Genomic DNA, 72089 nt, shown 5'->3' with positions numbered 1-72089 from the left:
CACATAGCCATTATGCTATTATAAGCAAATTCTATGATAAGGGGGCATACCTTAGGTCCTACGTTTGAGAAGGTCCTTTAGGATCCAAACCCTTCTTCATGTTCCTTTTGCTCCTTTGTCCTGCAAAACAACCAATTCTGAAGAACACAACAATATATGGACAAAACCTTACAAAGAAACCATCTTCATGCTATAAAGAAAGGTAGTTAGTTATGAAATATAAACAACCATTCACATATGAATTCTAACATGAATATCATAAACATGAAGAAGATTTATATCAGGAACCAAGACATGTATTTCTTTTATTATAGACAAATAAAGTACAGAAAAGGAAAAATTTCACCTGAGTCACCTTTCACAGGCTCCAAGCAAAGCTTCCTTTCAGATTCGTCCAGCCTCAAGCCTTTAACAAACTCCTTCCATGACTTACTCCATGATGGCACAAGTGGTGGATGAACATCAACACACAAGGAAAAAAAGGTTTCCTGTACAAATGGGGGAAGTGCAGGAGGCACAAGGATCTTCAGACCTGGTCAGGGGAAAAATCTCAGCATAATAACCTTTCTCTCTCTTCTCTCCTCCTTTAGGCCTTCCCATTGAGGTCTTTTTATACCTCCCCCAAAGTAGTTTTTTAGTTGGGAGTTGGTTGGGAATAGTTGGGCCACGGGCACTAACAGGTGATCAGCAGGTAAAACCCATGTTCTCTACCCGAAATTAAGGAGTTTTATATTTTTTTAAGTGTTTTAATACATACACGTGGGTTAGGTATATGCCTACCCGCGTATACATGCGTTTAACTCAGGGCAATGTCGTGTATCAGGGATAAAACACTGTTTTTAAAATTTTTGGACCAGGTCTGGAAGGAGGGGTTGCCCTAGGCCATGAGTGTAGCATCACAAACCATAAGAGTGAGATTTGGAGCTATAACAGATGCCCCATAATATATGAGGTCAGAAGGGGTACATGATGGCCGAAATGTATTAAGCAAGTACATGGAAAGGAAATATGTCAAAACCGAGGAGGACTTCACCAGAATTCAGCCTACCAAGCCATAAAAGGAGATTAGAAAGAAACATTGTCTGAGGTGGGCATACCCATGCTCAGAAAAGTAAAGCATGTCCGCATATCAAGTACAAGCGGATCCACTAAGTATACAAGTATAAATGACTGGAAAATACATAATGGATCATCTGATCATGATCGAACGAGTACATGTCTAAATATCACATATAAGACTATTAATGATGCTGAAAGATGCAACAGATCACTGATATCAAAGACTGATCCCAAAAGGTACGAACTGAACATGATGGAGTAGGGTGGTACTACACTACAAACTCAGGTGCCAGCATATAGAATGTCGCCATGACTGACTGCAACATATAAGGTGGAACGGTATCAACTAGCAGCAACAGGAGCAACTGTCAAGTGAACCAATGAATGCTGATACAACCTGAGGTCTTCACCGATCGCCGTGGTACATTTCTACACCATGGGAAAAAATGATCTAAAGTCGACCATGTGAGAAATCGTTTGATTACCGGTCATTGATGTATACCATTAACAAATGCGAGACTACTCAGCGATAATGATAATGAGCATCAAGGTACCCAGTACAATCCAACAAGTGTGAATAGATGAGCTGGAGTCGAACAGCTGTAAGAATCTATCGATCAGGAGACAATGATGGTTTCCCACTGTCGATAGCGAAGGATCTGCCACTAATGACTGCAAACCCCAAGGTACTGCCAAATGGACTCTAGATCTTTGCCCCAGAGCAATGAGTCGGAGTCGATAGGGAAAGATCCGCTAGAAGGAAGGCATTAAGGCATCCTTCATCAATCTAGCACGAGTGTAACCCATAGGCCAATAATGTGGAAGGAATCAGACGAAAGAGATGTAGTAACCCAACCGAAGTACATTTCCGGCGTACACAAGATGGGGCTAGCACATGACAGAAACCCTTTGGACCAAGCAATAATGGAAGCTGACACAGAGGCGAGGTATCCACCAATAGGGTCAAATGGAAACCAAGGTACTGCACGAATCCCAATGTGTGATAATGTAAGCTGATGTTGAACACAAGGGAAACCACTCAATCAAAGACGCATGATATTGATCGATGCTAAGCACAAGGTGACCTATCAATAATGAAAATAGGGCTAGGGTGCAGCTCTAGGCCTGTCCTCAGAGCAAGGTGTCGTCATCGATAAGGACAAGACCCGCCAGCAAGAAGTCAATGGAGACCTTCTCAAACTGGCACGAGTAAAGGACCAATATAGATGATGTGATGATAGACATGATAATGACAACCAGGGATGGCAGACTGAAAAATGAGTCAAGAGACACCGCAGAGAGGCCGACTCAGGCTAACTTCCCTTGAACAAAAGCACGACTCAATGTGACTATGTGGCAGCATATGATGACTCTTTATAAGTTCGTCATGCAGGAGGCACGAACGAACCCTCCATATGATTGGAAGAGATAACCAATTGGGGGAGAACTGACTCAATAACAAGGTTACGACATACCTAAGTCAAACTAAATCCCGCCCAAATGGAGGAGACTTTGCTTTGAGTGCTTTGTTCAAGGGCGACACGACTGACTCTAGCTGCCAACAATAAATGGAAATATTGTCCCATTCCCGCTCTTTTTTGGAATATTTAATTTTTTTGTCATTTTCTATTAAGATTGAAAAAGAATAAAAGAATGCTATGGTATAGTGGAAAGAACGAGTGTCGGTGAAACAGATGATCTAGTTCTTGGGAATGGAACGTTCCTATGCTCAATGCAGGGAGGTGAAAACTGGTCAGTGACACTCAAAGGGGTGTTCCTTCCACGGGTCAAGGTGTGTCAAGCTGCAGAAGTCAAAGGTATGCAAGGTTGATTTTGCAGTCGTCATGGTCAAAAGTTGGCTTAAACACGAGTCCAAGTGAAGCCGGCTCTAGGCCAAAAGGTGCAAGTGGTCAACATGCAATACAGTAGTACAAGTCAACACAAAGGAGCCTCTAGGGTATAAGGCCAGAATGAAGTGAAGAAGCTAAGAGGAATGAGTCTTCAACGCATAAGTCATGGCGGGACTACAGAGGACTCCCGAGCCTACTCAAATCAGGGCAGCATGGGCAACAAATGTCAGTGAGGTGCTAACTACGATGCCCATGTAAAGGATGGCTCTACCATCGTGTCATGATTTAAAGAATCGGTGAGTGAAGATGGATTACTAACCATAACACGATGGAGTCGACCCTATGGCAGATGTATCGGCAAATGGAGGCTAGTATGCATAATGCAACAGAAAAATGGTGTCCCTAACCTATATGTTGGTGATTTCAAAAATGATACCTATAAACATCTCTAGGGACCCTAATGTGATCGAGAATCTCTTCATCGGAATTGAATGTTCCTCTGAAGAAATTCAAATTTACACCGACCTGTTCAAGGAATTTCGAGATGTATTTACTTGGTCTTATGAAGAAATGCCTAGCATTGACCCATCTATAGTTCAACATGAGATCAAGACGTGTGAAAACGCCAAACCGATTCGTCAAAGGCTTCGGCTGGTTAACCATAGGAAAGAAGTAGCTATCAAAGCTAAAGTTGAGAAGCTGCTAAGGGTGGGTTTCATATACCCAGTGGAGTCACCAATTCTGTTAAGGGAAATGTTCCCCTAGGGCTTTTGGGTCGAAACCTTAGCAGACTGAAAGTTGTCTATACAGAGAAACACACATTCACACAGCCATTATGCTATTATAAGCAAATTCTATGATAAGGGGGCGTACCTTAGGTCCTACATTTGAGAAGGTCCTTTAGGGTCCAAACCCTTCTTCAAATTCCTTTTGCTCCTTTGTCCTGCAGAACAACCAATTTCGAAGAACACAGTAGTATATGGACAAAGCCTTACAAAGAAACCATCTTCATGTTATAAAGAAAGGTAGTTAGTTATGAAATATAAACAACCATTCACATATGAATTCTAACATGAATATCATAAACATGAAGGAGATTTATATTAGGAACCAAGACATGTGTTTCTTTTATTATAGACAAATAAAGTACAGAAAAGGAATAATTTCACTTGAGTCACCTTTCGCAGGCTCCAAGCAAAGCTTCCTTCCAGATTCGTCTAGCCTCAAGCCTTTAACAAACTCCTTCCATGACTTACTCCATGATGGCACAAGTGGTGGATGAACATCAACACACAAGGAAACAAAGGTTTCCTGTACAAATGGGGTAAGTGTAGGAGGCACAAGGATCTTCAAACCTAGTTAGGGGAAAAATCTCAGCATAATAACCTTTCTCTCTCTTCTCTCCTCCTTTAGGCCTTCCCATTGAGGTCTTTTTATACCTCTCCCAAAGTAGTTTTTTAGTTGGGAGTTGGTTGGGAATAGTTGGGCTACGGGCACTAACAGGTGATCAGCAGGTAAAACCCACGATCTTTGCCCGAAATTAAGGAGTTTTATATTTTTTTAAGTGTTTTAATACATACACGCGGGTTGGGTATATGCCTACCCGCGTATACACGCGTTTAACTCAGGGAAATGTCACGTATCAGGGATAAAACATTGTTTTTTAAATTTTTGGAACAGGTCTGGAAGGAGGGATTGCCCTAGGCCATGAGTGCAGCATCACAAACCATAAGAGTGATATTTGGAGCTATAACACAACCGTAGCTCTACTATCTAAAGGTTCAGATCCATCTGAACCTTAGTCATTTCTTCTCACGCCTCGCGCACCCCTTTTGCTAATCTGTGGATGTGCGCCTCTATTAGTGCATCTGTTGAGATGGCCAGCTCAGTGACCATCTGATAGGCTTCTTCCAATACCTGTACCATCTACTAATTCTGTGACACCACCTCGTCATGCTGCAAGCCCAACTACTCCATGTTGATCTTTTTCACGCTTAACACTTGCAATGTGCAGCTCTCCCTAGCCCATAGTTCTACAATAATCCCATCCCGCAGAAATAGAGCATCTCCTGCAAGAGCACATCCATGTTGATCCCTATCCCTTTGAGTGCACTAATTGTAGGCTTGTCGGCCTCATTTGTTGTAACCAGTTCCCCCTCTGGTAGCACTATGGTGTTGGTTGTCCGAACACGTAAAATTTGCTTGGTTGCTGCTATCCCTGCTATGAGGCTAGTCAAAAGGTTACCAGCCTAAGGAGTGTGCACCTGCAACTCCTAAATCTGCACCCTGAGGGCCCCCAACATAATCTGATTCTCCTCCACGAAATTCTAGAGGGCCTCTGTGGTGGCGCGGCGCACTGTTTCGCCTATGTCGTGTAGATCACCCTCTATCACACAGAATGTGTCGTGCTTGCAGACAAGACCAACCTCCCTATTATCTAACAATATATAGTGACAAGCAAGCCAATCAAAAACTATCTTTCTCTAAATATGCAATTTATAAACAAAGGAAAACAAGTTTTTTAGGCCTACCCTAGGTCCAATGCAAGTTTGTGGAAGCCTCGCTCCTTTGATCCAAATGAGCTCCCTTGTAGTGAATCTGAAAACACAAACAAGCACACAAATTAAATAGCACCTGAAAAACCAATGTAATAAAGCATACTTAACATGATGATCAAGGAATTCATGAAACAAATGACATAAGACAATTTGTTGAGAAAAATTACTCTGATTGTATTAATTCAACTCAAAGAAGAACTTTACAACCTGTGCCTTGATGATGTACAAGCTCCTCCCAGGGTCCAACAAGAAGTCTCCTCTACTTTGACAAGTTTCACTCTCTTCCCAATGAAGCCAAAAGGTATGTGATCTCTCCTCTCAAGCTTAACTAGGAAGTCTCAATTCCACCAGCATTTACCCTAAAAAATGTTTAGCTTCTAACCTCCCTAGCAACCAGCCCAATGCCTTAATTTATAGTGCAATGGAGGGAAGTTACTAGGTCCTCCTTCAAAGGGATAAAGCCCTCCTTCAAAGGGATAGCTCCTCTCATCAAGGGATTAGCTCCTTCTCTTTTGGGATGCATGAACCACCTAAGAGCAAAACATCCACGTCAAAATTCCTTCTAGAATCATCTAGAATTAACCCAAAGTCAATTTTTTAGAATAAACTTGCACCTTTTTTACTTTCACAGGGGTCCGCACCCACTCCTTTAGAGACAGACCGGGCAGGTCCACAGGTAACATGAACAGGGGGTTCGGGACCACAGGCAACAATGAGAGAAAGTGCAGAACCAGAGATTTGTTGATTTTTAATGTCTTTCTCTCATTTTCAAAGCTTGACATGAAGAGCTGAGGTCTGATACTTGCTTAGGAGGACAGTATGAATGATGATAGACCCATAATGACTGCAAAAAGTCATGGTGACAATATTTTGTGTAACAGATTGCCCCCTAAAGTGAGAAGTCTGTAGTAGATGAGGATTTCATTTATCATCTAGGAAGAGTGAAGTACTTTATCATTTCGAGGATCATCTTGTGGAGAGCCCGGTTGGAACCTGTAAAAACATTCAATGCAAAACATATATATGAGATCATATCATCGCTGAGGTAGGCATTCCCATACTCAGATCAAAACTGACTAGAAAACTAACTACTGCTCTGATATAGGAATGATCTTGTAATACATCATAAGTATAGACACATGTAGACACAATATGGACGCAGCCATCTGTTTATGAATAGTCCACTGTATAATGAATACAAAATTCGTCACAGCCTGGATGGTGGAAACTAGATCCAGGGTCTTCATTTCTACTTCCCGAAATAGTACGATTCTATCCATGCAAATGAATGTGTTGAAGTCGAACATGGTAGAAACCACTTGATTACCGGTCAATGATGTAAACTATTAACAAGTGTGAGAGAAACCACCATTAATTTCAATGGCTCTCAAAGTACTCAGTACAATCCATGAGATGTGAATAGATGTGTTGATGTTGAACATGCCACGGAATCCTTTGATCAAGGTCAATGATGCAACCTATCATCGAAGGCAAGAAACCTGCCATTGAGGCATGCAGATCCCAAGGTACTGACGATTTCTAGATCATCTTTCTAGATAATGAGCTGAAGTCGATAGAAAGTGATTCGTTGTAGGCAAGCCCACAACATGAAATCATAGATCAAGTTTGAAGAAATTTAGTTGCAAGGACTGACTCAGGGATGGTCAAAATGGATGATAGATATTTTGCAGATGAATGGTTTATTTGCACTGACCTCTTTAACACATAACGACACAACAGATGGTTTGGTGACAATTGACCCAAAGTTAATACCCAGAAACCGGCTGAAGACTTTCAATATGGTTTGATCAATTGTTAGGCAAAGGATTTCCCAACCCAGGTGAATAAAAGTATCGTGTTTAATAGTGGTTACAAAATATGACAAACAGGCTCATTTTTCTCTCTTTTCCCCCACCATTTCTGGCAAGTACCTCTTTATTTTTGACAAGCTTGAGGAGGATAACATTTTCTTGATTATAAGCTCATCCTTCGGATGAGTCCAACTTAGTTTAAATTCGAACCCTAAAAAGGAGTGGTCCATTCCTGTTTGTAATTGAACAAGTTCTTTACTATTAAATTTTAACGAGTCCAGTATAGGAGAAACTTGGCATTTTTCAATTTTAGAGAGTTTGAAAAAACTTAAGAAGACTCCATGGTTGACCTTTTTCGTAAACTTGTGTCTCCCAAGCCCAAAAAATTATAAAATAATACTTGAGAGAACCGCTTGATTGTTACGACCAAGGAGTACTTTTCGTAATTAGTGCCACTGATCTGAAAAAGTAAAAAAACGATCAATGACATGTCGTTTTATAACCAATATCGAATTTGAAATGACAAAAATCCGGAAATCTTTTCATGTTTTTATGGTCAGAAAAAGAGTTGTAAGTGGATTTTATTTTTAGTTCCATTTTAACGAGTTTAAAAAGAAACACTCGGCGATCTTTTCATGTTTTAGGAGTCAGAAAAGAGCTTAAAGGTGACTCTAATGTTTTTTCGTCGAAAATGACTGATTTTGCCTGAAAAATCCGTTATCCTGAACAAAAAACTCAAACATTACTCATACCTGTTTAAAATGGATAAAAATGCTGCAAAAGTTACCTTTCTAAAGTGAAACATAAACAAATTAACAACTCATTTATTCAAAAAACTTATAAAAAGGGCTTTCGTAAATTCATTTTTACCATTTGAGTTTTGGGTTAGAAAATACAGCTTTTGGTCAGAAACTTCCTGTGAAGATTGCGGAAAATCCGTCTGTTGGAATCGAGCGCCGTCTCCTCCAGGTAATCTACATCATCCTACTCTTTAATTTCATCTGTTTCAAATTGACTTTTAGGGTTTCATTTCATTTTTTAGGAGCTTTTAGGTCAAAAAACTCGCACGCGGGGGTCCGCAGGTATAACACAGGGGACCAGTGGACCCCGAATTTTTCGCACAAGGAAAAAAGTCGAGGGTCCGCACCTACCCTTAAGGAAACGTGCGGACCCACACACTGTCTCTAACAGAGAGGGTGCGTACCTCGCGCAAAGGTTTTTTAAACCTAACAAACTCAAATTTCACCCAAAATTTTCAATTTTACATATTCTAATTCGCCTTTTTGTTGAATGTAGAGTATACATCATGCTTGATTGGCAAGAACGGGAGCACAAGGACGTAGATCTCTCCACAATAAATCATCAACCTTCGATCGATGCATTGAAGGCATGCGACTTATACAAATTCTGGGCCATACCTGGCATGAGGGCCTAGGTAGACTTTTTGCAGTGGCTGGTAGATAGGTGGAGCATACAGGACCAGTGCTTCTTCATTAGTGGTCACCAGCTCAAAATGAAGCCGACAGACATATACTTTTTGACTGGTTTGCCTAAGAGAGGTGAACACTTGACTCTATTCGGGACTAGGCCAGGTGGCCAGTCTGTCGATAGCCTCTGACTAGAGTTCTGTAACAAACAAACTAGAGACAAATGGATAGATATCAAAACCATATCCCTTCCTGAACTCAAGGTAATAGCTTTACTGTTACCAGGCTCTGCGGGATCGCAGCACTACATGTAGCCACTGGATCCCAGATGCGGATGGCAGTTGACTACTTTCGAGGCACCATCTTCAATTGGTGCGATGTTGTGTTGGCTAATATAAAAGGCCAACTGATTAGAGCCAAGAACGGACAACTGAAGACCTTTGGATATGGTGCTTTAGTCGTGAGCTTTGGTCTGGAGAGGGTGCCAATGTTGGTCCCACAGCACCTCACTGTTGGAGCTGGACTTCCTCGAGAGCCCAAACTGATGCGATGGGTTGCAGTTATGGCCCGTCCTGAGGAGGGGACAGAGGTCGTTCGATTCACTCCTGAGTATTTCCATTGGTTGGAAAACCATGTTTTTGCTATTCAAAACTTTCCTTACACTGGGGTGGATTTTCGTGGTGACCCAGACATGGCTCTTCCACCAGGAGAGTAATGGGACGACTCAGGTAAAATCATTTTCAACATTTTTTTAATTTAATTTTTTTTTTGTTTTTATCTCGTCCCAAAATTGATAGTTAAAGTTTCAAATGCAGATGTGGGTCCACGGCGACCAACCGCTCTCCAGCCCTATGAGAGGAAACAACCAGCTGCAGCGGCACCAGCCCCACAGGATGAATCAACAGAGACCTTGGCCGAATTGGAGAGCCATCTAGAGTGTTTGACAGGAGACATTCCAGAGACCGGCATAGATGACATTCCTCTTCGACTACAGCGCTATGTGATTGGGGTCCCAGGACCTTTCAGGAGGTTCCTTTGTAAGGTGGCCCGTACAGTGGTTTCTTATCGAGATCATCACCAGTGATAGGATGATCGCCTATTGTAGACACATATGACATTTTTTGCTTTTTGTACTATCATTTTTGCCGATCATAAGGTGTTTTCCAACCTATGATCAAGGACGATGTATATTTTGACACACTCCTATATTATACTATATCACTATTACTGGCTTATCTTGTAAAACATGTTATGGAATGTTTTTAAATTTGTTCGTATGATTATTGCAAATGTCTACTTAACATTCGAGAAGCAATTGCATCTGCTAATGTATTTAAATATCTTGGAATATGCTGATATTAAATATAATCAAATTCACGTTCCAAGAGACACACTCTCAAAAATAATCTCAATGACACTGGATTTCTAATGGCATATACTCTATTAAGCTGTAATACAACGAGTTCAGAACCTAACCTCACTATCAAACTCTGAATCCCTAATGAAATAGATTCAGATAATAACTCAATCACTGCACTATACTCTGCAATGTTGTTTGTTGTTTGACTGAGGCTTACCCCATGCATAGATACCAACTCGTCAGAGGGTGAATAGATAACCCAAGATGCGGAATAAATGTTCCGTGTATTACGACAAGCACCATCAGCAAAACCAATGTATGTTTGGAGAGGCATCGACATCTGCAATATCAAGAGTAAAACCAAGATAAGCATGAATAATGACAAAAATCACTCTCTAAGCTAAGCACACTTTTTAATCTAAAACACACCAGCTAGAACTAACCTAACTAAAAATCTCCACACCCATTTTTAAGCATAATACCTCTTCAGGTAAGGACCATTTCTGGGTTTACCTAAAGAGACCCCGTCAAAGTCTACCAACTCATAGGCCCCTTTTTCCAGCTTTCACTTGACAACATAAGGACCATGCCACATAGGTACGAATTTTCCAACGCCTAATTTATCATTTGTTTGATCGTACAATAAGACTAGGTCTCCTTCCGAAAAATTTTGAGGGGTAACATTTCGATCATACTGAGATTTAATACGTTTGGCATGAGTTTAGATCGCCAATGCAACATCACGTCGATTCTCATCTAGCTGAGCGAAGTATAACAAACATTTTTCCTCTTCGGAAATGTCTGGAAGTAACTCGATGGCCATTTGCAATGACGGGATTTTGCATTCAATGGGTAACACAACTTCCAGGCCATAAACTAGTTGGAAAGGAGTGAACCCTGTTGACATTTTTACTGAGGTTCGATACACCCAAAGCACTGAAAATAACATGTTATGCCAATTCGACCTATGAATCCCAATGATTCGTCGGATCATGATGAGTAGAACTTTGTTGATGGCTTCAACCAGACCATTAGCCTGTGGATAATATGGAGTTGAACTATCGTGACGCAAGCCAAGCTGGCTTGTAAGTTCAGTCATCATAACATTTCGAAAATGACACCCATGATCAGTGATAATCGCTTGTGGAACACCAAACCTAGCAATTATATGATTGAACACGAAAATCGCAGCCGTTTTACCGTCTTCCTCAAATGTAGGCATCGCCTCGGCCCACTTGGTAAAATAATCTACCGCAAGGATGATATACGCATGCCCCCCGGCCGAGTGAGGGTTACATGTAATAAAATCGATACCCCATTTTGCAAACAGACCGACGACAATTATAGTGTGGAGAGGAGCAGGTGGAGCGCGCATCTTTCGATCAAAAATTTGGCAGTTGTGGCATTTTCGGACCGCGTTAATACAATCTTTAAACAAATACGGCCAGAAGTAGCCAGCGCGCAATATCTTTTGGGTTGTGGCATACCCAGACATATGACCGCCACATGCTCTAGAGTGGCAGTCATTTAGAACCCTTTCAGCTTCTTCATGAGTTAAACAACGTCGAAAAACAGAGTCTGCCCCACGGCGATAAAGAGTATCTCCAATAATTCTGAATTGTTGGGATTGGAATCGTATTTTTCGACGTTCTGACTTTGAAATTTCTGGCCGAAAGGATTGGGTCTGGAGATAAACGATGATATCCCCATACCATGGATCTAAAGTGCTGATTAGAAACAAGGATTCGTCCGCAAAGGGCTCCTCCCCCACAGTTTCTGTGTCAGCACGCGGGAAGTCACACATTAACTCCGCAAAAACTAAAGATTTCTTCGACTTAGACTTTTCAAATTCCAAGTCGAACTCCTGCAGGATGACAATCCATTTGAAGTACTTGCCCCCTAGCAATTGCTTGGTCAAAATATAGATCATAGGGTTGCAATCATAAATTACTATAGTTTTACGTAGTAAAATGTAATGACGAAAACGTTGGACATCTTGAACGACTGCCAATGCCAATTTCTCCACATGTGAGTATTTTAGTTCAGTTGGATTTAAATTTCAACTAAGGTAATATATCACATGTTCAGTACCGAATTCATCCTCCTAAACTAACACCATTCCAATGGTGGAATGGGAGGCGACGAGATACAAGAAGTAGTCCTGGTTGTAGTTGGGAGGATGCAATAACGGTGCATGGGTCAACGCGTGTTTTAGTGCATCAAAAGATTTATCAGCTATCTCATCCCAAAAGAATGGAGTATTCTATTTCAACAACCAGGTAAAACCCTTTGTGATCTCGGCGTAGTTAGGAATGAATCGACGTAAAATGTTTGCTTTCGCTTGCAAACTTTGGAGTTGGCGAAGAGTCGAAGGAGGAGGCAATTTGACAATAGCTTCAACCTTCGAGGGATCGACGCGAATGCTAGCTTTCGAAACAACAAACCCTAGCAACCGACCCGTTTCTATATAGAAAACACATTTGTGTGGATTCAACCTAATCTGATAATGCCTACACCTCATAAAGATTGCTCGTAAATGGATGAGATGATCAGCTTGATGTAATGAATGAGTAGGTAAATCATCGAGATAGGGTTGCAAAATGTGCTTGATGTCATGAAACGTGTAAGACATGGCCCTTTGAAAAGTTGCCTCGGCGTTCTTGAGCCCAAAAGGTAATTTGCAATAAGCAAATGTCCCCCATGGACAAACGAAAGCCGTTTTTGGTTGATCAGCAGGTAGAATATTGATTTGATTGTATCCGGAAAAACCATCCATGAAGGAAAATATTTCACTGCTGGCACAATCATCAATGATTTGATCGATATAGGGAGTTGGGTAATTGTCTTTTGGACAAGCTCGATTAATGTCCCTATAATCGATACATATTCTTATTGTACCTTGCTTTTTGTTAATAGGAACAATATTCGATACCCAATCCGTTAACAGAATCGGATAAATGAAACCTGCTTTGAGTAATTTTTCAACTTATGCTTTAATAGCAGCAGCTTTTCTCGGGTGGATTTGACGCAAACGTTTCCGGACGGGTTTAGCATCCGGGTAAGTTTTGATTTCATGAAAAACAATTGTGGGGTCAATTCCTGGCATTTCCTCATATGACCAGGCAAACACGTCACGGAATTCTTGAAATAGGGCCTTATATGTTTGAGTTTCATCTTCCGTACATGAGGCACCTATATGAATGCTTTCAACAATTCCAGGCTTAACCGAAATATAAATAGGAATAGTTCAAGAAATGTTTTCCAAATTTAACTTTGAATCAGAATTTTTCATTTGATTCTGAGATTCCTTGAGATATTCAGTCGTAAAAATAGATGAAAAATCATTTTCAAAATGATCACTCTCGGGCAAAAACGAAGATCTATGATGAAGATCTTCCCATGGTAAATCATCGACACATAGGATTTCACGAATTTTCTCATAAGTGTGAACAAGTTCGGAAAACGTTGTTGAATCCGAGTTTGATGTTGAAAGTGATTCCTCATGGACCACGTTCATTAAGTCAATTTTGGTTGAAGATGGGTCGGAAAATGACTGCACGGCCTGATACGCAATTTCATATGGACTCAAAGGCATAACATCACCAAATGAGTCTATCTCAGATTCGGAAGGTACGATCCAAGGATCATCATAAACAATAGTGTCTGACAAAATCATATGAATTGTCGTAGTAGAAGATGATGCGTTGATAGGAGGAAAAGGAAAAGTTCCTAGTAAACCAGAATCTTTAACTAGTCCTACTCCAACATCCTTATACGGGATAGTTGTTTTGCCGACATGCTGAATACTTTCAGAAGAGGCTGGGTCAGATGAAAAGTAAGTTAGCTGATCTATAGTTATGATCTTTCCATTATGAGGGAACTTTATAAGCCGAAAGACCGATGAAACGACAACTGTCATACCGTAAGACCAACTACGACCCAAGAGAAGGTTGTAATCTAGAGGGGCATCAACCACCTCCACATCTAGATTAACAGTTTTGCCTTCAACCCCTATAGGTAAATATTGTAGAATGCCAAAAGGATGAAACCCACGGCCATCAAAGGCCTTTAGAATCGTCAGGGATTGATTTAGCGAAGGAGAACCAAGCGATCTCCAACACTGTATCGACATAATACACATTGAGGCTCCCTCATCAATCATAGTCCTATAACAATGTCTATTTTTTACTAACACTGGGATCTGGAAAGCCATTTGATGAGGTAAGCGTGGTGTACTATTTTCTAGATTGAAAATTATAAGGTTCGAGTCCTGAACATCAACAGCTCCTTAGCTGACAATAGTAATTTTCGCTGTGCTGGGCATGATTGCAGCACTTCCAAAGCAGACATTTTTGAAGGTGAAACAACCAAATCTTCAACAATATTATAGTTATGAGCTGCTCTCGCATGTGGATTGAAAGCTGACTTTTGAAGTATAGCCTTGGTGGGTGGTTTGATTACTAAGTCTGGGTTAGGTTTCTCGATCTATAGCGGATCGGAAACGGGAGTTGAGGTTGATGGGTTAGAATGAGAAGATTCTGCTTCTTTACCATCAACAAGACTTTTATTTCCATAATCATGCGATCGAGTCGCAATCCTAACATGGGACATCATCATTATGGGTTCCTCAGAGGCATTTGAGGAAGAACCTATCATCTTACTGTCTTGACTAGGAAAATGATCCTTCAAAACAACAGGCGTTCGGGAACCTTTGACAATTTTCGCAACCTCTGCACGATGGGCGCAGTCTCTTGTAAAATGCTCTTCATCACAAATGAGACAAGGATAATGAGGTTTGCGTTTCTCATCATTTGATTCCGCTTTTTCTGGTTTCTCTTTCAAATTTTTATCTCTTTTATTTTTCTTCTTCCCTTTCTTCTTACCGCTAGATTTTGATTTGGCTGTAGATGACTCTACAACATGAATATTGGCGGAAATTTCCACGAAAGAATCTCCTGTCAGAGAATCTGGCAAGGTTATGATAGGATAAGAATTCTTGGAAGATTTCTTCTTACTTTTGGTATTAACCGTACCAATCATACCATCAGCGGCATGAGACCTTGAAGGAGCTGCAACGATTTGATTTTGCTTAGGAATATTGGGGATTTTCTCGTGTAACGTACCTGACTAAGTATAAACTAAGTCAAGGTACTGAGCTTGAGCAATTACTTGCTCCTCAGTAACGACTCTGGCCTTAGCTACATCCTCAGTGATCTTCGGAAGTAAAGATTTTACAAACCATTCAGCTAAGATCTGATCCGGAATAAAAACTTTCACTAAACGCCATCGACGTCTCCATTCATGAATGTGATCTAAAATATAAGTGGACGTGGATTGCTTTAATGAAGTTAATAATTCCGTGCCATTTTCATATCTGAATGGCAACTGAAAATGAGTTAAAAACGAAGTAGCTAACTGACTAAATTTATAAAAAGTGGCTCACGGTAACTCATTGTACCACTTGGCCGTAAGACCAATTAGAGTGCATTGGAAAAGCCTTAAACGGGTTGAATCATCTGAAATGGAATTAGACACACACCAGAGATGATAAGTCATCACATGGTTTGATGGGTCCTCTCCTGATTTTCCTTCAAACTTAGGAATATCACTAAGAAACTTATTCGACATTGCCGGCCAAAACAGAAGATAGTTAATAGGATCGTTCGTAAGGCGCGACAAGTCAGGAAAGTCCAAAGTTGCAATAACTGGTAACTGATGATTAGGATCCCTAAAACTTTGGATCATGAGACCAGCCCAGGAGGAGGATATACAGGATAACTAGGAATTGGAATTGCATTTGGGATATTATATCCTCCCAGAAAACCAAGATTAACCGGACCATACTGGGGTTGTTGAGGTTGTTGATATGTATACCCAGGGTACGGTTGATACTGATAGACTGGTTGCTGCACAGCAGGACCGAATTGGTACTGTCCCTAGTATGGTTGATAAGTAAATTGAGGTTGACTTGTGACAACTGTACTTGAACCAGGTTGTCCTACAGGCATTTGAACTGAAGTTTGAATTGTTGATCCAGACTGAGGTAAAGACGTCTGAGGAGTTGATACAGGAACAGTAGAAACCAGAGTTGTCGATACTCCAGAGGTAGGTGGGGTAGATTGAACAGATGTTGCAGCAGTTGCAGCAGTTGTTTGAGGTGGAGTACAAGGCGTACTTGGCCCAGGTTGAGAAACTACAGAAGGTGTAGAAGTTTGAATAGTAGGCTGGACAGGTTGCTGGGGTGAACCAGAAACCAAGGGTTGTCTATTTGAGATTACAACTGTACATTCGGTTGCAAGACCTGTTGAGTTTGAGATGGATCCCACACTAATTTCATTCCGGGCGACGAACCCATAACAGGTTGAGAATATTGAGGACCATAACTGGGTTGAGGGTAGGGCTGATAATTCAAAGGTACATTCCCAGCCCCTTGGACATATGATTGACTGGAAGGTGGTTGGAAACCTTGGTTTGGGTACTGACCTTGAGGTTGATAACCTTGAGGCACGTACCGATACTGGGGTTGACTTTGAGGTACATATTGATATTGGGGTTGACCTTGAGGTACATATTGAGTCTAGGGTTGACCTTGAGGAACGTACTGTCCCATAGGTATGTACTGTCCTTGAGGTTGCTCCCAAGCGCATATTGGGTACCTTGAGGTTGCCCCCCGGGCGATAATTGAGGACTTTGAGGCTACCCCCCAAGCGGTAACTGGCCACCTTGAGGTTGAGGGTTAGGAATAGTACCTGACATCATGAGAATATCTTCTACACTCAATGGCTTAGTTCCATTATTTCCAGTTAATAACCCTTGTTCAATAGGTTGAGGAGATGCTCCCGAAAAAGTACCAATAAGTGACTGATACCCATAGGGAACAGAAGGACTACCGTACAAAAAGGTTTCTGGAGATTGGGAAAACATGGACGACTGTCTTGACATATTTAACGGAGGATAGTAACCCCTAGGTGTTGGGTGAAAAGGAATGCGAGGTGGTGAAAAACTTAGTCCCGGGTTTTCCAAAAAATGGTCAATGAAAGATACCAAGCACTACTCCTAGGTGGACTGTAAAATATTGATTCACGCTCCCTAAGTTCTATAACAGGTTGATTTTCAGGGATAGGGATACCTTCTTCTTCCAAAGTAGCAAGTTCTTCAATATCTATAAGTCCAGAAGGAAGATTTTGGGTAATTATTCTTTCTACCCTGGGTGAACCAAGACCACTAGAAGTTGGAGAGGTAAATCCTGATGTTGGAGTAGCAGCAAATTCAATTTGAGGTTTAGATATTTCAAGTTCCTCACCTAAATCACTAGTAGATGAAAAGCTACCAGTAACTTCGGAAATAGAAACAGATTGTGGATTATAATCTGCTACTAGAGCTTGATAATTAGGATGTACCACTAAAGAAGATTCTCCTTCTTCAGGTGACCCAACTCTACTATCTCTAGGAGTTACAAGGGCTCGTAACCCTTCAGGCTAGCTCGGTGAAAACTCAAGAGGTTGGCCCTGAAGTCTACGGGACTTCCTCGGTAATTCAGCCACGATTAAATATTTTAACTACTTCACACGCAAACAAAGTAAAATCTCAATGAAAAACACCTAAAGCCTCTAAAGAACCAAACAAATTTTGAATCACACGCCTAAAGAATCTAGGAGATCAAACCACACACAAATAGTAACTTTCCGTACTGAAAATACTAGTTGGTGATGAAATCCAACGTCGTAGAGTTCAATGCAAAAATGGCGGTTGGAACAATTACGCTGGTAACCTACTTAATGAATAGACTGGCACAAGTTCCTCCACTAAACCGTCTTGAGTGAAGAGAACCCCCCAGAAAATCCAAGTGAGTCTAGCCAACGTCTGCTCCAGGTACAGTGGGATCTTCCCTCCACCGTCACCTTAGGAAAAATCCTATAGAATATGGTCACTATGGTTACGGTCAACGAAAACAAATATACCTGGGGGAACAGTCTACGTTCCAATATGCATGCAAGGGTAGAGTAACAAGCTCAATCCCCTTGAAGGCTCCTTGACATAATCCAAGGTTTACCAACAAGTGACCCCAGGCTCCTCAACAATGGTTAATCTGAGGTTTACCGTTTTTAATACGTGAATATCTGACGTTGTTCCCAATGAGGGAGGATTGATTCCCACACTGGTTCGGACACGATCTCGTGCTTCTCCTTTAAGAGGAGCTTTCCTAGAGCATAGATGTAACAATTGGATTTTTCTCCTACCGCAAGATACAACTACTTGTTTGTTTTACTATCTTGGAGAGTTAATTACTTCCTACTCCAAGATACTAGCCTAAGCTATGTTGGTGTAATAGAGCCCTAGAAATAAAAGGATTACTAGATAGATTTTACTTTAAGTGTTATTTTTATTGGTTTTTCTTTAAGTCAAGAGGTGCGGAGATGAAACTTATGGTGTGAAGACTTGACTCGAAATCACTAAAAAATGAACTTAAGATGATAAGCAATCTTTTCCCTTCAATGAATTTCTAGCTAGGAAAGAGTTTGAGAATCCAAATACTTGTAAACACAAATATTTTCCTTAACAAACAAATCAAAAGAAGAGCTTTTTGTCTTTTCCAATGCACTCAAAACGAGACAACTAGTTATGTTCACAAAAATTTCCCTTTTCTTTCAAACACTCAAATACTACAAAAACAAACTTTTTCAAAAGAGATTTTTTTTTTTTTTTTTTTTTTATATATAAAACACTCAAAACTATGGAAAAATCTAATCTTGAGATCTATAAACTATAAAAAACTATTTGAAGTAAAAGCTTACAAGATTTCTTTTCAAGGATGTTTTACTTAGCTATAAAGAAACTAAGGACTAATTTGTCCAGAATCACAAATCAGTCAAAAAACAACCAATCTTTGTTTTCTTTTCTAAAAATAAAATCCAAACTTTTAACGCAAGTCTTTTCAAAGTTTTGCAAAGAGAAACACAAGATGGATTCCTCAACAAAGGTAGATTTTGCAAATGGTCAGACTCATAAGAAGGCCAGTAAAAACCAAGGTGATCTGAGGCTTCTAAGGCTTCTAATCTTTGAGCTACTACAAGACCAAAATGAAAATCAAGCCCCGTAACCAAAACTTCTAGGAATTTCACCTAAAACCATAACACCAATGGAATTAACCTAATAAAAGTTCCTGACAAGTCACATGCAAGTCTGGGCAGGGGATAACAACATCTAAACAAAAACTAAGCTGACTAAAAGAGAAAATCTTAAGTTTTCCAAAATTTTGACAGGGTCCGCAGGCCCGCACTTCACACAGGTACGGTACCGCTCTGTGTGAAAAGCAGAAGTGCGGATAGGTCCGCACTGTGTTGCAAGCCAATGGTGTGGTCCTCTCCCAAAGTTATGAAAAACAAAAAATAATCCAAGATCTACTAAATCTACCCAATTCCACACACAACAAGCCAAAAACAGAAACAAAAACACAGTTTCTCAAGTCAAAGTAAAGCAAATCAAGAAATCAAGTCCCTAGTGGAGTCGCCATTCTGTCACATGGAATGTGTCATGCTTACGGACAAGACCGACCTCCCTAGTATCTAACAATATCTAGTGACAAGCAAACCAATCAAAAACTATCTTTCTCTAAATATGCAATTTATAAATAAAGGCAAACAAGTGTTTTAGGCCTACCTTGGGTCCAATGCAAGTTTGTGGAAGCCTCGCTCCTTTGATCCAAATGAGCTCCATTGTAGTGAATCTGCAAACACAAGCAAGCAGACAAATTAAATAGCACCTGAAAAACCAATGTAATAAAGCATACTTAACATGATGATCAAGGAATTCATGAAACAAATGACATAAGACAATTTGTTGAGAAAAATGAATTTGATTGTATTAGTTCAAATCAAAGAAGAACTTTACAACCTGTGCCTCGATGCTGTACAAGCTCCTCCTAGGGTCCAACAAGAAGTCTCCTCTACTTTGACAAGTTTCACTCTCTTCCCAATGAAGCCAAAAGGTATGTGATCTCTCCTCTCAAGCTTAACTAGGAAGTCTCAATTCCACCAGCATTTACCCTAAAAAATGTTCAGCTTCCAACCTCCCTAGCAACCAGCCCAATGCCTTAATTTATAGTGCAATGGAGGGAAGTTACTAGGTCCTCCTTCAAAGGGATAAAGCCCTCCTTCAAAGGGATAGCTCCTCTCATCAAGTGATTAGCTCCTCCTCTTTTGGGATGCATGAACCACCTAAGAGCGAACCATCCATGTCAAAATTCCTTCTAGAATCATCTATAATTAACCCAAAGTGAGTTTTTTAGAATAAACATGCGCCTTTTTGACTTTCACAGGGGTCCGCACCCACTCCTTTAGAGACAGAGTGGGCAGGTCCACAGGTAACATGAACAGGGGGTGCGGGACTGCAGGCAACAGTGAGAGAAAGTGAGAAACTAGAGCTTTGTTGATTTTTAATGTCTTTCTCTCATTTTCAAAGCTTTACATGAAGAGCTGAGGTCTGAGACTTGCTTAGGAGGACAGTATGAATGATGATAGACCCATACTGACTGCAAAAAGTCATGGTGACAATATTTTGTGTAACACCCTCAGTAAGGGTGATTGGGTTGATTGATAGCTTGGATGCTTTTACCTTTTTGTCCGGCCCCATCCGCTCACTCGAGCATTGGCACCTCAGTAGTGTTGACGTTGTTTGTGGGTTTGTGCCACCATCTCCTTCCTTTGTTTCCATCTATTTCTTCTACCGATGGAAAGGTGACTTTTGGCCCTTCTTCACCTTCTTGGCAGCCTCCTATGCTACTACTGCTGCGGCCTTTTTCTGTTCTACTACTGTCTACGCAGTGTCCCATGCCTCCTGCGCTTTTGTTGCCGCGGCTTTCTACCCTCTCTTATTTGCCAACTATGCCATGTGCAGTTTTGCCTCCTCTTTCTTCTTCTGTGTAGCAGACTTCTCCACAGCTGCGATGTCTGGGGCATGCCACTCCAGTTGCCATGTCTCTAGTACATAAAAAATTACATCATTTGGGGCTATAAAGGGTAGCTCACTCCATTTCTTGGTCGGGTCTTTGCGCGCTCTGATATATATGTTGTGGAAGTCCGCTTTAAATTCTGCAAAACTGTGCAGGCTATTGTAGACAGTGGGTGATAACGGCTTGCAATTAATCCCCATTCGGAAGTTCATCTCCATGAACACCCAAAATATCTTACTATCGCTGATCCGACTCACATCTTTTGTGGCCCATAGTGAAGTATACTTCGCGGCCTCCGGCAGATCCATATCAATTGTGGGGAATTGACTATCCTCTGGTATTTCTCCTAACACCAGCACTATGGATAGCAAAAGCCATGTATAGTGGAAAATTTTTCCTTGTTCATGGACCTCGCGGAAATTTTCCAGGAACTCTTTGCATAAGAACTCAGGCCAATTAAAGTGGACCCCCTCCGTGCACTGCTCAGGAAGTGCCACCACTGGCGCAGGGACCTCGTCCATGCAGCACTTCCGCATAACCTTTACTACCAGTATCTGGGTTGCCACCCTGACTGCTTTGTTGTTGATACTACAGATCATGTAGTCCCGTTTCTTCTTCTCCCTCGGCGTGCATGGTGATTTAGGGATTTCTGCCACAATCCTGGTGCCTTCAGCGACATCTTCCACAGTCAGGGCCTACACAGCCTCTTCGGCGGTCATCTTTGCAATTTCCCTAGCTTCCTCAGATGCTGCCATCTTGGTCGTCTAGAAATCTCTTAGTTGCTTAATTAGGGGCTCAATCAATTCTCTGCACAGGGCAAATAGGTCTCGGCTCAGAATACACAGGGCATATGACAGCTCAATTCACAAATGACCAAGTGTTGTTTGTTGGGTAACCCTTTGTAATTTATAGTGTCTTTTGAATTTGAATTTGACCGTTTGCCCAAAATTCAGTTCATTAATGCTCCCTTGGTGGTATATTTTCTCAAATCTTGCCCATAAAGCGAGTCTTAAATCCCTGTTGCCCACTCCATTTGGTCTTAAGTCAAGAATCACATCGTGAATAGTGACTCCAACGATCACTTTCCAACCAACCCGCGCAGCAGCGCAACCCCCCTTGCATGGTCGCAGACCTTGTGACACTTTACTCCTACATGCAGCTCTCAGGAAGAGTAGTTTATAGTCCCGCACCACCTTTCAACTGCCTAGAGTGCTAAGACTATACTTCCCAAAGCTAGTCAGGTGGTCACACCACCTATATAAGGTTCCAACTAGTCCTCCAACACTTTTCTTGGAAAACATCAACCTTTTGTTGTTACTAGCTACATAACTCATTTTATCATTTGAAATGCACCAACATGGTTGATCTGTTTAGTAATATGTGGTCCAATCCAAGGCATCAAGTTGATCAACCCACGGCGATGATTCCCAAATTTTTCAACGTGATCATGCGCACCCTGGTCTTCTTATCGAGAAAATCTTCCTTTATTTCATCCTCAAGCTTCTTGACTTCCGCTTCCACTAGAGAGCTTTTCTCCCTTAATCGCACCCTTTCTTTCATAAGGTCTTGGATCCTAAGATCATCCTTTCAGATTTTTCCTCAGGTCCCAAACATTCTACTTCATTCAGATGTACGATCCCTTCTTATAAGGCTCTGCGAGCCGTCATATCTACCAATGTTGTTATGCATGGACTAGGAATTTTATACTCTATGGGGCTTACAGTGTTCGTTCCATACTCCAGCCTTGGAGGTGCCTACTCCATTAGTTGCTTGGACATGGTTCTATAAGCCCATAGGATCGCTACTATGCGTAGATCCCAATCAGTCTGCTGCGAATTGTGTACCTTGTTCAGCACTTCGCATACTTCATTGAAGGCTTTGGCATGGATAACCTTCTATGCATTTGGTCTTTCCATACTCCATTGTTCCAAAAAAAGGGGTCGTTCGCACCATTGCCTTACCCACACATGCTTACTGACCGTGTCTCCCAACGCGAAGTCTATGTGCATCAACGAAGGTTTTTAAGATATGCCTGTATGCATCTAGACAACTGCACACGCGAGTCATTCCGCCAAGCAATCTTATTTGTTAATTGCATATGAGGCTTCCCAAACCATATGCACATCATTTTCCTACATTTCACGCTAGTCCTCGAAGCTTCTTTGGTGCGTACCCCACCACCTCGTAGGTGTAACGTGCAGTGCCCATTTCAAAGCTTCAAAACATTGTTGTTCCAACACCTCTCTTTCAAATCTATTCAAGAACTCAACACAACGATCTTGTCATCATATTGCAGTTCAGTGTGGTTACCTCGTATAACTGGTTCTGCCATTGCTCTATCTCTTCATCACAATCTGATGTACAGCAGCTTTCGTGCTCCCATGAGATTCATCCATTCACGATGGGATTTACCCAGTCTTGCCCTCATGCAATTATATTGTAGATGTAGTCTAAGTCATCGTTGCTTTCATAGTTGCACACTGGCTCTATGTAGCGTGATCCTTCTGCAGGGTCCAAACGTACAACTACGTGCAGAGACTTTTTCTCAAAAATCATCTTGCTCTTCTTCAGATTTATCACCCCATTCATGTCAGTGGCCCAATCTACCCCTAATAGCGCAAAGTAGGGATTTCTATCACCAACAATCTCTATCACTTCGAAATTTGCTAGCACACTTGCTCCTTTGATATCCACTGTGATTCCTTGTAATCTTCCCATAGGTAGGATCTTTTGCTGGTTCACCATTCATAGCTGGATAGGAGACCATTGTAGCGTAGGCCTTCCAATGTGATCCCATGTTCACTTCGGTAGGATGTTTGCATCTGATCCTAGGTCCAGAATCACTTGGTCCATCTCATATTCTCCAATCTGCATGGTCAATCCCATCTCCCTTCCCGTACTCATTGCGTGCTCTTTGATCTTCCAGACTACGCACGGTTCTCATGGCATGGTCCCAACACATCTACTTATGAATTCTTGCAGCCCCTTTACAGCCTTGCTGCCATGCAACAACTTCATGCATGTTTCCGGGAACATTGTGAGCGTCGATGGGTCCATTTCCAGCTCCAGTATGTCTTTGCTTCCTGAAGTGGAGGCATCAACGAAGCTCTTCCTAGCTTCCATGAAGGTTTCCTTAGTGCGCTCCAAATCGAACTCTGGTTCTTTCATTGGAGCCTTGCAAACCCAAGTACTATCTTTAGGTTGCTTGCCTTTGTCATCCCCTGTTGTAATTCCACTTTGGAGCACAATGTTCACATTAGGGTATTCCTCGCATGGCTCATACCTCATCATCTGCAGGTTCTGAGTTGGGGGAGGTTGGAGCACTCCCTTGTCGTGCAACCTTGATATTAGTGTTAGACAATCCTCTACTTCATGATCAAATAATGTACAATAGAAGCATGATGGATGCGTCAGATTTGTACAATCATGAGCATAATGTCTTGGCCCTCCACAATTGTAACATATCAGTTGTCTGCAACCTCTTCCAGGTCCTCCTCCACCTCGGCCTCGTCTGCACCCCTGAAATCCGGTTCTTGCCATCCTTGCATTCTAGTCAAGGGGCCATGCTTCAGCCTGAACCCTGTAGGTAGGAGTCCTATCCATCATCATCTCATAACTTCTATAGGTGTGCTCATCATGTCTCACCGATCTACAGAAATTACAGAACAATTTTTGTGAATTCTATGTGTACTTTTGCAATAGATGGAAGTTGTCTGTAGCATGCTTTCCCCCTATTTGAAAAATCACGCACCATAATGCAGGCACCATGCTAGGTCCTACTTGTGCCTCTGGTCTTACTGACATTGGTCCTCCTCCCAAGAGGTAATTTGTGAACATTGGGTAGTGGTCCTTTTCATGTCCCTGACCCTTGCACTTTATGCACCATACCTCGTTGCACACTTCTGGGCGAGTTGTCCTGTCTTGTTTCAGACTTTACATCTCAAGGCACAAGTTTTTCAACTGTGCGTGAATCCATTGAACTCCCATGTTGGGATCCTATATCGGGGTCTCATGCAGTCTCATCGAGATCTCCAAGGCCTCAGCCTGATTTGTTAGCCTCAGTTATGATAGCGTTAACGATGCTACAAACCATTCATGGTGTTGTCCATCTGTCAATGTCATGTTAGCTTCACGAATTGTGCACTTCAGTCTCTGATCCAACTCCCAAGGGGTCTTGCCTAGTATCATTTTGATTTCCTTGAACCCAATGATCGACTGCGCGTCTGACTTCAGCCTATTAATTCTCTGTTTAGTGCAATTTGGATGCCTACGATCCCTGCATTCAGATTGTAATTATAATTCCTAATGTACCATGTCAGTGCACGATCCTGCAGAGCACTAACCAACATCACTTTATTTATCTTTTCATCTGTGACTCCATATGCTTCCAATACAACTTTTATCATGAACCAAAAACTGGTGCAGATCTTCATTTCCTACTCCATTGAACACCGGCAACTTTATCGCGCTTGCCATATTAACTCCCAAGAGGTAATTTGTGAACATTGGGTAGTGGTCCTTTTCATGTCCTTTACCCTTGCACTTTATGCACCATACCTCGTTGCACACTTCTGGGCGAGTTGTCCTGTCTTGTTTCAGACTTTACATCTCAAGGCAAAAGTTTTTCAACTGTGCGTGAATCCATTGAACTCCCATGTTGGGATCCTATATCGGGGTCTCATGCAGTCTCATCGAGATCTCCAAGGCCTCAGCCTGATTTGTTAGCCTCAGTTATGATAGCGTTAACGATGCTACAAACCATTCATGGTGTTGTCCATCTGTCAATGTCATGTTAGCTTCACGAATTGTGCACTTCAGTCTCTGATCCAACTCCCAAGGGGTCTTGCCTAGTATCATTTTGATTTCCTTGAACCCAATGATCGACTGCGCGTCTGACTTCAGCCTACTAAATTCTCTGTTTAGTGCAATTTGGATGCCTACGATCCCTGCATTCAGATTGTAATTATAATTCCTAATGTACCATGTCAGTGCACGATCCTGCAGAGCACTAACCAATGTCACTTTATTTATCTTTTCATCTGTGACTCCATATGCTTCCAATACAACTTTTATCATGAACCAAAACTGGTGCAGATCTTCATTTCCTACTCCATTGAACACCGGCAACTTTATCGCGCTTGCCATATTAACTCACAGTGGTGTCGAAGTTGGTATGGGCAAAGATGGGGGTGAAGATGGTGAAACTCGTAATTATGTGGATGGGGGTGGTATACATAGAATCCTCTTCCTTATCAAATTGATCGCACTCCTTGGTGAGACCATCGCGAGCTCTTCCTCGTTCCCTCGTGGAGGTGAAATCAAGGGGCTCGTTTCTAGTTCTGAACTACCTTCATTTTTGTAAATTCTCCCACTTCACGTAGCCCCAAACATCAATGTATTCACATAACCTACTTATCACATAGTAGCATTTGAATCCAAGTGTTCAAAGACTTAACATACTTACCTTGCGGTCCCTTGAGGAAGCGTCGCTCTGTGTCACTGTAGCTGACTGAGGTATCTACCGTGAATTCAGTAATGAATACTCCTATAATTCGGTTGAGCTAGTGATCAATAGCATGTGTGATCTTATCCTCCGATGCTTCCAATCTGTGCACCAATTCTGGAGTCCACACAATAGGTTTGTCGAGCTTTCACCTTCCTTGGCTATATGCTAGCTTTGCGATCCACTCGTATAGCTCAGTAGGGAAAGATGTGAAGAAAATTTCATGGATCTCTGTGTATAAGTAGCAGCCTAACCAATCTTCTTTTGATAGTCTCAAATTCCTATTCTCCTGCGCCGCGAACTCGTGGATCTTCCTATCCAACAAATCCTCAATTCCTTTCTTAGTTGGATTCAAGTGATATGACATCAGACATCTCTATGCAGATCTCGGTCCCGACAACAGAACCACTTGTTGGCTTGTTGGGGCCTGACCGAGGTTCAAAGATAATTAGTGAAACAAATCCCTATACTACTTGCCCTTTCAGCAACAGTACGTGGAGCGCAGACTGAGGTCTCACCCGAAGTAGTATGGGGGGGGTGCTGGAACCAGGTTTCCGCACCCTTGAGATGTCTGAGGAATTTATTTGGTCCAACTGTTAGTTCCTTCGTGCAGGTTACCTCGGGTAGTTCCCTAGTCTTCGCGCCTAAGTCACACCCGAGATATTACGTATCTTTGTAGACCCGTTAGTTATCTTCACGTAACTGGATGCCTTATGTTATATTTATTTATACAGCACATTCATATGAGTTCGTGTAGCAAATAAACAGTAAACTTGTAATTCATACTCGATAATACATATAACTGGAAAAGATACACATAAATATGATAAAACTTCTCTTTATTAATGCTTCCAATGGTTACAGACTCGACTTGCCCTGCGCACTCAGCTGCAGTGGTCCGCGCATTGAACTACAAACTAATAGGCCTCTGCGCACTCAAATGCAGAAACTCCTCCTACTCTATGACCCAAAGACACAACTTACACTTTGACTCAATCAATTCCTTAGACTCATCTTGCTTCTCTTTTTTGTTTTTGTTTTTCTTTTCTACACTTAGAGCCTCACTCTATTTATACAATCTCATGGTCCGCAGACCATGGGTAGATCTTTCAAGCCAACATTACATTACAAAAACAAGGGCAGACAACCCTGTGACTCTATTATGACTTCGTGCTCCGCGCCCACAAATTTCAAAGTCTTTACAATGGACTTAGTCAAAACTTGGGCTTTAAGCCCCATAACATGCCTTAGGGGGATTCCACACCCAACACTCTACTTCCAAAAATCAAGGAGACTTTACATTTTTACAAAAAGGAAATACAAAATTTAACCCTAAGGACCCCATTCCAAGAGGCCCCCAACACAATTTGGTGACCCATCCTAAAGTCACTCAGTTGGTGCTTCAATATTCTCTTGGATTTTGCAGAACTCCAACTTCAGAACCTATAGATCAGTTGTTCCTTGTGTGGCTTCCTACTACACTTCCTCGACTAATTTCTCCGTAGTAAGGTCTTTCATCGTGAGGCCCATGGTCCTTTGAGTTTGCGGCATGCCCTTAAGCTTTCTTTTCACTGACAGAGTTAGTTGGCTAGCCTCCTCTGTCCAAGGTTGTGTTCTTTCCATAAGAATGGCCTCTTTCTAGTGCATCTCTTCAATTTCATTATGAAGCTACTTCCCTTCCTGTAGTTTTTTGAACCACTTTAATGGTGCCAAAGTATGCACAGTTGATCTAATCTCATCGAACTGCCACTATTTTTCTCTAAGATCTACACCAATCTTCTGCAGAGTGGGGTCCTCTTGGAGAGATGTCCATAGCTCCATGGCTTGCTCGAACAACTCTATAGTCATGTAGTTCTTCTCCACCTTTGACAATTTCCTACTTGCAAACGTTATAGGATGATCAATATCGCCTTCACCTGGTTGGGTCAGCACTGCACCTAGCATAATATAAGAAGAATCCACATGAACAATGGAACTCCTTTTTCCAATTTGGGAACAACAGAATGGGCTTGGTGTTATAGACATTTTTGTGCCTTACAGCTATAAGCATGAAATGTCCATAATTCAAGGGATCCAAAGTCCCTAAAGATGTTGTTACAGCTCCTAAAGGAACAAGGTCAACCAATGATAGCTTCTCCCAGAAGTTCTCCACCCAAAACCACTCAGAAACAGTCAATTCAGGATCAATTCAAAGGCTCCACTAGCTGCCTGCGTTGAAATGCAGAGGCTACATTGGCTAGGTGCACTGCAACGCAAGTGGAAGCACTACCAGGGTGCGCTGAGCGGGAAATGACAAATGGCAAGCTCATTCAACGAGGTGGAAAGACCCTGGAAGCTTCCAGAATCTTCTCCAATGACACTTGCCTCAATGAATTCGACTAGTGATGAGTAAGAGGCTCTCAACCTCCAAGTGGAAGCAAGAACTGACAGAGAGAAGCCACAAGTCAAAACATAAGCTGACTCATCCTCTCTGCTTACATCTATATATGGATCTCTCACCCAGAGGTTCAGGAGGCTGGCATTTTGTACTTTGCAGAGAATTGCTGTTGGTTTGAGATTGAGATTAGTACATTGGGTGATTTATGCTTTGTTGGAGGAGAGGAAGGGATTCCTTTGCTGGGAGGTAGATGCTGGATCGGAACTCACTTGGTTGTATCTCCTCTTGGACTTTATTATCATATCAATAAACTATTTGAGTTTCTCCTACATGCTGTGTACCAATGATGTTTTGTTATGCTTACATGTTTAGCTTAATCTGATCTTGAGCTTTTTATGAATGTATATCTGTATCTTCGTGTAGTTTCTCTCTCTTGTGATCTTGCAGGAATTCGGTGAAGCTGGGCCGGTGAAGGAGCAGGAAGCTGGGAGCTACTGAAGAGAGGAGTGATTTGGATCGACAAACTAGCGGAAGACACAGGTTAGTTAGATCCTTCTTCCTCATTTACATATAAAGAAGAATACTAAATTAGTTTACCTCGTTTGTTGCTAAGGCACTATCACACCTTAGAGTGGGATAGGGGCATTCCAAATTGGATACTTTTCCCAACAAGAAATTGGCGACTCCACTGGGGAGAGTATCTTGTTAGTCTATTTGTGTTTCTATTGTCGTTCTTCTCATAAACTCAGGAGTGCCGAATCGAAATGCATTTGCCATTTTCAAGTGCAAAGTAGAGATCTGCCACTCTAGTCCACTCACTGGGCCTATTTTTATGATCTGAACAGCTGATCCACAAGTGCTCTAACAGCCCTTTGTGATAGATCTTAGTCCTCCTTTAAATCATCCTCCTAATTGTACCTAATTGATAGCTTTGATCCGGCCAAAAAACTGTAGATTAAACTGCAAACCGTGACCCAGAACCCAGAAACAACTCTCATTTCTGCTTCAATGCAGACTCTGTGAAGAGGTTCTGCATTTCAACACAGGTCTCGTGAAGGATACCTGCGCTGAAGTTCAGTTTCTCTGTGCTGAGGGTGCGCTGATCAGCCTTTGCCTTGTGCAGCTATGGTTCCCTGCTTCCTTTTGCTCAGTTTTATCTCTGTTTTTTGCAGCCTGTTATCAGTCAGGGTACCTATCTGAAACCCCTTTTCTCTGCCTCAATTCCACCTCAGTTGTATAAAGAAACTGTATTTCTTCTTTGTGTATTTGTTACATCATTTGTAGTTTCCCATTACAAAAGTAAACTAGTCATACTGTCGCCCTTAGATCTAGACCTGTCGTAAGTGTCATTTTGATCTTAGGAGTGAGTTTGTTTGCTGTTCACAGTTGATTGAGCTTTTACTTTTGTCGTTTGGTTTGAATTTATGCATTTCTAGTGTCGAAACAAGTAAATCATAAAGTGTCGTAATTGTCTTTTTGATTTCGAAAAAGGAACTTGTTTATGTTTTCACTTGAAATCGAATTCAAATTTGTACAACAGCTTTCTTTTTAGGCATCAATGTTAAGAAAGCGAAAACAAATACATGCATTTGTGCATTTGCATTTTGATAGTTTGCATGCTTTGATTTAGGAAAAGTGCATTTACAGTGTGCTCTATGCTCTTTGAGAAAAGATTGTGTCTTTCTTTTCCCCTTGTAGCTAGGATTTTCATTGTTGAAAAGATATAAAAGCTTGCTTATCATCTTTAGACTGCATTTAGGAATTGTATCATACATCTCGTGGTGATCCAAAAAGGCAAACTTCTAAGAAAGATCAACCTAAAATAAATTGAATGAACTTAACAATGCTTTGTAACTTAATGCACAACATAGAGGTCTAGGCTAGAGACGTGTTCCGGCGTCGTAAAACCTGGTGACTGTCGATCTCGCTGATGGTTGGGTGATTCCTCCTGAGAGACGATAGCGCCAGTACGAATTGTGATCCCACGTACCATCGAGTATATATTGGGAGACCCCTATAGGCATAAAACCTTTATCCTTAGGAAGACGTGTCGACCACCCTACTGATTGCAATGCACTGAACACAGCATTCGGGAAGATTGACCGCCCGTACCTTAAAAAGTATTCTGTGGTTTTGCGAAAAGTTTGGCACACCCTCTACCTAGAAATCCAGAGCAGTTCCTTTTGGTCTTTTTCAGACTCTATAATGGAAAAAGTCCATCCGATCATTTGTCACTTCGGGCTCGTTAAAACATCGAAGTCGACTAGAGTCATCTTTAGCTTTTTCTCGACTCTTTAAAACTGAAAAAGCAAGTTGTGTCTAAAGCGTCTAAAATTCATTTAATTCAGAAACACGCTTTCCCCATTTTTTATTTTGGTTGATCGAGTAATCCACAATCGTGGAAGAAAGTCAATTGAAACCCCGTCATTCGCGGAGGCTTACGAGTCAACCGTCTTTGTCTCCGGAATCGAAAATAGTACGGACAAAGCGAACTCGTTTAACCAGTTCGAAATCTCCTATCAAATTTAGAACAAGTGTTCCAACAACATCTGAGATTCTAGTTACTCCAAACATTTCTGGAAACCCTGCCTCTACAGAAGAAGTTCAACAGCCACAGAGGGACAGTGATACTGATCCTAGTCTGAGAGTAAACACTTGTGTTACTGAACCAGTTCCATCTGCAACCGGTTCGGAGAGTCTTGCTCTTCAAACATCCGTCGCTGTCGATTCAACCCCTTCTTCAGCACCATAAATATTTTACGGACCTGATGGTCTTCCCCTTCCACCTAGTTTGATTGCGATAGAGGAAATTGTAGAAGATCCGCAAGCAAGTACTCCAACACATTTTGGAGTCGGGGTCACTCTATTTCCTTCAACATCAGAAGTTAGTCTACCACCAGTGGAAGTTCCTGTAGAATCGCTAGGTAATCTTTTGGATAGACTCAAAATGTCTGAACAACCGTCAACATCTAGGACTGTGTCGAATGACACGGCGATAGCAAAACTCCCTGCCGTCACTCCAACAATGTTTGCCGGCATACCATCTGTCCCGACTAGCTCACAACCGCTAGAAGGAGTCCACCCAGGGACTATTTCGACGGTATGGTCCGTTCCTGTTTGTTCCTCCGGAATAATATCCGGCAACTCTTATGTTGAGACTCGCCAAATTGATCCATTTGGAGGTCAATTTGGGCAATCCAGTCCCTAAGGGCAGACAATCCCCTTGAGTTCCGGATTGCCACCGTATGGGGGGCAGTATGCCCTTTCACTACCCCCTCCGGGAGGATATTCATACGGGAGTTCACAACAGTATTCAGGTTATACTGGAGTTACATCAAGCGGTTGGGTACCTATACTACCCCAACAACCAAGGGTTGTGTATTCTATGCAAGAATGTGTACCTATGTCGAACATCCTGACTACACCAGCTATTGTGACTGTGTCGCAAGTTCAAACGTTGCCTCTTGTGTGTCAACCTCAGATTTCTCAGGTTGTAATGCAACAGCCCCTTGACCCTGTGACTCAACCACAATCACCTACTCGTGGGGTGACAAAGGTCCAAACGGGTACAATTACCCCACACCTTGGTCCAACGGTTAGTATAGCGCAACCGTGGCTGGTGCAATATCAACAACCACAATTCCAACAAGTATACCAAGGTTCTGAGCAGCAGATCTTTGCAAACAGTGGACAACCGTACATTCAAAACGGTCAAAATCAACCACTTTACAGTGGTCATGTCCACCAACCGTATCAGTCATACCAGCATCAATTACATTATGCTGGTATGCAAAGGCCAACTGCTCAAGCAATTCCATCGTATCCTGGGTATGCTTCACCTAACCTGAATCAACAGTTACCATTCGTGGCAACTTTAGAGTTACCCGATCTACACCGGTTAACAAACGATCCAATTGCTTACGCCCCCTGGTGGCCAGCAATTCCTCACAAACTTCCTTAAGATATTCCTAAATTCAATGGAAATCCAGGTGAAGACCCATCGAATCACGTGATGACATTTCATCTATGGTGTTCATCAAACACCCTAAATGATGATTCGATAAGGCTTCGCCTTTTTCAGAGGACGTTAACGGGTCCAGCGGCAAAATGGTATATTGAATTGCCTAGAGCTTCGTTCGACAATTTTAGCACCTTAGCCACGACTTTCTTAACCCATTTTCAATTACCGATAAGGTATGAAACGGGAACGGAAATCTTAACCAACTTCAAACAGACAATGGCCACTCACATATCTGATCATATACATGAGTGGCGACGTCGTCGTAGGATGGTAAAAACGTACATTCCCGATCAGCTATTAGCTGAATGGTTTATCAAGTCGTTACTTCCTGCCATAACTGAAGATGTGGCAAAGGGGGGAGTCATAACGGAAGAGCAAGTTATCGCTCGTGTGCAATATCGAGACTTAGTCTATACTCAGTCTGGCACGCTCTACGACTAAATACCTGACGCCCCTAGACCGGAATTCTCAATTCCTCCTCCTCCTAAATCAAACAATGACTCTCATGCCGGTGATGGCGTGATTGGCACGACAAACGCGAAATCGAAAAAGGCCAACTCCAAGAAGGCCCGTAAGATTTCAGATCAAAATGCAAAAGACGAAATTCTTGCTTCGGAAGTAAATGCCGTATCAGCAGATAAGGGCAAAGAAACCAAACAACTAGGAAGAAAGAAGAAGCAAAGCAAAGGTAAGAAGAAGAAACAGGATGAGTCATCTCCTGAAAAAACTTCTTCGAACCCTCCTGGAAATAGGAAACCAAAAAATCCATGTTATATATGCGATGAGGATCATTGGACTGCAGAATTTCCGTACAGAGTTGAGCTTAAAAGATTCTTTAAGGGTTCGAAAACCTCAGCTGTGTTAACTGATCCGTTCCCAAATCCAGGACAAAATCTGGTTGATAGTGGAAATGCTTCCCCGTCGCAAGTGCTAATGTTGTCGATTTCGAAGCAACAAAATGATGCTTTGATTTCAACAAGGAACAAAGACTACGGGAATCCGCAGCTGTCAAACGACAAAGGTAAAGATCAACCAAGAAGTTCGACAACAACTTCGACAGAAGTTGTACCACCCATCATTCCTGAATTAACAATAAAACCGCCAAAGGGAGTAGTACACAAGTCGACATTTAATCCTCGCGCCAGAGCAGCACAACATTATAACATAGTGGAAGATTTGGCCCAATCGCCATCCGCTATTTCAACTCTTGAAGTACTACAAAATTTCCCATCCCAAAGGCAGGCTTTGTTATCAGCCATTGGTGGAGTTGATCCTAAGGATTCCAATCTTGTATCCTTCGACCACAAAGGATACGATCCTCAGTTACCAGCTCAACTAGCTTTCCTTATCCAAGTGAAATCCCTCAACAAAACTGTTCATCGAACAATTATTGACGAGGGGGCATCTACATGTATTATGTCGATGAGTTGCTGGAAAACTTTAGGATCTCCAACCTTGTCGCGATCGTCGACAACATTAAAAGCATTCGACGGAAGGACATATACCCCATATGGTATCCTAAATAACTTGAAGGTTGAACTAGGGGGAAAAACAGTAGAAATAGATGTTGAAGTCATCGATGGGAATCTTGATTACAACATCCTACTAGGACGACCGTGGATCTATGCCATGGCAGCTGTTGTGTCGACCTATTTTAGAAAGATTTCATTCCCCTTTCAAGGGGGGATTACGATCGTCGACCAACAAAACTTCCTCCCTAATGGTTCACAAGTTACAGGAAGCATTCCCATGATCCATGGAAGCCCCCATTCGCTTCAGAATATCGGAGTAGGCCTACTAAAAGATCCTATACTAATGGGAACTTTCGCTCTTCCACCTCCAATCGACTTGGCGGAAGTAGCGTCGATAGGTACCTGCAATATGATATCTTCCACGAAGATCTCAGAAGACGATATCAACATGGATCATGCAATGGTTTTGCCCCCAAGCCCAATAGAAATATTGTAGCAATCAATGTTTCTGGCATGGGAGGCGAACCCAAATCAACACTCATCAAGCATTTGGGTAGATAGGTCTAGAGAATATGGTACCCCTTTAGATCCTTGGTCGAGAGTGCATGGAACCGACGAAGGAATTCTACAATCAATGTTGATTGAAGGGGCACCATGGAATGATTGCCACCATCGTTCCCTTCTTCCAGATTATGAAGAAGATACTCAAGATGACCTTTATCACCCTACAGTTTTGAATTCCTATCAAATACTGTAAATACGGTGGATTCCGAGCGAAACTTATCCAATATTGAAGAGACTATAGCCATAAATATCTCGACTAAAACAAATGTTGTAGAGAATATTTATGTCGGCAAAGGTTGTTCTCCTTCAGAATTGGAAATATATAACGCTCTTTTTCGTGAGTTCAGAGATGTCTTTGCTTGGTCATATGATGAAACACCATGCATCGACTCGAGTATCATTGAAAACGAAATAAAGATGTATCCAGATGTCAAACCGGTAAGACAACGGCTCAGGCAGGTGCACCCCAAGAAAGCCGCTGCCATTAAGGCAGAAGTTGAAAAACTTCTCCATGCTGGTTTCATCTACCCGGTTCCTCTAACTGATTGGGTATCGAATATTGTCCCTGTTATGAAGAAACAAGGGACAATTAGAGTGTGTGTCGATTATAGGGATGTAAATCAAGCTTGTCCGAAAGACAACTACCCTACACCCTTCATCGACCAGATAATTGATGGATGCGCCAGATGTGAAATCTTTTCATTCATGGATGGATTTTCCGGGTATAATCAAATAAATATCCGCCCACAGGACCAGTCAAAGACTGCATTCATTTGTCCGTGGGGCACATTCGCATATCGAAAATTACCCTTTGGTTTAAAGAACGCAGGGGCGACGTTTCAGAGGGCAATGAATTATGCCTTCCATGACATCAAGAACATCGTTCAACCATACCTCGACGACCTTCCGGCTCATTCGCGAAAGCGGACTGATCATCCGTAGCATTTAAGAGCGATATTTCTACGTTGCCGACACTACAAGATACGACTCAATCTGCACAAATGTGTATTCTGCATCAGTTCTAGTCGTTTACTTGGCTTTGTAGTCTCAAAGGATGGGATTCGTCTCCACCCTTGCAAGGTCCAAGCAATCATCAATTTGCCTCCACCTTCAAATTTGCTTCAGATTCAGAAACTCCAAGGGAAAGCAAACTTTCCGAGGAGGTTCATTCCAAATTACGCTGAACTTGCTAAAGGTTATACAAGTCTTTTGAAAAATGAGGTACCCTTCATTTGGGATCAGGTGGTGCAAGCTTCCTTTGATGCTTTAAAGGATTCCTTAATAAAAGCATCATTAATGTACGCACCCGATTATCAAAGAGACTTTAACCTGTATCTGGCTGCAACAGATACGACCATCGCAATGGTTTTAGTTCAAGAAGTTGATGGAATCGAACACCCTATATATTATTTAAGTAGAAACTTAAATGATACAGAAAGTAAATATTCTTATGTTGAAAAACTAGCGCTTGCAGCTGTTCAAACGATACAAAGGTTTCGACACTATGTCCTCTTTCGGAAAACTACCATTTTGTCTGATTGCAACCCCATGACTTATATATTGTCGTGACAGTTGCTGGGGGGAAAATATTCAAAATGGATAGCAATCCTTTAAGAGTTTGATCTGGAATTTGTAAAATCCAAATCAAAGAAAGCTCTAGTTTTCGTAGAATTATTGTGCGATCTCCCATCGTCGTCCAACGATGAAACATCCGAAGAATCAATCGTGGACGAGAATTTGTTTCTGATATCCACAAGCAATGAGTGGTACGGAGATATAATAATTTATCTCCAAACCCAAAAGTTTAGGCCTAACACCTCTCACTCAGAACAGAAATGTATACGATACCAAGCAAAAGACTACATGATCGTCGGTGTTACGCTTTACCATCGTGGTATCGATACAGTTCTGAGAAGGTTCCTCACCCATGAGGAGGACGAAAAAGCCCTGAATGAGTGTCATTCAGGCGCGTGTGGGGGCCATCAATCTGGATATGCTACAGCACAAAAAATCTTACGAGCAGGATACTTCTGGCCAACCATGTTAAGCATAACCGCAGTCAGAAGTTGCCATGCTTGTCAAATTTTTGATAGCAAAGCCAGAAGACCACCCGCACCTTTACAGCCAATAGTTGCTGTTGGGCCTTTCGCCAAATGGGGCATCGATTTCATGACATGTAACCCCACCTCGACCGGGGGGCATGGGTATATTATAGTCGCCGTTGACTATTTTACCAAATGGGCCGAGGCGATGCCTACATTAGCTAACACTGGTGAAACAACTGCCCTTTTCTTTTTCAATCATGTAGTCGCCAGATTCGGCGTACCACAGGCTATAGTTACAGATCATGGATCGCATTTTCGCAATCACATGATGGTTGAATTAGCTGCCAAGCTAGGGCTATCTCACGACAGCTCTACCCCGTATTATCCGCAAGCCAACGGACAAGTTGAAGCGATCAACAAAGTCCTGAAGCGTATGTTGCAAAGGATGATCGGAGTTCACAAAAGAAGGTGGAATCTAATCCTGTACTCAGCCTTGTGGGCTTACTGAACATCGGTAAGGAATGCGACCGGGTTCACGCCTTTCCAACTGGTATATGGCCTGGAAGCAGTCTTACCAGTCCAGTGCGAAATCTCGTCTCTTAAACTCGCAATTGATCTCCTCCCCGGAACTTCAGAAGAAGAGGCCCGTTTCTTGGAATTAATCCAATTCGATGAAACCCGTCATGATGCCGCTTTGGCTAACGAAGCCCATAAGAAACGAGTCAAGGCGCAGTTCGAAAAAAATGTCAAACCCCGTGTCTTCTCAGAAGGTGACTTGGTCTTGCTTTACGACCAAGAATCCGATAAATTGGGAGCAGGTAAATTTAATTCTTTATGGATGGGCCCCTATATTGTTAAACGAGTGTTAGCGAAAGGAGCCTACGAGTTAATGGATTATGATGGAATTCCACTGGCACAACCTCGTAATGTGTTGTACCTCAAGCGTTACTATGCTTAAATAGTAACCAATATGCTTTTGTTGTATTTTGTTTTCGCTAAAGTGTTTGTTTTGGTTGAGTAATCCACCTTTTTACATTTATTGCAGATGTCAAACCTTTTGGAGACATGTGTTGGATATGCCGACAGAGCGAGTCGTAGTTCGCGGAACCTGTCCTCCGCAGCCTGGGCCATTTTTTATCCAAGCGGCGAGTTAGTAAGTTTCAGAGGTGTATGTATCGGGCAATCAACGAATAACATCGTTGAGTATAGCGCATTGATAGAACTGCTCTCTGATGCCATCACCCATGGTATACGCCGACTAATCGTCAGGCTAGACTCACAACTCGTGATACTACAACTCAATGGTATATATTCCGTCCGAAATCCAACCATTTATCGCATGTTCCTAAGGGTTAGGATTTTGGAAAGACAATTTGATTTAATTCAATACCAACATATTTCCAGAAATTTAAACACATTATCCGACTCATTAGTGAACTATGTGTTAGATAGACATTTGCGACATTTATAAAAAGAAACACATCATCAATGTTGTACATGTGGATCACATAACCCAAACAGAATAAAACCCCGAAAATCAAAAAATATATATATATATATAAGCTGTTTATGGTTTACATATAATGTTCTGTAACCAAGACAAAATCGGTCACATGACCCAAAAACTCAAAATGCTAGGGGGCACCCTAGTCTAGTGATGCTCATGAAAGCACGTCACAGCCTGTGCGATCATGCATAAGAGACAAGTCCATCGTCTAGGCACACCAGTAGTATGTCGCTGCAACTGTAAAGGTAACTCGTCGATCCTCACGTCTGGAATGCCGAGAGTAAGGCTCTCAACCTGCTCCTGCACAGCTGTGAGGGTCTCGGCCACATCAAGGTCATGAAGAATAACCTCCCGGCAGCCTCTCCTGCTGGGGCAGCGGCTGGCGCTCTCGGGTGAACTGCTGGACGAACAAGACCAACATCTGCACACACACATGAGTTTGATTAAAGTCTTGATAGAATAAAGCACAAGGACATTATGAATAAAAACATTAAACAGTGATATGGTCGAAGATTTTACCAATAGCGCCCCACTGCTCGCCGTCCGGCAGTACTAAATCCGGATCACCCCGGAAGTCCATACCAACATATGGATACTCGGAATAGACCATCTCCTGACACTCAAACCACCTGAAGAAGGTATCAGAAAAAGAAATCTGAGATTGACCAGCATGCCTAGACATGTGGTCAACCCATCTCTGCATGCGTGGTTCAGTAGGAGAAGGCAAGTTGAGTGCAATGTGTTGTGGCTGCATCAGTGGTATCTTCTCCAAAGCAAAGGCGGTCAAAATAGAACCGAACCCAAAGTTCTTCAGCCTCCCGTCCTTTACCTTGGTCAACTGACTTTTCATTTGAAGAAGTACTGCATCACACCAGTTGAATATTTTCGGTTGGAGGCACTCCAAGGCATGCTGCATATAAGATCTGTTGGCCACATGAAGAGACGCACTACCATCCATCCTACCAATAGTGTATAGGATAGACCTAAGGGACCTGTCAGCAACCTCACGGATAACGATCTTTCCGTCTTTACTCGGCTGAGATCCTTCCCTGCAATACTGGTAGACATAATCTCTCACAGAGTCACTCCCTCGGGCCGAACCTGACAAAGAGATAGGGGCACCCCGCCTCGACAAGCCAGTCAAGAAGTAAATGTCTACTGCGGTCAAGGGGATAGATTTTCCCCTAATCTGGAAAACTTGGTTGATAGGATCCCAAGCATCGAGCAAATACTGCAGTAGGTTGATCTGCTGTCTCATGCTAGAGATGTGGAAGAACTTCAGCAGACCACAGTTCCGCAGCGCGTTCACCGTAATCGGATCATGTAGGGAAATCATGTCCTCTTCTTCATGTTCTCGTTCTCACCATGTAAGGGTCATTTTTCTCCAATATCTCTGAAAAACAAACATGAGATGAGTTAGATCCTGGTTTTGATGAGAAACAGGCAAAAACTTTTCATCAAAAACTGTGCAATAAAATCCTTTTCTGTGCCCAGCGCACCTACACATTGTTCCACCTACGTTGAAGGTCAAACTGCCTTCATGCTACTTGACATTCAGCGCAGGTTTCGAGTGCACAAGGTGCGCTGATGGTAGAGCGACCCCATCAAACCCCAGGGGCTCAGAAAAACAGGAAATCAAGCACAAAATGCATAAAGGAAACCATGAAATGAAAGAGCTCAGGTTTAGCTCCTACCTGGTCCAGACGGCGCCGAGAATCGTCCACAGAATCTCCCGAAATCAGCTGATGAAAATCGAGGGGGAAGAGGCACCTCCAAAGCTCCAACAAACCAAGTTCAAATGAAATGGTAAAATGAGAGGTAAAAACACTTTTTAATAGCTTTTTACGTAGTTCAAAGTAAAATATTAGTGTTTTAATCTCATTTTCAAGCAAATGTTATTCATTTCTAACTAGTTTGATGTAGCAATTGAGGGTACAGTACTATCTTTGAAAAGGCAAAGCTATTTATGGTAAAAAATCAAAACTAGACCATGAATTATCGAGCAGTTTTAGCACATAGTTCATGCTAGTTAAAAAATAAACATAAGATCGAGAAGTTTTAGCACATAGTTCATGCTCATTAAAAAATAAACATAAGACCGAGCAGTGTTTTTCCGCATTTAAGCTCGTTAAAAAATGAACTACCCTCTGGTAAATAACCACCGTGAATGCCACTAAAGCCTTGGTCGTGTTTGCACCGTCACCTCCACTTTTCCATTGGCCGATCATTCACCTCCATATTGATTGTTTACCCATTTTGAGGAACATCTGCGAAGAGTGATTTCACTAGCCATCCTTGTGATACTGCAGTGATTGGAAAATTCCAAACCCTTACCTGGAATCAGCTGCTAACCCGTTTTATCACTCATTCCTCAAAAGATGAGTCTTCTTTAAGCTCTTTTCATCTGACTCGTAAAATATGAAAAGATTGCCGAGTTTTGGGCTTCCAGTTCATTAAAACAACCGGAATTGCTATCCCTCCTCTAGATTTTAATCTTTTTGGACCTGAGGGATTATTGCACAAAAGGATCTAGTGCTTGTTTTGTTCGGCTCATTAAAACTATCGAAAATTCATCCCTTCTGTATTGTTTTATACTTTTTCGGACTTAAGGGATTAGATGACGAAAAAGGAACTTTGGAGTTATCTTTACGTACCTTTTCAGACTCTCTAAAAATGAAAAGGACCGAGTTATATTTGTCGTTAGACTCGTTAAAAACATTAAATAGCGACAAACTTGTCTTTAGACGAGAACGAGTTTCACTATCGCTAGGCTCGTTAAAACATAGCGATGGGTTTGCCCGAAGGGAAAATTATAGAACAAGCATATGTTATCCTCCTAAAGCTTGACAAAAATAAAGAGGTATTGGTCAGCAATGACTGGGGAAAAATTGGGAAGAAACTCAAAGAACTTTATTGGTAGCAAGTCGCTCTTGAACATGACACTTCCACTCCGTGCCAGAGTCGGGTTGGGTTGTTTCATTCACCGGTCACATCGCCATGGTCTCGCCATACCATCCACCTTTGGGGTAAATGCTACCAATCCATCACACACGTGTCGCCCATATGTTCAAGAGAAGTCATCCAGAGAAGTCAACCGTTTCCCATCGACTACCATACATTATCCTTCATTCTTTCATGACCGCCACCCCGAACCATATATCATCAGATCGTTTTCACCTCCATCAAAATCATTTGCTCCGTTCCGTGTCACTGATGTGGGATACATTAAGGCCCTCCTTTGACGGATCACTTCTTGTCGACATCAACTCATTATCCAAGAAGTTGATCTAGGGACACCCCCTTCAGTACTTTGAAGCTTGCATGCCTCAATGGCAAGTTTCTCACTTCCGGCGACAGGTATACATCAATGACCTTCGACCGAAAGATTTTGCGTGGTGTTCGACACCAAGTCCTTTATTCACACCACGTGAATTGTACTGCAGTACCTTGAGGGTCATTATCATTATCGGTGATTCCTCTCGCGCTTGTTAACGGTTTACATCATTGACCGGTAATCAAGCGATGTCTTTCCATGTTCGACTTCAGAACATTTCTCACATGGATCGACTTGTACTTAGAGTGAAGATAGAACAAGTTTGAAGACCCCGGATCTAGTTTCATCCATCCGGGCTGCGATATATATTCAGGAAAAATAAAGACATTGACATGTACAGCATTGCAGCACAGACAATCATCCTACCAAAGGATGATGATTTTAGCATGATCATCAGTCTATCATCAGACAATTGTCTGTCCTATGTACATAAAAATGAATTTATAAAGCTGATCATGGGAATGCCCGCCTCAGCTAGATCATGAAAACAATATGAAAAATAATGTATTGTATTGTATCTTATTACAGGTCTCCTCCCAGCATTGAATTAACTTCGGATCCTCCTAATAAAGCATGTCACCCGATAAACGGCCTCATACTTTAGGGGGCAACTGTTATAGACATTTTTGTGCCTTACAGCTATAAGCATGAAATGTCCATAATTCAAGGGATCCAAAGTCCCTAAAGATGTTGTTACAGCTCCTAAAGGAACAAGGTCAACCAATGACAGCTTCTCCTAGAAGTTCTCCACCAAAAACCACTCAGAAACAGTCAATTCAGGATCAATTCAAAGGCTCCACTAGCTGCCTGCATTGAAATGCAGAGGCTACACTGGCTAGGTGCACTGCAATGTAGGTGGAAGCACTACCAGGGTGCGCTGAGCGGGAAATGACAAATGGCAAGCTCATTCAACGAGGTGGAAAGACCTTGGAAGCTTCCAGAATCTTCTCCAATGACACTTGCCTCAATGAATTCGACTAGTGATGAGTAAGAGGCTCTCAACCTCCAAGTGGAAGCAAGAACTGATAGAGAGAAGCCACAAGTCAAAACATAAGCTGACTCATCCTCTCTGCTTACATCTATATATGGATCTCTCACCCAGAGGTTCAGGAGGCTGGCATTTTGTACTTTGCAGAGATTTGTTGTTGGTTTGAGATTGAGATTAGTACATTGGGTGATTTATGCTTTGTTGGAGGAGAGGAAGGGATTCCTTTGCTGGGAGGTAGATGCTGGATCGGAACTCACTTGGTTGTATCTCCTCTTGGACTTTATTATCATATCAATAAACTATTTGAGTTTCTCCTACATGCTGTGTACCAATGATGTTTTGTTATGCTTACATGTTTAGCTTAATCTGATCTTGAGCTTTTTATGAATGTATATCTGTATCTTCGTGTAGTTTCTCTCTCTTGTGATCTTGCAGGAATTCGGTGAAGTTGGGCCGGTGAAGGAGCAGGAAGCTGGGAGCTACTGAAGAGAGGAGTGATTTGGATCGACAAACTAGCGGAAGACACAGGTTAGTTAGATCCTTCTTCCTCATTTACATTTCATAAAGAAGAATACTAAATTAGTTTACCTCGTTTGTTGCTAAGGCACTATCACACCTTAGAGTGGGATAGGGGCATTCCGAATTGGATACTTTTCCCAACAACACATGGTGATGGTTTTCTCCTTCAGAATGTGTAAACTTTTCTGACACTCTTCATCCCAACATAATATCGTGTCCTTTTTCAATATATTCTCCATTGGTGTTGTAACTTGCGCATATGCCTTGATAAACTTTCAGTAATACCCTATATGGCCCAGTGTCATGCACAATTATTTTACGTTCTTCGAGGCCTCCAAATTGACAATAACAACTATCTTTGTGGGTTCTACCATCAAGCCCCGCTTGCAATCCACATGACCCAGAAATATTCCATAAGGAACACAAAAGATGCATTTTTTCAAATTTAGGGTGATCTGATGTTTATGACAAGTATCCAACATAGGGGTCAGACTAGAAACATGGCGATTTGCCAACCTAAAGAGAGTCCAATCATCAAAGTATACTTCTAAGAACTTATGGATAAATTCCTTAAAAATGGCAATTATTACCCTTGACAAGATCGCGGGAGAATTATTAAGTCCAAATGGCATTGCCTTCTATTGAAAACACCCCCATTTCATAGTGAAAGTGGTCTTGTTGTGATCCTCTGGCACTATCTTGATCTGATGGTACCTCGAGAACCCATAAGTGAATGAGTAAGCTTCCAACCCTCCAACATTCTCCACGACTTCATTTGTAAATGACGTTGGAAATAGGTCATGGACTCACACATCATTTAACTTCCTCGGATCAACACATATCCGGATTTCACCTTGTTGCCTCTTTACCTAGACTACCCTAGGACTTACCTAGTATGATTCCTCCACTATCTTAATGGTCCCAGCTTCTAGCATTTTTTCCAACTCCTTGCGCAGCATTTCCTTGTACCTGGGATTCAAATGGTAGGGTCGCTATTTTACAGGCTTCGTGTCTGGCTTCAAAGTAATTTTCATCACGCCCAAGTCTCCTACTATCCCATTCAGATCCAAGAAATTGGTGGGAAACAAGTCCTGGTATTCACATAGTAGTTCCACGACCTTATCAACTATATCCTCATCCAAATAGTCGCGTATCTTCACAAACTTCATTTGCACGTGTGATACAATGTTTACCTCTTTAGTCTTCAAAATATTTTCTACATTAGGGATCACTGCTTTGGTTCCTTCAACTTCGTGCTATCCCTTAGACTCTGGAATGTTGATATTTGTAGGGTCATCTTCTTCTTATTTTGTGGTCACGTTATAGCATTCCAGTGCATTGCGTAGCTGCATATTCCAGTCTGGTTGAACCCATTCTACCAGTTTCTCAGGAATTCTAAATATTGCAACCTTAATTTCTTGGAGCACCTCATAAATGTATTCAAAGTCATCCTCAAAGCTGAAGGTCAATAGGAAACTTTCCTTGAGGATATCCCACTCGGTCGTTCCATGGCGTAGCTCAGTTTCCAGGTAGCAATTCATCAGAATGGTATCCAAAGTGTGACAAAAGATGTGCACACATTTAGGTTGAGGTTTCTCTCCCCATGCATTAGTCCACCGGGAACTTCAGTTGCATAATTTGTTGGTATTACTTCCAATTGGAGAAGTTTTCTTTATGCGTACCCCACCGGCGGGCAGGCGTAGTGTGCAACGTCAGATCGAGTGCCTTGAACCGATGTTCTTCAGGCACCTCCCTTTCAAACTTATCCAAAAAAAATAAATTAACATCATCTAAACCATCATAATTAGGTAGCCTTTGTATCTCCATAGATACGCAGTGAAGTGATTTTGTCAACATGTTGCAGCGCAGCAAGGAGACTTCATCTAATCTGTTCTGCCAATGCTCAAGTTCCTCATCAAAATTTGAGGTGCAGGATATATCTCTATCCCTTTCAATTCGACCATCTGCTATAGGATTGATCCAATACTCATCACACTCTTATATATCTGGTCTAGATCATCCTCTTCTTCATAATCACATACTGGTTCTGTATATGATGCACCTTCATTTGGATCCAATGGAAAAATAAATCGAAGTGCCTTCCTCTCAAAGGTCATCCTATGCTTCTTACAATTAGTGACCACATCCATGTCAAAGGCCCAATCAATGCATCATATAATAGGGTAGGGATTACTATCATCCATTATCTCGATGACTTCAAAATCGGTCAGAGCGCTTTCTCCTTTGATATCCATTATAACCCCATACAGGTGCCCCATCGAAATGATCTTCTGTTGATTTTCCATGTGTATCTAGATAGGAGACCATTGCAGCGTAGGTATTCCGATTCTCTCCCAAGTCTATTTTGGTAGCAAATTCATATCAGATCCTAGATCTAGAATTACCTGATACATTTCCTACTCTCCAATCTACGTAGTTAACCTCATTTCATGACCCATTATTTTCTTTCTTTTTCCCACTTTTCATACAACACATTTTTCTGGATGAGTCTTGACCTTACCTGTAAAGTTATCAATTAACTCTTCGATCCCTTATATCACATTTCTATCCAGCGACATCTTCATACAAGTCTTCAAAAATGTAGCTAATAGCGAAGGATCTACATCCTGCAATTCATTGTTTCCACCAAACTTCTCCTAACTTCCTAAGGTAGAGGCCTCAATGAAGCTATTTTTGGATTCCATAAAGGTTTCCTTAGCTTGGATTATATCAAATCCCAATTCCTTCTTAGCAGCCTTTCGTACCAAACCTTTAGTTTCTGGATGCTTTCCTTTATCTTATACAATGGCAATACCACTTCGTGTTACTATATTAATACTAGACTCTTCTTCATGAGGCTCTGCCCTCATCATCTGAATGTTCTTTGTAGGTGTTTGAGCCTTTTTCTCCTGCATATTGGCTATTAGTACAAGGAAATATTATATAACATGATCAAGCTATCGGCAATATTGATAGGAGGGATGCATTGGGTTCTCACACTCGCATGAAAAATGACCTGCTTCTCTAGAATTATAACAAATGACTTGTCTGTGACCCCTTCTAGCCCCTCCTCCTCATCTTCTTCACCGACCCTAAAATCCTCTATGAGCTGCACCCATGCCCTGATCCCGAGGCCGATTTTATGTCTTCATTCTATATGTAGGGGTCTACTCCATCATCGGTTCCTAGCTCCGACAATTGTGCTCATCATGCCCAGCTGATTTACAGAAAGTACAAAACAACTGTTGTGGAGTTTGTACAAATGTATGTAGGAGATGACACTTGTCAGTCGTGTGGTTCTCTGTTCTCTGACAGATAGTGCACCATAAGGCTACAGCTATGCTTGGTCAAACGATATTTGCTGGCTTTAGGAGAATAGAACCTCCACCAATGAGGTAGTTCTGATAAACTAGATAGGGGATGACCGTTCAAACAGAGCAATTCAACGTATAAATAAGATGAAGCTATTGGTATACAGAACTTACTTCTTAATTCTCGCAGCTTTCTGGAAATAAGAGTCTGACTCTCTAGTTCTTCTCCTCAGGGAACACGCACGAGTCTTCCACGACCTCTCTCCACGGGTCTTTACTCCAGCGCCTTACAGTTCAACCTCTTTCGGAAAACAGAAACTATCCTCAGACGTGCAGAACTGTCCTCAGACAGACGGCCCAGAAGGCTTCGATATTAATAAAAAGCAAGAACAGGATACAAAGCTTATTACAACAGAAGTGTCTCAGAGTTCATTACAACACATATGCTCTCAATCGAACGATGCCTTGAACTCATGACGACCCTTTCTTAAATAGACCTAAAACGAATCTAAACTTAGCTAAGACATGACATAAGATAGAAATAATTGAGGGTCCTGTCGGTATCTTTTTCCACCGACGGTGTCTACTCAATTTTTCTTTTGTACAAAAGATTCCTGTCACAACATGTAACCAACATTATTACATTGCTGACAAGAGATTCTTATGCTACGATCTTCTTTTACCAATGTCCTGTGGGACTCCTTGTCTCCCATAAATCTTCTTCGGACGATCCGGCAGATGGCTCGTACTCATCGATGAGCTGTCGATGGTATCTATTCATAAGTCGGTTGTACTGTTCTTCGATTCCTTCATTTGGATCTTGTGCATCTGTCATTTCTCCTTTTTCTTTTGGCGATCTTGTCATACTGTGAGATGCTGCAGATGACGATTCTCCTTTCATGATATTTGTTTTGATTCTGTGAAGTCCTGGTTGTAGTGGTGTATGCATCAACTCCTGTTTTTCCCACTTGTTCAAAAAAGGAAGAGCACTTATTTCAATATCTAGAAAAGAATCTTTAAATGCATTTCGTGCTGCTGGTGATCTTTGTACTGCCAATTCTATCCCATCTAATGATTCCCATTTAAATATCTGAAACATATTAGTGGAGCTTTCAATAGAGTGTTGTACCCACAACCTGCAGTTTTCGCTCAAACAGTCTTTATGCTGCCATCCTAACTCAAAAATTATTGAAGTGCATATTCTTTTAGAGATCATCAGACTAATGATGTGGATGACATTATTGTTCCAATTTGGAGATATAATTGAGATGGTGATTAAAGCCCTTTGATTAATCACAAATTTTAAGGCTTTGGGTTGTCCTTGCAGGCTATCCATTTTATTCAGAATTTGAATTTTTTCAGCCAATCTCAAATTTCCAAACTCATGAAACCATTCAGCATGTTGTTTGATTAACTCTTGATTGTTACCAGATTCGAAATTTCCAATCGTTTCATGACTGAATGTTTGAGAAAAAGGATTTGGTTCTATACTGTCTCTCATTCTCAAACTATGAAAATCCCACTGATAAGCATATGTTTTTAAATACTGGAGGGATCTTTGTATGCATTGAGATACTCTGGTAACCTGAATTTTTCTGCATTTTCCTTCTTGAAATCTCCAATCTGCAAACTTCTCAAAAATTTCATATTGAGGAAAAGTATCAGTATTTGCATAATTGTCATCTATCCTTTGGAGGAAAGAGGACTCTAGTTCCTCAAATATATCTGGAATTCTTAGAGAAAGCAGATATTTTACCATTTCTTCTTTTATGGGAATTTCTTCTAGGTCCAGAATTTTGGCACCTGTAAAAATGCTAAGGGCAAAGTCAACACTGCCTATGATCTGATAGTAATTCAAGACTCTGAGTGTCCAGATCATTTCATCTATGTAGATGCTAGACCATAAATCAGATAAGCTTCTGAAGAAAAGCTTAACCTTCATATTTGGTAAAGAAAATACTTTCACCAAGTTTTCATCAAGGCCTAGAGATATACCCAGATTTTTTGACTGCCATGCTTGGCATTTTCTGATCCACCAATTCCTTCTTAGTCTAAAACCAACCAATTTCTTGATTTCATCTGTGACAAGACTTGCATAATTTTCTAAGATTCGAAATCTATCTACAAAGGTTGCAAAACTATCATCTGAAGGGCCTTTTCCTGGGATCTCAAAAACTGAATATTTACAGGTTATGAACATTTTACTCATGTCTCTGGTCAGAACGTCTGTCAAGAAATTCGAGTTACCTGGTATCCACTCGACGTCAAACTCAAATTGCTGAAACCAGATTTGCCAGGCTAAAATCCTGCCCTTTGCGAGTTGTCTTGAAATCTTTGCTGTCAGAAAATATTTAAAATTTTTGGAGTCTGTTGTGATTAAAAATATTACCGGGGTTAGATATACTTCAAACCTCTGAATCCCGTTGAAGATAGCCAATGTTTCTTTTTCAGCTATAAAATAGTTTTTCTGACTTGCTGTGAATTCCCCGGAAGCATATCCACACAGATTTTCTTCAATCTCTCCTTTATTATTCCTTCTTTGTTCTAACAATACAGCTGACCAAAAATTAAGAGAAGCATAAGTTTGCAAAATTAATAAACCATCACCTGGTGGTTGAAGCTTTGGTAACCGCTGACATTCTTCTTTAAGTTTCTTCACTGCTTCAGTTGCTTCTTCTGACCATCCTCCATCGCTGTGTCTTCTTATAGCAGTTGTTTTCTCTGAGAGTTTTGGAATGTATTTGTGCAAGTAATTCAGAACTCCAACAAACCTTTGGATTGCCTTTTTGTCCTTCAGTTCATCAGGAAACTGTGTTAATTTTGTTAACACATGGGGCTGCATTTGAATAGAACCATTTGCAACATTTATCCCCAGAAAATCAATGCTATCCTGAAATAAGGACATCTTTTTTTCTGACAAAACTATGCCATGCTTTTTAACTTCTTCAAGGAAAATTTCTAAATGTTTCAAATGAGTATTTACATCTAGACTATGTATCAGAATATCATCTATATATGTAAAAATATAATCCATCCTTCTTTGGAAAAAGGCTGGAGCGTTCTTCAATCCAAATGGAACAACTTTCCACTGATAAAAGAAAATTGCACCATCAACTAGTATACCTCTGCCAGAGATTTCAAGAAATGAACAAAATACTTTGTTGAAAAAGATTGTGAAAACAGAAAGCTTGATTTATATTCCAGTAGAAGTCCAAGTCAGAAATGAATGGATTTCAGTAGATGCATTTGTAGACACTGGAGGATCAAATAATATAGCTCGACCGTCTTTATTCAAATCTCTCTGGAAACCATTAAAAAATATACTAGTTTCAGAAACAATTCGAGGATCTGTCCAGCTCACATGTTACGTAGATAATATTTCGTTAAAAGTTGGAGGGAGTATTGTAAAAATCTCAGCAATCCAGCACTATGACCCTTCAGCAAGTCTGATGTTAGGCATGCCATTTATAAATTCTGTGCTTCCAGTCACTATCAGTCAAGATAAGCTGATAATAAATCTGAAGAAAAAAGCTATATCTGTGCCTAGGCTAAGTATTGCAAACTCTGAAGCCAGACATGAGAATAGACAGAAGAAAGTAGGAACTAGAAGGCCGACAAAAGATTCAAATGATTGGCAAGAGGTCCTACAAATCTATGAAGCCAGAGCAGAAAAGATAAATAAACAATCAGCATGCATTGAAGAAAATTGGTCTACAGAACAGAAAGATATATACCAGAGACTTCTGAAAAGTTGCTCGGACAACCCACAACAGTTTTGGGAAACTGAAAGTCCGATGCAGGAGATAGTCACCTTACATGACAATGGGGTAAAAGGTAAAGTGATTCCTTGTACACCATCTGATGAACAAGAAATGAGGAATCAAATTCAAGAACTACTAAAAATGCAGCTAATAGAAATCAGTGAATCTCATTATGCATGTTCTGCATTTCTAGTTAGAAATCATTCTGAAATAGTAAGAGGTAAACCACGGATGGTGATCAATTACAAACCTCTTAGTGCAATTACTCAGAATTTTAATTACCCATTGCCAAGACCAGAAGTAATAATGAAGAAGATTCAACATAGTAAGGTGTTTAGTAAATTTGACATGAAGTCAGGTTACTATCAGATACAGATTCAGCCAGAAGACAGACACAAAACAGCTTTCATATGCCCAGCAGGATTTTATCAGTGGAAAGTTGTTCCATTTGGATTGAAGAACGCTCCAGCCTTTTTCCAAAGAAGGATGGATTATATTTTTGCTAAATATGATTTTATAGTTACATATATAGATGATATTCTGATACATAGTCCAGATGTAAATACTCATTTGAAACATTTAGAAATTTTCCTTGAAGATGTCCTTATTTCAGGATAGCATTGATTTTCTGGGGATAAATGTTGCAAATGGTTCTATTCAAATGCAGCCCCATGTGTTAACAAAATTAACACAGTTTCCTGATGAACTGAAGGACAAAAAGGCAATCCAAAGGTTTATTGGAGTTCTGAATTACTTGCACAAATACATTCCAAAACTCTCAGAGGAAACAGCTGCTATAAGAAGACACAGCGATGGAGGATGGTCAGAAGAAGCAACTGAAGCAGTGAAGAAACTTAAAGAAGAATGTCAGCGGTTACCAAAGCTTCAACCACCAGGTGATGGTTTATTAATTTTGCAAACTGATGCTTCTCTTAATTTTTGGTCAGCTGTATTGTTAGAACAAAGAAGGAATAATAAAGGAGAGATTGAAGAAAATCTGTGTGGATATGCTTCCGGGGAATTCACAGCAAGTCAGAAAAACTATTTTATAGCTGAAAAAGAAACATTGGCTATCTTCAATGGGATTCAGAGGTTTGAAGTATATCTAACCCCGGTAAGATTTTTAATCAGAACAGACTCCAAAAATTTTAAATATTTTCTGACAACAAAGATTTCAAGACAACTCGCAAAGGGCAGGATTTTAGCCTGGCAAATCTGGTTTCAGCAATTTGAGTTTGACGTCGAGTGGATACCAGGTAACTCGAATTTCTTGACAGACGTTCTGACCAGAGACATGAGTAAAATGTTCATAACCTGTAAATATTCAGTTTTTGAGATCCCAGGAAAAGGCCCTTCAGATGATAGTTTTGCAACCTTTGTAGATAGATTTCGAATCTTAGAAAATTATGCAAGTCTTGTCACAGATGAAATCAAGAAATTGGTTGGTTTTAGACTAAGAAGGAATTGGTGGATCAGAAAATGCCAAGCATGGCAGTCAAAAAATCTGGGTATATCTCTAGGCCTTGATGAAAACTTGGTGAAAGTATTTTCTTTACCAAATATGAAGGTTAAGCTTTTCTTCAGAAGCTTATCTGATTTATGGTCTAGCATCTACACAGATGAAATGATCTGGACACTCAGAGTCTTGAATTACTATCAGATCATAGGCAGTGTTGACTTTGCCCTTAGCATTTTTACAGGTGCCAAAATTCTGGACCTAGAAGAAATTCCCATAAAAGAAGAAATGGTAAAATATCTGCTTTCTCTAAGAATTCCATATATATTTGAGGAACTAGAGTCCTCTTTCCTCAAAGGATAGATGACAATTATGCAAATACTGATACTTTTCCTCAATATGAAATTTTTGAGAAGTTTGCAGATTGGAGATTTCAAGAAGGAAAATGCAGAAAAATTCAGGTTACCAGAGCATCTCAATGCATACAAAGATCCTCCAGTATTTAAAAACATATGCTTATCAGTGGGATTTTCATAGTTTGAGAATGAGAGACAGTATAGAACCAAATCCTTTTTCTGAAACATTCAGTCATGAAACGATTGGAAATTTCGAATCTGGTAACAATCAAGAGTTAATCAAACAACATGCTGAATGGTTTCATGAGTTTGGAAATTTGAGATTGGCTGAAAAAATTCAAATTCTGAATAAAATGGATAGCCTGCAAGGACAAACCAAAGCCTTAAAATTTGCGATTAATCAAAGGGCTTTAATCACCATCTCAATTATATCTCCAAATTGGAACAATAATGTCATCCACATCATTAGTCTGATGATCTCTAAAAGAATATGCACTTCAATAATTTTTGAGTTAGGATGGCAGCATAAAGACTGTTTGAGCGAAAACTGCAGGTTGTGGGTACAACACTCTATTGAAAGCTCCACTAATATGTTTCAGATATTTAAATGGGAATCATTAGATGGGATAGAATTGGCAATACAAAGATCACCAGCAGCACGAAATGCATTTAAAGATTCTTTTCTAGATATTGAAATAAGTGCTCTTCCTTTTTTGAACAAGTGGGAAAAACAGGAGTTGATGCATACACCACTACAACCAGGACTTCACAGAATCAAAACAAATATCATGAAAGGAGAATCGTCATCTGCAGCATCTCACAGTATGACAAGATCGCCAAAAGAAAAAGGAGAAATGACAGATAAACAAGATCCAAATGAAGGAATCGAAGAACAGTACAACCGACTTATGAATAGATACCATCGACAGCTCATCGATGAGTACGAGCCATCTGCCGGATTGTCCGAACAAGATTTATGGGAGACAAGGAGTCCCACAAGACATTGGTAAAAGAAGATTGTAGCATAAGAATCTCTTGTCAGCAATGTAATAATGTTGGTTACATGTTGTGACAGGAATCTTTTGTACAAAAGAAAAATTGAGTAGACACCGTCGGTGGAAAAAGATACCGACAGGACCCTCAATTATTTCTATCTTATGTCATGTCTTAGCTAAGTTTAGATTCGTTTTAGGTCTATTTAAGAAAGGGTCGTCATGAGTTCAAGGCATCGTTCGATTGAGAGCATGTGTGTTGTAATGAACTCTGAGACACTTCTGTTGTAATAAGCTTTGTATTCTGTTCTTGCTTTTTATTAATATCGAAGCCTTCTGGGCCGTCTGTCTGAGGACAGTTCTGCACGTCTGAGGATAGTTTCTGTTTTCCGAAAGAGGTTGAACTGTAAGGCGCTGGAGTAAAGACCCGTGGAGAGAGGTCGTGGAAGACTCGTGCGTGTTCCCTGAGGAGAAGAACTAGAGAGTCAGACTCTTATTTCCAGAAAGATGCGAGAATTAAGAAGTAAGTTCTGTATATCAATAGCTTCATCTTATTTATACGTTGAATTGCTCTGTTTGAACGGTCATCCCCCCATTTTGGTATCAGAGCCCTGTAACGACCCTGTATAATTCTATAGACAGAACCTGAGACGAGCCAGGAGCATTTGAAAGGCATCTTTGTTTTACATTGTGCTGAGTAAATAAAAGCTTTATCAGTCAATTTCTGGAATAGAATTATACCTTTTCAAGATGGCCAAATTTCTAAGAACTTTTTCTACCATTGATAAGAGATCAATATCCGAAGTAGAAAATAGATCTGTTGAGTCTGAGATAAATGAACATGAACAAGTAGAAGACCCAGAAAGCTGGAACCCCCTGCATTAGATACTAAAGAGATCTATCCGGTTCCTATGATGTTTAAGCTTTCTAAAAAATATTACTTCAAAGAAGTTGAAGTTAAGATCAGAATTAAGGGTCCACATGTGCAGATAATAGGACTCAATATATTCTCAGAAGATGAAATAAAAAAGTTTAGGAAATATGGTAAGGAAGGAAGATTTTATTACCTACATTTCGGAGCTATAAGGATTGGTTTGGCTCCCCTATTTAGACATGGTTTAAATACTCCCTGCATAGCAGAATTGTTTGATTCAAAGCACAATGAATAAGATCATGCCAGAATAGGAACAATATTGGGAAATTTGATGTCTGGTTGTCAACATGGAACAATTTATCCTGATTATGCTATCAGTCTGACAGACATACATCTTAAAGATTGTTGGAAAGCCTTGATAGGAGTGCAAGGACTGTCTATGGCAGATGAGAGTGAATTCTTGTCTGTAATTGTTCAAACTTCCTTTCAGTTAACAAACACAGTACATCCTAAACTAAAACAGCCGGTGTTAAAAGACTGTGTGACTGTCGGGATAGGGAATGCACAGATTGAAGGTGTGCATTATGACAAAGAAACATTACCCGATCACTGGTATATCCAATATAAGTCTTTGGCTTCAGATGATATAAGCAGAAAAATTAAAAGATTGGCTCTTGAAGATGGAGGGGTAAAAATCATTCCAAATCAGTCAATTTACCCTAGGATTTCTAAGCCAATAGTCTTGCCAGAGAAACATGTATTACCAGTAGAAAGTCCAGTCCAGAGTGGAAGAAGGTCTTTTTACAGACAGTAATCTATACCAGAAGAACAGCCGTCTACTTCCACAAGTACCCCCTGGTCTGAAAAACAATTGTATATACCTGAAGAGAAACCTTTTCTCGCTGTAAATAAAATGTTTAGAACTCATGTACAGAATTATCCACCTATGGAAGAATATAGATATGCAAATAAAAGATTTGTAAGAGGAGGAAAATGGCCACCAAAAACAAAGTTTTGTGTCTCTTCTTCAATGTCCAAACAGCCTGCTACCAGAGCAGACTGTGCACCTCTTCTAGAACATGAATCACAAGAGCCCAATGATTTGGAACAAGTATATCAAGTAGGAAATTATTTGACTACTTGGTGTTCTCATGCTGAAAATGTTCTAGACAATTTAGGACAACAAGCAGATCTGATAAATGAAAATTTAAAATTGTTGTATGAAGAGCAACAAGAAGAGAAGAGAGAAAGAGAGGAGAGAAGAAAAAGAAAAATGAAGAAGAAGGGTAAGAAAATCCCAAAATTTCATGTAGATATGACAGCTCCAAATTACTGGGATTTAGAAGAAGAAGTACCAGAAACAAGTGAAGGAGAAGGGACTTCCAGAGACACTGGAAAATTAACCAGTGGATCTTATAGAACGTTCAAAGCAGAAAAACCTTTTGAATCTAAGAAGGAAGTCATGTCTTTAGAACAAGTCGCATTAAAATTTCCATCCTTTATTATGCCATCAATAAAAAATCAAAATAAAGCTCATATCCTGAGAGAAGCTAAATACCCCAGAGTTGAAGAAGATCTGTTTGCTACAAATTTTGGAGGTTACATTTTAGATCTAGATAACTCATCCAATCCTGGTGAGTCTATTAGAATCTGGATAGGAGCCTTATATCAGATGCAGGTCACAACAAGATTAGACAATGTGTCTATTATGATCTTAGCTGAAAAAAGGATGGCAGGAATAGTGTTTGATTGGTGGATGGCAGGATCAGAGGCAGAAAGAATAGCAGTCATGGAAGCAGGGTTAGCTACATTTGAAATGCTGTTAAAAACTCAATTCATTCCAGAACCAAAAGATGAAAAGAAACAGCTATTGACTGACCTTAGCCGCATGGAACTTAAAGATCTAAAATATTTAGATCAATTTGGCAAAGAATTTATGGCTAAAGTCTTTAAAGCTAATCTGTTTAATGATATTGCTCAAAAAGTTTCTTTTTTGTCAAAGTTGCCAGGAAACTTAGGAGATCTGATTATGAAAGATCTTGAGGTTCAAATGAGAAGTTTAGAACAAGTTTATTGGGTTGATCTTCTGTTTAGAGTGTCAGAAAAGGTCAAATATTTGTGTTGGCAGAAGAAGGCGCATGACATCACCCCGAGTTCAGATGTCTGCAGAACTGTATTACCATGGACGCCTTTTAAATCAAAGAAGAAGAAATACAAAAGGTATGGTAGATACAAACCAAAAGAGTATCGAACCCAAAGAGACCTTTCAGAAAATTCAGATATTTGAAAAAGAGAACAGCTCCAAGAAACAACAATTGTTGTTTCATTTGTAAAAAGGAAGGACATTTTGCTAGGAAGTGTCCTCAGAAATCATCTAGTAAACTTAAAGCTTGTATAGATATTGAAGAATTTCAAGACGATTGGTCTGTAGTAGAATCAGATGAAGAAATTTCTGATGTATATATTCTTACAGAAGTTTCAGACAATGAAGACGAAGAACCTGTACAGAAAATGAATATTTGTACAAATTGTTCTGATGATGATTTTTATAGTGAACAGCACTATAGTGATATAGAAAGTTCTTCAACTGTTGTATCAAGTGAGACAGAAGATATTTCAGACTCAGAATCAATTTCTGAAGAAGGATCAGAAGAAACAGAAGTATCAGAGAAAACAAATAGAGGTAAACAAATTGCATCACCTTTACCTCAATACAATTCTTTATGTCCATTTGAAAAGAAAATTGCACCATCAACTAGTATACCTCTGCCAGAGATTTCAAGAAATGAACAAAATACTTTGTTGAAAAAGATTGTGAAAACAGAAAGCTTGATTTATATTCCAGTAGAAGTCCAAGTCAGAAATGAATGGATTTCAGTAGATGCATTTGTAGACACTGGAGGATCAAATAATCTAGCTCGACCGTCTTTATTCAAATCTCTCTGGAAACCATTAAAAAATATACTAGTTTCAGAAACAATTGGAGGATCTGTCCAGCTCACACATTACGTAGATAATATTTCGTTAAAAGTTGGAGGGAGTATTGTAAAAATCTCAGCAATCCAGCACTATGACCCTTCAGCAAGTCTGATGTTAGGCATGCCATTTATAAATTCTGTGCTTCCAGTCACTATCAGTCAAGATAAGCTGATAATAAATCTAAAGAAAAAAGCTATATCCGTGCCTAGGCTAAGTATTGCAAACTCTGAAGCCAGACATGAGAATAGACAGAAGAAAGTAGGAACTAGAAGGCCGACAAAAGATTCAAATGATTGGCAAGAGGTCCTACAAATCTATGAAGCCAGAGCAGAAAAGATAAATAAACAATCAGCATGCATTGAAGAAAATTGGTCTACAGAACAGAAAGATATATACCAGAGACTTCTGAAAAGTTGCTCGGACAACCCATAACAGTTTTGGGAAACTGAAAGTCCGATGCAGGAGATAGTCACCTTACATGACAATGGGGTAAAAGGTAAAGTGATTCCTTGTACACCATCTGATGAACAAGAAATGAGGAATCAAATTCAAGAACTACTAAAAATGCAGCTAATAGAAATCAGTGAATCTCATTATGCATGTTCTGCATTTCTAGTTAGAAATCATTCTGAAATAGTAAGAGGTAAACCACGGATGGTGATCAATTACAAACCTCTTAATGCAATTACTCAGAATTTTAATTACCCATTGCCAAGACCAGAAGTAATAATGCAGAAGATTCAACATAGTAAGGTGTTCAGTAAATTTGACATGAAGTCAGGTTACTATCAGATACAGATTCAGCCAGAAGACAGACACAAAACAGCTTTCATATGCCCAGCGGGATTTTATCAGTGGAAAGTTGTTCCATTTGGATTGAAGAACGCTCCAGCCTTTTTCCAAAGAAGGATGGATTATATTTTTGCTAAATATGATATTATAGTTACATATATAGATGATATTCTGATACATAGTCCAGATGTAAATACTCATTTGAAACATTTAGAAATTTTCCTTGAAGAAGTTAAAAAGCATGGCATAGTTTTGTCAAAAAAAAAGATGTCCTTATTTCAGGATAGCATTGATTTTCTGGGGATAAATGTTGCAAATGGTTCTATTCAAATGCAGCCCCATGTGTTAACAAAATTAACACAGTTTCCTGATGAACTGAAGGACAAAAAGGCAATCCAAAGGTTTATTGGAGTTCTGAATTACTTGCACAAATACATTCCAAAACTCTCAGAGAAAACAGCTGCTATAAGAAGACACAGCGATGGAGGATGGTCAGAAGAAGCAACTGAAGCAGTGAAGAAACTTAAAGAAGAATGTCAGCGGTTACCAAAGCTTCAACCACCAGGTGATGGTTTATTAATTTTGCAAACTGATGCTTCTCTTAATTTTTGGTCAGTTGTATTGTTAGAACAAAGAAGGAATAATAAAGGAGAGATTGAAGAAAATCTGTGTGGATATGCTTCCGGGGAATTCACAGCAAGTCAGAAAAACTATTTTATAGCTGAAAAAGAAACATTGGCTATCTTCAACGGGATTCAGAGGTTTGAAGTATATCTAACCCCGGTAAGATTTTTAATCAGAACAGACTCCAAAAATTTTAAATATTTTCTGACAACAAAGATTTCAAGACAACTCGCAAAGGGCAGGATTTTAGCCTGGCAAATCTGGTTTCAGCAATTTGAGTTTGACGTCGAGTGGATACCAGGTAACTCGAATTTCTTGACAGACGTTCTGACCAGAGACATGAGTAAAATGTTCATAACCTGTAAATATTCAGTTTTTGAGATCCCAGGAAAAGGCCCTTCAGATGATAGTTTTGCAACCTTTGTAGATAGATTTCGAATCTTAGAAAATTATGCAAGTCTTGTCACAGATGAAATCAAGAAATTGGTTGGTTTTAGACTAAGAAGGAATTGGTGGATCAGAAAATGCCAAGCATGGCAATCAAAAAATCTGGGTATATCTCTAGGCCTTGATGAAAACTTGGTGAAAGTATTTTCTTTACCAAATATGAAGGTTAAGCTTTTCTTCAGAAGCTTATCTGATTTATGGTCTAGCATCTACACAGATGAAATGATCTGGACACTCAGAGTCTTGAATTACTATCAGATCATAGGCAGTGTTGACTTTGCCCTTAGCATTTTTACAGGTGCCAAAATTCTGGACCTAGAAGAAATTCCCATAAAAGAAGAAATGGTAAAATATCTGCTTTCTCTAAGAATTCCAGATATATTTGAGGAACTAGAGTCCTCTTTCCTCCAAAGGATAGATGACAATTATGCAAATACTAATACTTTTCCTCAATATGAAATTTTTGAGAAGTTTGCAGATTGGAGATTTCAAGAAGGAAAATGCAGAAAAATTCAGGTTACTAGAGTATCTCAATGCATACAAAGATCCCTCCAGTATTTAAAAACATATGCTTATCAGTGGGATTTTCATAGTTTGAGAATGAGAGACAGTATAGAACCAAATCCTTTTTCTCAAACATTCAGTCATGAAACAATTGGAAATTTCGAATCTGGTAACAATCAAGAGTTAATCAAACAACATGCTGAATGGTTTCATGAGTTTGGAAATTTGAGATTGGCTGAAAAAATTCAAATTCTGAATAAAATGGATAGCCTGCAAGGACAACCCAAAGCCTTAAAATTTGCAATTAATCAAAGGGCTTTAATCACCATCTCAATTATATCTCCAAATTGGAACAATAATGCCATCCACATCATTAGTCTGATGATCTCTAAAAGAATATGCACTTCAATAATTTTTGAGTTAGGATGGCAGCATAAAGACTGTTTGAGCGAAAACTGCAGGTTGTGGGTACAACACTCTATTGAAAGCTCCACTAATATGTTTCAGATATTTAAATGGGAATCATTAGATGGGATAGAATTGGCAGTACAAAGATCACCAGCAGCACGAAATGCATTTAAAGATTCTTTTCTAGATATTGAAATAAGTGCTCTTCCTTTTTTGAACAAGTGGGAAAAACAGGAGTTGATGCATACACCACTACAACCAGGACTTCACAGAATCAAAACAAATATCATGAAAGGAGAATCGTCATCTGCAGCATCTCACAGTATGACAAGATCGCCAAAAGAAAAAGGAGAAATGACAGATGCACAAGATCCAAATGAAGGAATCGAAGAACAGTACAACCGACTTATGAATAGATACCATCGACAGCTCATCGATGAGTACGAGCCATCTGCCGGATCGTCCGAAGAAGATTTATGGGAGACAAGGAGTCCCACAGGACATTGGTAAAAGAAGATCGTAGCATAAGAATCTCTTGTCAGCAATGTAATAATGTTGGTTACATGTTGTGACAGGAATCTTTTGTACAAAAGAAAAATTGAGTAGACACCGTCGGTGGAAAAAGATACCGACAGGACTCTCAATTATTTCTATCTTATGTCATGTCTTAGCTAAGTTTAGATTCGTTTTAGGTCTATTTAAGAAAGGGTCGTCATGAGTTCAAGGCATCGTTCGATTGAGAGAATATGTGTTGTAATGAACTCTGAGACACTTCTGTTGTAATAAGCTTTGTATCCTGTTCTTGCTTTTTATTAATATCGAAGCCTTCTGGGCCGTCTGTCTGAGGATAGTTCTGCACGTCTGAGGATAGTTTCTGTTTTCCGAAAGAGGTTGAACTGTAAGGTGCTGGAGTATAGACCCGTGGAGAGAGGTCGTGGAAGACTCGTGCGTGTTCCCTGAGGAGAAGAACTAGAGAGTCAGACTCTTATTTCCAGAAAGTTGCGAGAATTAAGAAGTAAGTTCTGTATACCAATAGCTTCATCTTATTTATACGTTGAATTGCTCTGTTTGAATGGTCATCCCCCATTTTGGTATCAGAGCCCTGTAACGACCCTGTATAATTCTATAGACAGAACCTGAGACGAGCCAGGAGCATTTGAAAGGCATCTTTGTTTTACATTGTGCTGAGTAAATAAAAGCTTTATCAGTCAATTTCTGGAATAGAATTATACCTTTTCAAGATGGCCAAATTTCTAAGAACTTTTTCTACCATTGATAAGAGATCAATATCCGAAGTAGAAAATAGATCTGTTGAGTCTGAGATAAATGAACATGAACAAGTAGAAGACCCAGAAAGCTGGAACCCCCCTGCATTAGATACTAAAGAGATCTATCCGGTTCCTATGATGTTTAAGCTTTCTAAAAAATATTACTTCAAAGAAGTTGAAGTTAAGATCAGAATTAAGGGTCCACATGTGCAGATAATAGGACTCAATATATTCTCAGAAGATGAAATAAAAAAGTTTAGGAAATATGCTAAGGAAGGAAGATTTTATTACCTACATTTCGGAGCTATAAGGATTGGTTTGGCTCCCCTATTTAGACATGGTTTAAATACTCCCTGCATAGCAGAATTGTTTGATTCAAAGAACAATGGATATGATCATGCCAGAATAGGAACAATATTGGGAAATTTGATGTCTGGTTGTCAACATGGAACAATTTATCCTGATTATGCTATCAGTCTGACAGACATACATCTTAAAGATTGTTGGAAAGCCTTGATAGGAGTGCAAGGACTGTCTATGGCAGATGAGAGTGAATTCTTGTCTGTAATTGTTCAAACTTCCTTTCAGTTAACAAACACAGTACATCCTAAACTAAAACAGCCGGTGTTAAAAGACTGTGTGACTGTCGGGATAGGGAATGCACAGATTGAAGGTGTGCATTATGACAAAGAAACATTACCCGATCACTGGTATATCCAATATAAGTCTTTGGCTTCAGATGATATAAGCAGAAAAATTAAAAGATTGGCTCTTGAAGATGGAGGGGTAAAAATCATTCCAAATCAGTCAATTTACCCTAGGATTTCTAAGCCAATAGTCTTGCCAGAGAAACATGTATTACCAGTAGAAAGTCCAGTCCAGAGTGGAAGAAGGTCTTTTTACAGACAGTTATCTATACCAGAAGAACAGCCGTCTACTTCCACAAGTACCCCCCGGTCTGAAAAACAATTGTATATACCTGAAGAGAAACCTTTTCTCGCTGTAAATAAAATATTTAGAACTCATGTAGAGAATTATCCACCTATGGAAGAATATAGATATGCAAATAAAAGATTTGTAAGAGGAGGAAAATGGCCACCAAAAACAAAGTTTTTTGTCTCTTCTTCAATGTCCAAACAGCCTGCTACCAGAGCAGACTGTGCACCTCTTCTAGAACATGAATCACAAGAGCCCAATGATTTGGAACAAGTATATCAAGTAGGAAATTATTTGACTACTTGGTGTTCTCATGCTGAAAATGTTCTAGACAATTTAGGACAACAAGCAGATCTGATAAATGAAAATTTAAAATTGTTGTATGAAGAGCAACAAGAAGAGAAGAGAGAAAGAGAGGAGAGAAGAAAAAGAAAAATGAAGAAGAAGGGTAAGAAAATCCCAAAATTTCATGTAGATATGACAGCTCCAAATTACTGGGATTTAGAAGAAGAAGTACCAGAAACAAGTGAAGGAGAAGGGACTTCCAGAGACACTGGAAAATTAACCAGTGGATCTTCTAGAATGTTCAAAGCAGAAAAACCTTTTGAATCTAAGAAGGAAGTCATGTCTTTAGAACAAGCCGCATTAAAATTTCCATCCTTTATTATGCCATCAATAAAAAATCAAAATAAAGCTCATATCCTGAGAGAAGCTAAATACCCAGAGTTGAAGAAGATCTGTTTGCTACAAATTCTGGAGGTTACATTTTAGATCTAGATAACTCATCCAATCCTGGTGAGTCTATTAGAATCTGGATAGGAGCCTTATATCAGATGCAGGTCACAACAAGATTAGACAATGTGTCTATTATGATCTTAGCTGAAAAAAGGATGGCAGGAATAGTGTTTGATTGGTGGATGGCAGGATCAGAGGCAGAAAGAATAGCAGTCATGGAAGCAGGGTTAGCTACATTTGAAATGTTGTTAAAAACTCAATTCATTCCAGAACCAAAAGATGAAAAGAAACAGTTATTGACTGACCTTAGTGATGGAAATAATACTGAGAGGGGGGGTGAATCAGTATTATCAAGCAATTTAATGAATCTTCCTTATTTGATCTTTGAATTATTTTTGCATGTCAGTACCATAAAATAATGAGCATGAAAAACAGATAATCACACCAAAGAACACAAGATGTAAGGTGGAAACCCAATGTGGGTGAAAACCACCTGCTGCAATATGTCTCTATCTTCTTTCAATTTAGAAACTTCTTTTACAATGATTTTTTACTGGTGCAGTCCTTTACCAGTACGCAGGCTGCAACCTGCAGAGAGCTACAACTCTCTCTCTTTCTCGTTTTCCAGTCTACTCCTGGAAGGGAGCTACAACCCCCTACTTCTTTTCATAAAGCATCAGATGTTCAACAAGTACATAACAGATATAGACCACTACAGATATCAGATCAGCAATAACAGAACCAACCCAGAATACCTTATCAACAGAGAAATACAATCAACAGAACATCTTAAAACAAGGACGCAGTTTTTCTTTCTGTGGCCTGCGACCAGAAGCCGTTAACTTTCTGCAACTCTGCGTCCACACGCAGATGTCCTTCTGCTCTGTTGCGTGTCCACGCACTGTTCCTTTGACTGCTCTGCGTTCTGTTGCTTCAAGGACGCACCCAAATATATTATCGCGCCGCGTCTTTCGCTACAGAGACGCACCTGAAAACACTATCGCGCCGCGTCCTTCTGCTTCAGAGACGCACCTGAACCTTGATCACCCTGCGTCCACACGCAGGTCTCTCTATACTCTGCTGCGTCTCGGAGCACTTGCCCTTTACAGTACCTGCGTTCCGGCGCGCTTTCCCTTCACTGATCCTGCGACCCTTCAGATATAAATGATATGAAGACTTCAAGACAAACCCAATCAGTCAGATCTACAGATCTGATCATGCGCCATAGAGATCACAGTCCATTAGAAGATTCGCCCTCTTAGATCTGGACTAGATCTCACCAAATAAGATATTCAACCAAAGACAATGAAAATCCAAATGAACTCCTTTGCTTTATATAGGCAAGCTCCTCCCCAAAACATGGAACAATACCACGAGCCGACACCATAGAAACACAAAACCGTCGGCTAGATACCACACAAGAAACCCCCACGTGCTTTTCTCTGCCTTGAAATGTGTGCACTGGGTAGACGCACCCCCTGAACGGCTGGCCGGCGTCCCTGGACGCGGGTTCTGCATGGTATACCTACGGGGACGCACTTTCTGAACCGATTGCCTGCATCCTTCTTAATTTTCAACAAACTGAGAGCCTTACCACTAGAGTTTCCATCAAGTACAACATCTGTAACATACAGTCATACCAGAAAACATAATGCCAAAAATCTCCCCCTTTGGACTTGATGGCAACCTCACAAACTTCAGCTTCATTCTCCCCCTTTGACATCAAGGGCAAAGGGTATGCTCCCCCTAAGCTCATGCTCCCCCTGAATATGAACCAGATCTGCAGCAACGCACCACCATGAAAGAGATAGAGACATATTGCAGCTATTTCCAAGATCTCCTTCTCCATAATGCCAACAATGCATTATGTGCTCCCCCTGAGCCTGTACCACCAATAAGAAGAGGTTCAACAAGATGATGCATCAAAAACCCCCAGCTTTTGCCTGAGGTATTCAAACGTGTCCCTGGGCAATGGTTTGGTAAGAATATCAGCAACTTGTTCCTTGGAAGGAACATACTCCAACTTGACTTTCTGTTCAAGCACTTGTTCCGGAGAAAATGGTACTTGATTGGTATGTGCTTGGTTTTTGAATGCATAACCAGATTCTTTGAGATGCTGATTGCACTTGTGTTATCACATAAGATGGGAATAGGTGGTGTACAAGTGATTTGAAAATCCTGCAAAGTCTGCATCATCCAAAGGAGTTGAGTACAACAAGATGCAGCAACAACATATTCCGCTTCAGCTGTAGACAAGGCAATCGAACTCTGTTTCTTGCTGAACCAAAATACCAGTCTGGAACCCATAAAGAATGCACCACCACTTGTGCTTTTCCTGTCATCCACGCTTTCGGCCCAATCTGCATCTGTATAAGCATGAAGAGTAAGATCTGTATCTCTAGGATACCATAAGCCATAATTTTGAGTCCCTTGAAGATATTTGAAAATTCTCTTTACTGCCTGAAGATGAGTCTCCTTCGGATTTGCCTGAAATCTTCCAACTATTCCAACTGTATGCATGATGTTCGGTCGGGTACCTGTCAAATATAGTAAACTTCCAATCATAGATCTATAGGTTGGTTGATGTACTGCTGCAGATTCATCATTTGCACTGAGACTACATCCTGTGACCATGGGTGTACATACTGGTTTTGCATCTTCCATGCCATATTTCTTCAAAATCTGCTTGAGATACTTGGTTTGAGATAAAAAGATTCCTCCTTCTTTTTGTTGGATTTGCAAACCAAGGAAATATGTCAGTTCTCCTAGCAAGGACATTTCAAATTCTTTCTGCATGACTGAGGCAAAGCTTTGACTCATAGCTTCTTCATTGCTGCCAAAAATAATGTCATCTACATACACAACAAGTATTAGTAATTTGTCATTTTCAATTTTTATATACAGATTGCTATCTGCTGAACCTTTTGAGAAGCCTTGTTGATGAAGATATTTGTCCAACCGGTAGTACCAAGCCCTTGGAGCTTGTTTGAGACCATAGAGAGCCTTTTTCAATCGGCATACAAGATTTGGATCATTTCCAAGGATGAACCCATCTGGCTGTTCAATGTACACTTCTTCTTCCAAGTCTCCATTCAGAAAGGCTGATTTCACGTCCATTTGAAATACTTTGAAGTTTTGAAAACTTGAGAGAGCAAGGAACATTCGGATGGCCTCAAGTCTTGCAACAGGAGCAAAAGTTTCTTCAAAGTCTATTCCTTCTTGCTGCGCATACCCTTTACAAACAAGTCTGGCTTTGTTTCTAATTACTTCTCCATTTTCATTCAATTTATTTTTGAAGACCCATTTTGTTCCGATAACATTCTTACCCTTTGGTCTAGGAACCAGCTCCCAAGTGTTGTTCTTTTCGATTTGCTCAAGTTATTCATCCATTGCTTTCACCCAACATTCATCTTTGCATGCTTCTTTCACATTTTGTGGTTCAGTAGAGGAGAGTAATGCCAAATAGCTTGAGGCTTCTGCAACTGTTCTTCTTGTTTGTACACCTGCTTCTTTCTGCCCCACAATCTGAGATTCTGGATGATTCTTCTGAACATATCTGGATGGATTTTTCTCTTCTATTCTTGTCTGCTCTTCTGGTTCTTCTTGAGGTTCTCCTTGAGGTTCTTCTTCTTCATCATTCTGTCTTTGAGGGTAGCCTTCATCTTCTTCTATATCTTCATGATGTACTTGCCTAGGAATATATCCCTTCTCATCAACCACTACATCAATGCTGTCAACAATTCTGCCAAGTGTTTTATTGTAGCATTTGTATGCTTTGCTATGTGGAGAATAGCCAAGAAGAATGCCTTCATCTGCTCTAGGTTCAAGTTTTCCAAGCTGCTCATCAGTATTCTTGATATAGCATTTGCTCCCAAAGATTTTGAAGTGCTTTACCGAAGGAGTTTTACCACTCCAGAGCTCATGAGGAGTTTGAGTGCTGTTCACCCGGACATTTGTCTTGTTGAGAATAATAACCGCAGCATGTGCAGCTTCACCCCAGAAAGTTGCGGGAGTTCCTGATTCATCAAGCATAGCACGAGCCATTTGTTGGATTGTTCTGTTCATTCTTTCAACAACTCCATTTTGCTGAGGAGTTCTAGCTGTAGAGAATTCTCTCCTTATCCCATGTTCATCACAGAAATCGAAAAATTCATTTGAAGTAAATTCCCCACCTCTGTCGGATCTGAGGCACTTAATTTTGTGACCTGATTCATTTTCAACCAAGGCTTTGAAGGTCTTGAATTTTTCGAATGCTTCATCTTTGTGCTTCATAAGTCCTAACCAGACAAATCTGGAGAAATCGTCAATAAATAATATCAAGTATTCCTCTCCTCTAGGTGTTCTTTTCCTGAATGGGCCACATGTATCTGTATGAACTAGCTCAAGAGGCATGCTAGCTGATCCTCTTTCTCTGGAAAGTTAGTCCTGGTTTGTTTTCCAAACTGACATGATCTGCATATGGTGTTGTCAGGAATTTTGATATCTGGAAGATCGCGAACTGCCTGATATTTGCATGCTTTCCTTATTTGTGAGAAGCTTAGATGTCCCAACCTTCGATGCCATAACCAGTGCTCTTCATCCTTGCTAAGATAGCATTGTTGTTCTCCTTCTTCAAATATGTATAGATTATTTGGAGTTCTTTTGCCTTTGAGTACTGTTTTACCTGTATCAAGATCACGAACAAGACATCCATTCGATCTGAAAATAACCTCGGTTTTTTGATCACACATCTGGCTGACACTTAGTAGATTATGCTTCAATCCATCAACATACAAAACATTTCCAGCCTTGACCTTTTCTTTCAAAGGAGCAATACCTTTTCCTTTTATAGTTGCAGGAGTATCATTTCCAAAAGAAACTTTCTTTCCCTTTTCTAAAGTAGAATAAGATTCAAGTTTTTCTTTATCACCTGTCATATGTTTCGAACATCCACTGTCAATGTACCATAGATTTTCTTGTCCTTCTGCATAAAATGCTATCCCACATCTTTCTGTTTGAGGTTCCTTTATTCTCCATGTTTTGGTGCTTGTGGCTTGTTCCTTTTTCTCCTGAAACCTGCTCCTGCATTCAGAGTCTTCATGACCAAAATTATTGCAGATAGAACATTCAACTTCATTTTCAAGAACCGAAAAGTTGTTATAGGTCCTTTTTGTAATCCCTGTCATACTTCTTTGTTTTTGAGCTTCCCTAGTCATGATTGTTTTATATGCAACACATTGAACTGCTTTGTGACCAAAGTTATGGCAAGAAAAGCATTGTCCATTGAAGAAGCTTCTGCGGTTATTGAATCTACCAGCCAATTGATTGTAATTTCTATTTTCATCTATTCTTGAACCAAACTGAGAAGATTTTACCTGTGGCTGGTTGTAGCTTTTGTTCACCCTTAAGATGGATTGTCCCTGATAGTTTCTATTTGTAATTCGTCCCTGCTTTACCTGATTATCTTCATTGTTCTTCTGCTCATTTCTTCTTGCTGCATCAAGATAACTTTTTGAGGTGGATGCTTGAGAGGTTTCTCCATTATAGCCCAAACCTGTCTTGTTTAGAGGAGACCGCTGCACATTGATAATCTCATCCAAAGTTTCAGATCCTTTGACAAACTTAAGATTAATAGCTTTTGTTTTCTCAATTTCTTTTCTGAGACCAACAATTTCACCTTCTAGTTTTTCAAGATGTTTTTCCTTTTCATCAATTTGAAATTGCAAAGTATCAATGATCACATTCTTTTCTTCTATGCATCTCTTGAGTCTAGTAATTTCATCATAGAGATTATCCACATCTACAGCATCCTCATAATCATCATCTTCAAATGCCATTAACAGCTTATATTTATTACCTTGTTCATCTTCATCACTGTTTGATAAGCCATCACTATCTTCATGGGTGTAGTAGCTTTTCTTATTTGCACTTTGTTTCTTGTTCCATCTAGCAGGTTCTTTTCCTTTATCCTTATAAGGACATTTTGCAGCATAATGACCTACTCTTCCACAAGCAAAGCATTTGAAAGGTAGCTTACCTCTGAACCTTCCAAAACCCCTTTGAAGATTTCTGACAAAATTTGATTCTTCTTCCTCTTCTTCTGGAACATGGCTTGCTTCATAGTAATCTTCTTTGCCTGATGCCTTAAAAGCAGCTTCCCTTCTGTCTGATGGACCTCCCTTTCTCATTTCATAAGCAGTTAGAATTCCATGTAGCTGAGACATAGTGAGAACACGGAGATTTTCCTTTTCTTCTATTGCAGATACTTTAGATTCAAACTTGGGGGATAATGATCTTAGAATCTTTTGAACAACTATAGTCTCTTTTATTTCTTCACCCAAATTTTTCATACAATTAACAATCTCATCTACCCGAAGAAAATAATTAGCCACACTTTCATCATTATACATCTTGAGAGTCTCATATTGAATCCTGAGAGTTTGGAGTTTAGCTTGTTTTACCTGTTCATCTCCTTCATAGCTAGTGATCATTTTGTCCCATATCTCTTTTGTTGATTTGAAGTGCATGACCTTCATGAATTCTGTTTGGGATATACTTCCTAATAGAGTACTGACTGCCTTTGCATTTGTTTCATACTTCTTTTTCTCAGCTGGATCTGTAGGAGTAGCTGAAGGAAAAGCATAGCCTGTTTCTACAATGTTCCAAACTTCTGTACCAAGAGATTGAAGATATGCAGTAACTCTTACCTTCCAATAATTGAAATTTGTCCCATCAAAAATCGGTGGCCTGATTGATGCTTCTTTCTCGTAGTTGCTCATGATGAACGATCTACCTTCAAGCGATCAAGCTTCTCTGAAGGACCTGGCTCTGATACCAATTGATGGAAATAATACTGAGAGGGGGGGTGAATCAGTATTATCAAGCAATTTAATGAATCTTCCTTATTTGATCTTTGAATTATTTTTGCATGTCAGTACCATAAAATAATGAGCATGAAAAACAGATAATCACACCAAAGAACACAAGATGTAAGGTGGAAACCCAATGTGGGTGAAAACCACCTGCTGCAATATGTCTCTATCTTCTTTCAATTTAGAAACTTCTTTTACAATGATTTTGTACTGGTGCAGTCCTTTACCAGTACGCAGGCTGCAACCTGCAGAGAGCTACAACTCTCTCTCTTTCTCGTTTTCCAGTCTACTCCTGGAAGGGAGCTACAACCCCCTACTTCTTTTCATAAAGCATCAGATGATCAACAAGTACATAACAGATATAGACCACTACAGATATCAGATCAGCAATAACAGAACCAACCCAGAATACCTTATCAACAGAGAAATTCAATCAACAGAACATCTTAAAACAAAGACGCAGTTTTTCTTTCTGTGGCCTGCGACCAGACGCCGTTAACTTTCTGCAACTCTGCGTCCACACGCAGATGTCCTTCTGCTCTGCTGCGTGTCCACGCACTGTTCCTTTGACTGCTCTGCGTTCTGTTGCTTCAGGGACGCACCCAAATATATTATCGCGTCGCGTCTTTCGCTACAGAGACGCACCTGAAAACACTATCGCGCCGCGTCCTTCTGCTTCAGAGACGCACCTGAACCTTGATCACCCTGCGTCCACACGCAGGTCTCTCTATACTCTGCTGCGTCTCGGCGCACTTGCCCTTTACAGTACCTGCGTTCCGGCGCGCTTTCCCTTCACTGATCCTGCGACCCTTCAGATATAAATGATATGAAGACTTCAAGACAAACCCAATCAGTCAGATCTACAGATCTGATCATGCGCCATAGAGATCACAGTCCATTAGAAGATTCACCCTCTTAGATCTGGACTAGATCTCACCAAATAAGATATTCAACCAAAGACAATGAATAATCCAAATGAACTCCTTTGCTTTATATAGGCAAGCTCCTCCCCAAAACATGGAACAATACCACGAGCCGACACCATAGAAACACAAAACCGTCGGCTAGATACCACACAAGAAACCCCCACGTGCTTTTCTCTGCCTTGAAATGTGTGCACTGGGTAGACGCACCCCCTGAACGGCTGGCCGGCGTCCCTGGACGCGGGTTCTGCATGGTATACCTGCGGGGACGCACTTTCTGAACCGATTGCCTGCGTCCTTCTTAATTTTCAACAAACTGAGAGCCTTACCACTGGAGTTGCCATCAAGTACAACATCTGTAACATACAGTCATACCAGAAAACATAATGCCAACACTTAGCCGCATGGAACTTAAAGATCTAAAATATTTAGATCAATTTGGCAAAGAATTTATGGCTAAAGTCTTTAAAGCTAATCTGTTTAATGATATTGCTCAAAAAGTTTCTTTTTTGTCAAAGTTGCCAGGAAACTTAGGAGATCTGATTATGAAAGATCTTGAGGTTCAAATGAGAAGTTTAGAACAAGTTTATTGGGTTGATCTTCTGTTTAGAGTGTCAGAAAAGGTCAAATATTTGTGTTGGCAGAAGAAGGCGCATGACATCACCCCGAGTTCAGATGTCTGCAGAACTGTATTACCATGGACGCCTTTTAAATCAAAGAAGAAGAAATACAAAAGGTATGGTAGATACAAACCCAAAAGAGTATCGAACCCAAAGAGACCTTTCAGAAAATTCAGATATTTGAAAAAGAGAACAGCTCCAAGAAACAACAATTGTTGTTTCATTTGTAAAAAGGAAGGACATTTTGCTAGGAAGTGTCCTCAAAAATCATCTAGTAAACTTAAAGCTTGTATAGATATTGAAGAATTTCAAGACGATTGGTCTGTAGTAGAATCAGATGAAGAAATTTCTGATGTATATATTCTTACAGAAGTTTCAGACAATGAAGACGAAGAACCTGTACAGAAAATGAATATTTGTACAAATTGTTCTGATGATGATTTTTATAGTGAACAACACTATAGTGATATAGAAAGTTCTTCAACTGTTGCATCAAGTGAGACAGAAGATATTTCAGACTTAGAATCAATTTCTGAAGAAGGATCAGAAGAAACAGAAGTATCAGAGAAAACAAATAGAGGTAAACAAATTGCATCACCTTTACCTCAATACAATTCTTTATGTCCAGTTGAAAAGAAAATTGCACCATCAACTAGTATACCTCTGCCAGAGATTTCAAGAAATGAACAAAATACTTTGTTGAAAAAGATTGTGAAAACAGAAAGCTTGATTTATATTCCAGTAGAAGTCCAAGTCAGAAATGAATCGATTTCAGTAGATGCATTTGTAGACACTGGAGGATCAAATAATCTAGCTCGACCGTCTTTATTCAAATCTCTCTGGAAACCATTAAAAAATATACTAGTTTCAGAAACAATTGGAGGATCTGTCCAGCTCACACATTAC

This window comes from Pinus tabuliformis, chromosome 8 (assembly GCF_031772625.1).
Source record: "Pinus tabuliformis cultivar Carrire ecotype Pingquan chromosome 8, CPIR1, whole genome shotgun sequence".
Lineage (NCBI taxonomy): Eukaryota > Viridiplantae > Streptophyta > Pinopsida > Pinales > Pinaceae > Pinus > Pinus tabuliformis.
Note: the sequence above shows the minus strand (reverse complement) of the source record.